Below are 72089 nucleotides of genomic sequence, written 5' to 3'. Positions count from 1 at the left end.
GAGTTCTCTTCCTGAGTCCTTGTGGGCAACAGGTCCCAATGATGTGGGCCTGCTGGACATATCACCTTATGTCGTGCAATTGAAATCGAATGTGCGATTACCACGTATTCCCCAGTATATTATCTCTCTTGATGGTGAACGAGCGCTCTTAGCGATCATTTATGACTTGATCAAGAAGGATGTCATTGAAGAAACTCGGGGAATTGTGTGTAATAGTCCTGTGTTACCTATTTTGAAATGAACTGACCCATCCAAGCCTCCTGTGTACCGTTTTGTCATTGATTTGAGGGAAGTAAACAAAATTGTGATCCCACAGTTCCCTGTGGTGCCTGACATTACAGCTTTGTTGACCCTGATTCCAGCCTCTGCTTCTTGGTTCTCGGTGATCGATCTGAAGAATGCTTCCTTTAGCATTTCGATTGCTGAGGAAAGCAGAGATCTATTCGGCTTCTCATTAGGTGGTCGCAGCTTCAGATTTAAACGCGCTTCTCAGGGCTACTGTGAGAGTTCATCGATCTACAGCCAAGCCCTTAAGAGTCAACTTGATGCGTTTGTGTTACCGGCTGGTGCGGCCTTGATTCAATACGTTGATGATCTGTTGGTGGCTGCTGACACCGAGCAGATTTGCAAAACTGCTACAGTGTCATTGTTACAGCATTTATGTGACTTACATCACAAGGTGTCACCTTCTAACCTACAGTATTGTTATCAAGAAGTAACCTATTTGGGTCACTTATTGTCAAAGGAGGGAAGAATGTTGACCCCAGAAAGAATTGCAGCAATTGCTCGAATGACTGTGCCAACAACTAAGAGAGATTACGTGCCTTTCTAGGTATTACGTCATATTGCAGACAATGGATTCCAAACTTTTCATTGTTAGCGAAGCCATTGTTAGCTCTCACGTGCAAGGATGTTCCGACTCCTTTGCCTTGGACTGAAGAGTGTCAGAAAAGTTTTTCTGAATTACGTGATGCGTTGTGTTTGGCTCCTGTGTTAGGTACTCCTGATTATAGTAAGCCGTTTACATTATACGTTCATGAGAGAGAAGGTTGAGCGTTGAGTGTTTTGACGCAACAATAATGGTGGTAAGCAGCGTCCATGTGCATATTTTTCCTCGACCTTAGACCCAGTAGCTAGAGCATTGCCGAGTTGTCTAAGAGCGACAGCGGCAGCTGCGGTGTCCATTCGACAATCCGCAGGCCTGGTCATGGATAATATGCTTACGGTGATGGTCCCGCATGCAGTTGACACTCTCTTGAATCGAACAAAAACTCAACACTTGACGAGCGCAAGGTTGTCTGGTCATGAGTTGGCGCTTTTGGCAAGTCATATACAGATCAAGCGTTGTAATGTGCTGAATCCAGCGACATTGTTGCCGACTAATGTGGAATCAGATGATGTAGCACCACATGACTGTTACTTAAGAACTAAAGAAGAGACGAAAGGTCGTATTGACCTGAAAAACACTCCATTGGTAGATCCCGATGGTACTTTGTATGTTGATGGTTCGTGTTTTAAATTGCCGAATGGTGATGTGACGACTGCGTATGCTGTAGTGACGTTGAGTACGGTTGAGGAAACTGCGAGATTGAGTCAGAATTCAGCGCAAGCGGCAGAGTTGATTGCGTTAACGAGAGCGTGTGTTTTGTCTAAAGGGAAGCGAGTGAATGTGTTTACAGATAGTCAATATGCATTTGGCGTAGCCCATAGCTTTGGTCGATTGTGGCGAGAAAGAGGATTTATGACGTCGCATGGTACGAAGATCCAACACGGACAGCTCGTGAACGAGCTTTTGGATGCATCTACATTGCCTAAGCAGGTGGCAATCAGTAAATGCAGCGCGCATCGAAAGGTTACGGATGATGTGGGTCGTGGTAACGCGTTTGCAGACGAGATTGCTAAGGAGACGGCTAAGAATCTGACAGTTCGAATGTATGTTATGAGTTTAGTGAGATGGCCGTCGGAGACTGGTATGTGTGAGGACACTGTGGAGAGTGTTAAAGCGATTCAGAATGAGGCTACCGAGATTGAAAAGACTAAGTGGAAAGAAAGCACTGGAAAGTTAGATGTGCATGGATGTTGGGTTGATTTGTCGGAATGCCAGAGGTGGATGTTACCGGATGCATATGTGCTTGCCGTTGTTACTATGGCCCACGGCATGTCACATATTAGCGCGACAGGTATATGTAAGTTGTTGTCTCCGGTATGGAAGAATGATGGGATTGCTAAGTGTGCTGAGAGAGTGGTTAGGAACTGTATGGTATGTTTGATGTATAATCCTGGTAAGGGCACCACCACTCCACCTGGTCATTTTGCTCCTCCTACATGTCCCTTTGAAGTTATCCAATTGGACTTCATCCATATGGAGAGATGCAATAACCTGAAATATGTTTTGGTTGTGGTTTGCGCGTTCTCCCGATGGATCGAGGCCTATCCTCTTAAGGATAATACTGCCCTGTCTACAGCGAAAGTCCTACTGAAGGAATATTTTCCTTGGTATGGAATGCCACGGATCGTATGGTCGGATAACGGAAGTGAGTTTGTGGGAAGTGTGATGAAGAGTGTGTGTAAAGGCCTTGGAATATGTCAGAAATTCCATAGCGCTAATCATCCTCAATCAGCGGGTTTAGTGGAGGGGTACAATGGTACTCTGAAACTAAAACTTGCCAAAATTCAAGCCACGACTGGTCCGCCATGGCCTGATGCACTGCCTCTAGCTCTCTTATCGACCAGGGCGACTGTGCACTCTCGAGTAGGGCTTAGCCCATATGAGATTGTGTTCGGCCGTCCTGCAAATATTTGGGGAGTCCCGAGGCCTAAACATTTTGACAGTTTAGAATATCCAATGTTGATTGACTATCTTCATGATCTGACTGCTAAATTGAGTTTGATTCATGAACAGGTTTTTGAAGCACTACCGGCACAAACAGAGGGTCCTGGACATCGGCTCCAACCTGGTGACTGGGTTGTCACCAGGAATTTTGGGAGAAAACGTAATCTCGAGCCAAGATTTGTGGGACCTTACCAAGTTTTGCTGGCAACAAGGACTGCAGTTCGGTTGGAAGGCAGCAAGAACTGGGTGCATACCACCCATACGAAGAAGGTTCCACTTCCTTTACCAACAGAGAACTGGGTAAGAAGTGGAGTTGCCCCAACGGAGACCGAGACCCTTCGACGTTATGTGCCATTCAGTGATGCTCAACCTGTAGAGAACAATTCGGTTCAGTCAGATACACCTGTTGAATTGTCTGGAACTGTACCTTCGTCTTCAGCATTGGAGAACCCAAGTTCTGAATTGTCATTTGAACGATCGAACAATGTTTTGCCATCTGATCAGTTATTTGAAGAGCAAACTCAACCTGAAAAAAATCGATACTTTCTTCGATCGCGTGACAAGGACTAATAAAGAATTCCTTTTTTTGTTTTTAAATTTCACATTACCCCCTCACTGTTGCTACGAACATTGGGAATATTTGCATTTTTCATTGATTTTGAGTTTTTCTATTCTTGTTCTATACATTACATGTGTTCTTTTTCTGTACAGCTAGGAGACTTATATTAAAAATTGAATGTTTATTTGATTAAAACCTATCATCCGTGTTGACCGTAGGGCCGTGCGAGTACCTCCTTCTGTTTAGCAGATTTCTGACACTAGGTCGGTTACTTTTGTTGATTCCTGGAAATTCCTGGGAATTGATAATCGCTACTCAGAACGAAGTGCGTCAAGAACGTTACAGACGGTTTTTAGAGGATGGAGTTCTCTAAGCTGTCGGAAGTAGAGAGGATGTCGGTGCAAAGATCCAAGCTGCATAAGGTTTTTCGATCAAAATGTTTTCTGTTTCAAGTATTCCTGCTGTTCCTGACTGTTTCTATGCTATTGGTGGGTGGAGTGAATTTTGGAATTCAGTCGTTATTGCTTTCCACTTCACCTACTTCTTCTTCTTCTCATGATCTGAATTCTGTTCCCACTGTTTCTCCACATTCCTTTCATCTTCTGCCCCAACATGAACAGGTTAGACGTGCGGAATTTATGAACAACTCCTTTGTCCAACTTCTTCATCAACATCAACTGGTGATGAACACTACCAACTGTTGGGTGTGTGGGCTAATGCCACATACCATGGATAAGGGTATTCCGTATTTGGTTCTTCCTTACAGCTCCCAGGGTTCAGCTCGAGCATTCCAAACCATGTTCCGTAGTGCACTAGATTCCTTCCCCCGTCGAGAGCCACGCTCCACAGACCTTGGTCCTGGCCCGTACCACAAGTCTTTGGCGATAGCGATTGCTGACTTGGATAGAGATATTTTCGATGCATCGCTTATTCCAGAGGAAGAGGTGCGAGCATACAAGGATCTAAGTGAGGCTGAGTATAGTATGTCAGTGGGTGATAGACAGCTTAAGAGCTCGTCTCCGATCTGGATCGTACGCCACCTCGGTAACTTCTGCTTGAAAGGTCTTGGTTATAATACTAGAGCTCAGCTTGGGAAGAGTGCTTGTACTGAGACGTACGTTTTACCGATGCTCTCTTCCCCTGTTCTCCTAACTGCCAAGGGTACCTATTTTGTATGTTATGATCGCGCTTATACGTGGTTGCCCCGTGATTTTTTGGGCACCTGCTATATTGCGAATCTTTTGCCACCGACTTTCACAGTTGCCTCAGACTATCACAAGACTAGAGTTGTGAGAGGCGTTATTAGCAAAGAGGACACTGCCGGTCAAGAAGCAGGAGACTTCTTTAAGGGTTTCCTGCCATTTTGGGGACCTATGATTAATAGTAGGACCCTGAGACAGTTGACTCGTGTGGTAGAATCTACTGCTAACATAACTGCAAGTGCTCTTGGTAATCTGACAGCAGAGCTTCAGGCGGATAGACTTATGACGTTGCAGAACCGTATGGTTTTAGACTTTGTACTCGCAGATAGAGGTGGTGTGTGCAAGGTGATCCATTTGAGCTGCTGTATTTTCATTCCTGATAACGCTCCAACTGTTTATCAAGCCATCTCGAAGTTGCACAAGATCTCCGAGTCCATACACGTGGACGAAGGTGATTGGACGCTTCTTGGATGGTTTTGGGGTCTGATGTCGACTTGGGGTTGGAAGATTCTGATGATTGTAGGGGTTGTTGTGACGTTTCTGTTCACGTGTTGTCTTTGCGTGCAGTGTGGTCCTGCCTTATGTGGCCTCTGTGCTACAACGTGTATAAGACGGCCATCTGTTACCAAAGAGACATTGATGGATAGAATAATTTTCCAGCAACAACTGACCGATCTGATGAATATCGAAATCGATTTTGATATCGACTAGTGCTTGCCTACATGAGGGCAAAAGGAGCGTCTGAGGTTCCGTGAGAATCGTAATGACGTTTTTGACTTGTTCGAATATGGACAAGTTGGGTATCTATGAACCGCAAATGACGAGTTTAGTGGGTGTACGCGTTTTCGCTACTCTACTTTGCAGCGTCGTCCTATTCGTGGGTTTCTTCATCTGAACCCACGGGTTCCATTTTAGATACAGCATCCATTTTGTTTCTTGCCTTCACGTAGCCGGCGAACGGACAGTGCTCGCTTCGTGACCCTGGGATTCCCAAGCTCTTGCGGAAGACGCATGTTACTTTGAGTGTGTCTTTATGACTTGGGGAATGATACGGCAAAGGCAGATGGCTCCGCTCGAGGCTCATCTTGCTGTGCCGGTCTATTGTTTCAGCCTTGCATGCGCTAGGCTCGAATCCTTTGATCCTGTGATTACGCTTCCGATATTGCCCCCTACACTCTTTTCAATCTGTTGTCTGTTTTTGTCTCCCTTGCACCTGTTTCTGTCTCTTCTCTTAGCTTGTTTACAACTAGAGTGGAATGTGCTTAATGGTGAGATAACGTGCTTTTACAGTTGGGAACCGGCGATGTTACTGTAATTATGTTCCGGGCTCTTGAAAACACTAATGCGACCCTTTTGAAGTTTACTGTGGGAACTGAGTTGTAACCTTTTGTTCACTATGTTGTGCAATGACGAAATTGTGTATAAAAGGAGCGATCCACGTTTGCAATTCGAAGCAGACTCTCAGAACCTACACGTGGTTGTACTTCTTGCGATCTCTGTATCCCTGCAGTAAATAAACGCTGATCTTTGACGCCGAAGGAAGTGTCCCGTGTCTCTGTGATTTGTACGCCGGAACAGGTAACCTACGAAGGTTTCAGGTGTTGTCCCCTGGCACCGCTGGGCCTTAGAATAGCCCAGTCCTTCACAAGTATGGTCCCCAGATTTTTGGCTCCTCCCGAAATAGGTCCCCAGGTAGTTTATCTAGGCCTGGTGCTTTATTAGAAGAAAGCTTCCTGGTAGCATTTAACACCTCAGACAAGGTGAACCCTGTAACCAGTTCCTGGGGAGGCTCAGGGTCTAATATTAGGGACTTCACATTTACAGTTTGAGCTTCCTTGTCTGAGTGTAGGGACTGGAAATGGTTCTACCAGACTTCAGATGCTATATTTTCCTCACTGCCTGGTTTCCCATCCTTATTGTCCGAGTCGACTATTGCCCAGAATGTCTTCAGATCTTTGTTAGCTAATGCGTTTTGAGGGTTTGCCATCTATCCAGTTCCCAGTCTTTTTTTGCTGCTTGGATGGTCTGCTTGTACGCTACCCGATTTTGTCTGATTTGTTGTCTGTCCTTAATTTTTACGGCATCCAGTAGGACCTGCTTTGCATTCCGACATTTTATGTTCTACCATGTACTTTTGACACAAGCATCTGCCAAGCAAACCATTACTGGATCGAATAAATCTGTAGGTTTTAAGATTAGCTCAGAGTGTATTTCTGCTACCTTTTTAACATCAGGAGGGGAATCCTTAACAGACACGGCCCCCTGCATTTTTGTGAATGTTGGAATTACAGCCTGATAGACCGTAGCCAATTTTTCAGGTGACTGTTGGAATTGCCCCCACTTAAATTTCCCTTCTATTGCTTGCAAGAATTAGGCCACTCTTCTTGGTTGTGGAAGTGTATTTGGGATTAACAGTGCCCAAGTTCAGCAGGTTCAATTCTAGGGTTAGGGCATTTTGGTCGCTATTCTGCCTCAATATCAAAAATAAGTCATGCACCCATTGCCAAAGTCTAGTTACCACTAAAATGTAATCCAGCAGAGATTCCTGGCCAGATCTTAATGCCAGTTGTCCAGGGGTGTCTGATTTTGTTCAGCCATTGCACGCTCTTAGTGAGTAAGCTAGTGTAATTGAGTTTATCTGTAGTGCCAGTGGGGTTCATACTTTAATAGGTTGGATTTGCGTGTCTGGAATTAACTATTGCTTCTTCAGAGGGAATGGTGTTACTTGGATCAATAAGGGGTTCGAATTGACAGTTGAAGTGACCCCCTATATTCAACATTGTAGCTGGGTCAATTGTAGGGATAAAATGAGTCAATTGGTTTACAGTGGCAGATTCTTAGCTGTTGGCTACAGGTCGAGAGTAAACATTGACAAGGGCGATTCTCCTATTCGGGGGAAAGGTAAGTACAACACACTGAATGTCGGTCGTAGAGGTGGGCAGCGGTTCAGCTCTGCAGCCCAGGTGAGTGGCTACCCAGATAGATAGGCCCCCTGATGGTCTACCCCTCCCACCTGAGCTAGCTGGAATATTGAATGTTGCAAAGCTTACCCTCTGATGGTCTTCCCTAGCCCAGGTTTCCTCGAACATACACATGTCCTGACTATCCATAAGAAGCACCCAGTCTGGGCAAGCGAGTTTACTTTTGAGCCCAGCAAGGTTCCAAGATAGCACCCTAAGCAGATGGCATTGCGCTTCATTCCCACCTGGGGCTTGTATGTCCTTTGGTGGCAACGTGGAATGGCTGTCTGGTACCCTCGCATCCTTTACTGTAAACTTTACTCGTAGGTGCCGATAGTGTGGAATCAGACAATCCCCTCTTTTTCGCCCCGGCAACTTTTAAACTAATATTCTGCAAAGCCTCTGGTGTGCAGTCTTCACCCTTTGCCCCGAGCCCCCTGCACTCGTGCAGCTTACTATCCATCCGGTGCCCTCCAGTTATCCCATCAGGCATCATATTCCCCTCTGGTCAATCTATCTCCTCCAAGGTTGCAAATCTGTTATTTACTGATATGTTATACAGTAAAGGCCTAGGGGGAGCATCCCATCTGTCCTCAAGTCTGTTATCTGCTGGTGTATTAAGCAATAGGGACCTCGGGGGGACATCCCATCTGCCATTGAATGGATGATTTTCTAGCCATCTAGGGGTGTTAAGGATAGTGTGGTCCCTGATCAACGTTTGGTGGTGGGTATAGAAGAAGTCAGTGGATAGAGCCTAATCCCAGTTAATGGGTCCTGGTGGGATGAATTCTGTTTATGTAGATCTCTCACAGTTGCCTGGTTTTTAAAGTTTATGAATATACAATCCCCTTGCCCAGTCTTTTCGCATTTTCCCACCCAGCCTACTCTATGGACCGTTAGAATTTCACCTGCCCTGCCACAGTAAAACTGCCTGTGCCTTGATAGCCAGAACAGGCATTTATTTCTGAGGTCAAGTTGTGATTCCCAATGATTTGCTCTAAGTCCAGGGACTCCTGCCAGTATGATTACATACCGGGAGCAAGCAGTGGGTTAGATTTATGGCTGGCAGAGTTACTGGTTCAGGCCTTTTCCACAGTACAAACTAGCCTTGCCTGCTCGCTCACATTCCTACTAGGCCAATGTGGAGGAAAGCTTTTCTTGTCCCTACCCCTTTAAGAGGGAGCTGCTTGATTTGTACTTGTGTGTGCCTGGTGGTTATCAACATTCAATTCCCTTATCTCTTGAGATTTGGTGGGACCATCAATGGTCACTACACCCAACCAGTCCGGAGATACTGGCTTTAGAGTGTCCACCTGGCAGCCAGAGTCAATCTCCCTGACTTTTGTCTGGGTTAGGATTATGTCAGGGTTTGATTGTCTTCTTTCTCCAAGTGATATCAGCTTGTCTAAGCAGTTAATGAGGGGGGTCAGTTCTCCTGTTACAATGGCTCTAAATTGGGACCTCAGATCAGTCAGAATATTAAATGCCCAAGATGGATGGTAGGCCATCGGAATGTTGGTCCTGCTTCTCACCCTCCACGATACTGGATGTTACTTCCTCACACCGTTTCTTCCTTTTGGAGCCTGCCTCAGTTGTTTGTTTTCACTTCCCATTCTTTATGATGGTGGTGGTGTTCTTGGGTCTACATTGGGTTTTTACTGGTGGCATTCTTAGGGGTGATGGTGTCGTTATTAGATCTAGAGGGACATGAGGGACTGTTTGCTGAGTTGATAATTCGGATGCTTAAATACATTGATTTGGGATAATAGATAAGCACCTCTCTGTGAGCTCAATTTCTGTGTTGACCACCCCTATAGCCCACTGTCACATCTAATCAATCGAGGTTGGTGGAAGTAAGGGTACGCTAATAGATTTTGGTTTTTGCAGACATGTGTGCTTCCCCATCATGCAACCAGTTTCAGCCAGAGCCCCAACTGTCCCACTACAACACCCCCACTCAAATCTGGTTTTAAAATAAGGAGTTTACTACTAAAATTTAGAGGCAACTAAGACAGAAACAGCCTAGTACTAGGGAGTCAGCACACATGAAGATTTATACAGTTCTCTAGGATTCCATTGGGCTGTCTGTCCAGATCCGCTTTCAAATTGTCCAAGCTTTGATGACCAAAAGCTGCTTGATTCACCCAGACAGATCCAAGATCTAATTAGGTTTTTTAAAATACAGTTCCCGGTTGATTTAACGTCTAAACACAACGGCAATTAGGAGAAAAAAAGAGGAGTGAAGGGAAATGGATAAAAAGAGAATGGATTGCCATCAATCCATCTGCTTGTCTCATTCCAAGTAAGTTTGACAACTCTTCTATAAAGTCTGTGACAGTGCACTTACGACCAAATAACTGTACTCAAACCTTCAGGTTGTCTAAGTTTATATCAGTTCACAGAGTGAAGGAAATACAAAATCAATAGATCAGGATGCTTACCAGTATAACAATGACGAAAGAGTATAACCAGGTGAGGTTGCCGTGCCCTGCCTCTTCCTAGCGCTGATGGGAGCAGACGGGCCCGCCCTTGGCCTGGGAACGCCAGCGCTTGTCCCGCACTGTGGGAGACCTGGGGAGTTTTTAAACGTGCCTCCTGGTGCTCTCGCTTCTACTGGCGTAATGTTGGTGGCAAAGGAGGGCCGCTGTGCTGCTGGGGCGTGTAGTCCTAGCCCCCGTCCTCACAGTACCCCCGGTGGCTGCAGACCTGACATCCCGCGCCGTGGGAAACCTGGGGAGTTTTTAAACACGCCTACTGGTGCTCACGCTGCTACCGGTGTGACGTTGGCGGCAAAGGACAGCCGAGGTGCTGCTGGGGCTTGTAGTTTCCACCCCCGTCCTCACTGTACCCCCGATGGCTGCGGTCCATCTGCCAGAAGATCCCCATTCCTAAACGGGTAAGTACAAAAATATTGAATCAAAAATATTGATTTAAAAATATAGATGTGAAAAATATTGCTTTAAATATATATATATATATTTAAAATAAAATAATATCTATTAAACATATGAACTATTAATTTTAATTGTAACAAAATAAAGTAAGTTTAATATACATTTCTACAAAATATAACAAATAAACTTAATTTATAAAAAAACACACAAACATAATATTTTATACTTATATATGTATATTTATTTACTTTAAAATAATTAAAAAACTATCATCTTTAATTTATTTTAAAACTTTAAAATTATATTAAAATGCAATATATATATATATATATATATATATATATATATATATATATATATATATATATATATACATAAGTTAAAATATAAAACAACATTCTGGAATAAATTAACACATTAAACGATGAAAAAAATATTAAAACCTAAAATGCCCAATACAATCAGTGCAACAGTAGAGAAAGTGTTGGATAGCAAAATAATAAAATGTACTATTCCAACTCCAATGAGTACAACAGTAGGGAAAATGTTGGATAGCGGAGGGGTGAAAATTACTTTTCTCACTCCAAAGAGTGCAACAGTAGGGAAAGTGTTTGATAGCGGAGGGGGAAAAATTACTATTCCCACTCCAGTGAGAGCAACAGTAGGGAAAGTGTTGGATAGTGGAGGGGAAAAAATGTATCTTCCCACTCCAGTTTATGCAACAGTAGGGAAAGTGTTGGATATTGAAGAGGTAAAAATTACTATTCCCACTCCAGTGAATGCAACAGTAGGCAAAGTGTTGGATACCGGAGGGAAAAAATATACTATTTACACTCAAACACTTTTTTCTTATATATATATTTTTGAAAAAATAAAAAAAGAAACAATATTTAAAAATATATATATTAAACATTTAAAAATAACATAATAATATTTACATTTAAAAAAACCTACAACTACTATATACAATAAAATAATGAATACATTATCAAAACAATAATTCTTTTAAACTAGAACATATTTACAAACAAAATATATTATTAAAACCTAAACGTATTTATTTTACTTAGTACCCTATAACAACAAACCAATAACAAAACACTTCAGCATTTTTTATTAAATGTATTTACATAATTAACATTATTAATAATCAATAGAAAACTATTATTAATAAAAAAGATTAATTGACCACACAAACGTTAACACTATAATACCCACAATAGACACTTAAATTAAACTATAAAATAATGAAGCCCAATTAAAACTTATTTTAAATTAAAAAACAGTTACTATAAAAATGTATTTAATACCCACCTTTTACCCTTTTAAAAGTAAAAACAACATACACAAAATGAAACAATCACCCAAAATAAATATCAAATAATTAACATTAATTAACAACTATATATTAATTAATTAAACACAGATTACCTCCAACCCTTTACTCCAATAAACACCACAACACACATCTAAAATTAATTGCACTAATAAAATAATTCATTACCAATTAATTATTTAAAATTAATTAACAACCAATTACACCTATAAACATCACAATGCATACCTTCATTAATTACACAATTACCACACATATTTGCAAATTTATTAACTCAAATTAACAACTAATTATTCATTCATATGTTTAAAAAAAATACTTCCAACCTTTCACACCTATAAAAACCACAACACACACCTGAAATAGTTTACACAATTACCAAAATGAATTACAAATGAATTATTTAAAATGAATTGACAACCAATCATTAATTAGTTAATATTAATACACTTTACACATTTAACACATATGGATTGGTTTACTGGATCAGAATCGGGCACTAAATAAATAAATATTGATGAATACAAATTAATCAACACATTTAATATAATTAAATTACTTCCCACCCTATTCCCCTATTCCCCTATAAACCTAAAACCTGCCAAGGAACTAAAAATGCAAAATTCAAATAAAAATATATTAATAAATGTAATATAATTAAATTACTTCCCAAAATAGCACAATCGTTCAGCACACCCCACTTTAAACAATAATAATCAAGTAAGAATGTAAAGAATCCGTTCAGTAGGGTTTAAAATGTCTTTTATTCTTTTTTCTTCATACAAAAACGTAGCCAATGCGTTTCGTCCAGAGGAATTCTTCAGGGCAAGAGGTAATAAGACTATGAAGATAATCAATCCGATGAGAAGTAAATGTATTTCCAAGATTTTTTGTGTATCAAAGAGTCCCAAAGTGAGCCAAGACAGCCAACTTTCTATTATTTTGTAGGCCGATCTCTAAGGATTTTCTTCCTATTATCTATCAGGACAGAAGAATGTCTTGGAATGGTATCAAGTTTCACGTTCAACCTCAGTGGCTCATACATTCGCCTTGTTTGGCATGTCGTTCCCCTCTATCACGTCGCCGGTTTCAAAGGTAGATCAATCAATACATTTAATATAATTAAATTACTTCCCACCCTATTCCCCTATAAACCTACAACCTGTCAAGGAACTAAAAATGCAAAATTCAAATAAAAATATATTAATAAACGTAATATAATTAAATTACTTCCCACCCTATTCCCCTATAGACCCACAACCCGCTACCGAACTAACAGCGCAAAATAAAAAAATAACTACTAAAAACACATATAGTAAAAAATAAAAATACAAACAATTCTCATACAAAAAACACACATCACATACATATAAAATATGTACTAAAATACATAACAATAATAAAAATGATATGTTTAGCAACCATATTTTTGCAAATGATATTCAATATTTTGATATTTTTAAAATCGATATTACTTACCTTAAATCGAAATTCTTGAACTCTATATTCATTTCTGACACACAATATTTATGCCTCGCTATTTCTTCAACTCAATATTTATGACTCAATATTCAGTCTCTGCACTGCTTGATTGAGCCAGAGGTCCTATTTGACCCTCAAACCCAAAAAAACGTACCCCCAATGCAGCGCTTGCCTGCCACCCACAATCCGACCCCATGCTCAACGAATGAAACATAAAGCACAACCCCATGATGTAAAACAGGTGCAAGAGGCACAGATCCAATGGCCATACCACAAAACATGGAAGCAGAAAACCTGGGACCAATACCAACCCCCACACTTTCAAACCGTGTGATACGTGGAAAACATTCCACCTCTGACAGCATCCCCCTCTTCCATCACCAGACATGAGCACCCCAAACAATTGAGCCCAGGATAAACTCCAAAGAAATATTTCTCCTGTGTTTGATCCAATAGACTATAATGTTGCCTCATATATTACAAGAATCTAAGCCACCCAGGATGCACACCAACAAATGTTACCTCCTTCCACCTCACCAATGGCGTAATCGTAGGGGGTGTTTAGGGAGTGGAGATGTTTTTAGTTCATGTCCAAAAACATGGGAGGCGATGTGGTTATTGGGCTCAGCTACCAACCATGCAACAGGGTGAGCAGACTTGAATGGGAACATATCTTCCTGTGTCTCACGTCCGATGCTCCAATCTTATCCAAGAATCAAGGACAAATAACCAAACTTTGATGTCAGAAAAAGGCCTGTATCCAGTGACCATACTTCACAGTGAGGAAATGGAAAACCTGGGAAAATTATATCTGCTCTGCCACACTAAACGATGTGATGCTAGGCAAACACTCCATTTCACTGAGCCTAACCCCCCACTTCACGATCATACATAAGAGCACCTTGAAATAAATGAACTCAGGGCATGTTCTGTGGAAAAGCAAATCCTTTGTTTGATGTAACAGATCACAAAATTGCTTTATGCAGAATAGGCATCAGGGCACATATCGGGAACAGTCAGGCAGGAGAAAAGTCGGCAACGTGAAGTACAGGACAGTACTAATAAAAGTGAAAGCCAAGAGCCCGAAGTTAAAATCAATCATTCAATCAAACAGTCTTTCAATCAGGATTTATAAAGTGCTGCTAATTACCTTATAGGGTATCCAGGTGATTGTAGGCCCCAGAGGCTTATTTGAACAACCAGAAGTGCAGTGAGGGTCTGGAGGTGCATGGGAAGGCTGTTCCAAGTCTCTGCTGTGATGTGGGAGGAGTGCCCTCAACTACTGCTTTGGTAGATGCTGGGAGTATAAGCAAGTGAATGGGAGGCAGAGTTTAGTCTTCTACATGGTTGGTGTATGTTCAGGTGGTGGTTAATGTAGGTGGGTCCTTGGTTGTGTAGAGCCTTGTGTGCATGGGTCAACAGCTTGAATTGGCATCTCATCTGCACAGGGAGCCAGTGGAGTTTCCTGAGGTGGGGTGTGATGTGGGTCATTGGGGAAGGCTGAGGATAAGTCTGGCTGCGGAGTTCTGTATGGTCTTTAGTCTCTGTAGAAGGTGTGCAGCAATTCCTATGTAGAGGGTATTGCCATTTTCCATTCAGCTGGTGCTGAGGCTTGTGTCATGGTGCATCTTATGTGTAGGGGTAGCCACTTGAAGATATTAGACAGAATGCACAGAGTGAGGAAGCAGGTAGAGGAGACTGTGTTGATCTGTGATTTATAGTGAGCTTGTTGTCAATGATGATTCTGAGGTTTCTGGCATGTTTGGAGGAAGTAGGTGCAGATCCTAAGTCTGATGGCCACCAGGAGTCATTCCATGAGTTGCTGCTGTATCCAAAGATCAGTACTTCTGTCTTGTCTGTGTTCAGCTGTAGGCACTTGTTCTTCCTCTGGTCAGCGACATTTGTCATGCATCTGTGGAAGATGGTTCTGGTGGTAGAGGGATCATCAGTGAGTGAGAGGATAAGTTGGGTGTCATCTGCATAGGAAATTATGATGTGATCATTGAATCTGAAGCTGTTGGCCAGCGGGGTCATATATGCGTTGAAGAACATGGGGCTGAGAGTTGAGTCCTGGGGGAAGCCACAGGTGATCTCCTTGAGTTCAGAGTTGAAAGGTGGGAGGTGGATCCTCTGGGTTCTTCCACTGAGGAAGAAGGTGATCCATCCGAGCGTGTCCCCTTGGATACTGAAGTGGTGGAGTCTTTCTATCAGTGTGTGATGGGATAGAGCAATAGTGATGAAAAGGAACAGTGAATACAGCAAGACAATTATGTAGAAAACACTCACCTCCTAACAAATGCACTTCAGTAGTGTGACACAAGATGACATGCCAAAGGGAAACATGTCTGTGTGCCAAATAAATTCACCCTACTGTTTTCTCCTAAGATGCTTCATTGTACCTGCAATTGCATTTGGATCCATATAGATCCGTATGGCTCCCACTATCCCTGATAAGGCACCAAAGTGCTCCAAGGTAAGCAGCACACCGCTATGGCAGTATTGACTCCCACACCTGAGGCCCATGAAACAAAGAGACCCACCAAATGTAGCCTCCGCTAGCAGGAATGTTGCATTGTGAACGCAGGATGTCATGCCCAAACATGATGAAGAACTGGCCTCTGCACTGGTCTCACCTGTCCAGAGGTTCCCGCCAATGGTGCTTTCTTCTCCCTCACCTCCTAGGTAGTGTGCAGTTTAATGGTCTCAATCCATAACTTCTGCCACCCGCAGCTAGCAAGTGCACTACTTCTAAGAAACAGTGATCCTTGTTTCACTGCAAGCCAAACATTTCAAAGGCCAGTAGCGGCTATGACTGTTTGCATGTTGGTCACCCACTTCCACTGTGGTTGCACTCCTTACCTGTGGAAAGAAGGTGTTCACTGAAATGTATTGGGTTCCCTGTTGTGGCTGTACATGGATTTGGAATACAGTAACTACACAAACAACTTTGGAGTGCGTGACTCTTTTTCTTCAAAGAGAAAAGGTGTTTTTTGTGGTTAATCAGGCTCTCACACGCATACGCGCACCATCGCTATGGGGCTGGGAATCGGTGAGATAAGTGAGCTGGTTAGATAGATAGATAGATAGATAGATAGATAGATAGATAGATAGATAGATAGATAGATAGATAGATAGATAGATAGATAGATAGATAGATAGATAGATACATGTATGTATATATCTATATAACCTACTGACGATAGTCAGTAGGTAGTTATAGTTAGGACCAAAGTTTCCATAGTAAAAATTGTTTTTTTTGCAGCAACTTTGGCGTCGCTTGACTAATCTTCCCTTTTTGGTTCAGCTGCTGAGTTGAATGTTTCGATGTGATCCGTCAAACTGGGGTCGTAAAAAAACGGGTGCCTAAACTATGCAATCCCAATGTTATGTCTATGGGGAATTTTCAACACGACTAAAGCATTAACCGCTGAACAGAATTGCACTAAATTTGGCAGAAATCTAGATGTTGGTCCAGAAAATGTGCTTTATGTGATTTAGTGTAAATCCGTTTAGTAGTTTCTGAAATATTAAAGTTTAAATATATAGATATCTGGAAGCCCACATCATACTGAAAATCTACTGAAATTTGATTAGCTATCAACACTTCAAACTAGAAAGTGTTTGAAGCTATCTTGTGACTTGGTTGAACCGAGTCACAGAAAAAAAAGTAAAAAAAAATAAGAGGGCAGGGTAGAAGCACCCTGACCCCCTAGGCCTCTTAGGGGGGTCCCACAGGGACACCTGAGGGGCCAAACAGCATTTCTTTTAAGAATTTCTGCAGGATTCATGCTGGGTCAGTGAATCCTGCATATTTTTTTTAAAAATGAAGCACAGGCATCTGTGCCTCATTATTAATCACCCCTGGGTCGGGCCAGGTCCCAGTGGTGTTATGCAAAAACAGGAGGCGGGTGCATGTGTCCCCCCTCCTAGGCTTATTTTGTCCCAGGGACCACCACCTCCAGAGAAGTTCTTTGAACATTAAGGTGGATGAGGCGTGTATGGACCCTGTCCACAGCCACATGGGCCCCCACCTTCCTGGGGCTTTAATTTGAAAAAAGCAGGGTTGCACAAACTCCCCCAGAACTCCGTGAGTTCACCCACTCCTCAGAGCTTTTTTTACAATGTTTGTGAGGGCCCATGTGGTCCCCCAGAAACCACTCCTAGAGCCATATATGGTCATGGAGACTACCACCCACTAGGGCCGCCTCCAGCTACCTCCCAAGAGGTTCACCCTCAGGAGTTAGCTGTTTGTTTTGTCTTGGCAGGAGCATTACCGCTTGCAAACTCTGCTCAGCTTCTAGTAAGCGATAGCAGAAACATTTTTCTTGCTTACTGGCAGCAGAGCAGAATTGCTTTTGGACAGAGGGAGCTGCATATTCACCAGCTCCCTCTGTTCAAAAGCAATGCCTGCTCCCACAGGTCTCAGGACTCAGGGAGCAGGCATTGACCGCTGGGGCCTTCAGGCTCTCCCCGCTGTCCCCAACATTGGAAATTAGGTGTCCTGGGTAGAACAAGGGAACCCAATATATTGGCCAGTCCCTGGGGGATGAGATCCCTGGGGCTAAAATGGGCCCGGGAAGGTGGCCACTTGACCCCCTTGCTTTATTGAAACATATATATATATATATATATATATTTAAAAAAGAGTAAAAGCAAGGCCCTGAGGGATGGGGTCCACAGGGCCATAATCAGCCCAGGTAGGGAGCCACATGGCCCCCCTCCCAATTCTAAAAATACCTGGCCCTGGGGGATGGGTTCAAGGGGCCAAAATGAACCTAGGAAAGAGGCCCTTCTTCCCCTGTAATAAAAAAAGAAAAAGCTACCAGCACAACGCTGTAAGTCCTGCTCCCTATCTGCACCACTTTGCAATTGCGCCTCCTGGCATGCTGCTGGTTGGGCGATGACACCCCTTTGGCTGCTGTTTTTCCTTGGGGGACAACAAGACCTCCTGTTACCTCCAGTAAGTCTCAAACAGTGGGATTGCTGAGAGGTGTTTGAAGGTCAGGCCCTCTTTCTCCACCACTCTGCAAATGTGCCTCTCAGCGCACTGCTGGTGGAGGGTAAATGTCTCTTGCATACTGGGGGTCTTTGGAGGCCAACAAAGTTCTCCTATTAACTCAAGTAATTCCCACAGAGCGTGATCTCTGAGTGGACTTCGACTGCCACTCTCCTTTTCTCCACCACTCTGCAAACACACATTCTGGCACACTGCTGGTTGGGGGATGACGCCCCCTTGGATGCTGAGGGTCCTCGGGGGCCAACAAGCCCTACTATCACCTCCAGTAAGTCTCACAGAGCGCAATTGCTGAGAGGACTTTGGAGGCCATTTCTCCTTTCTCCACAACTCTGCAACCTCGCCTCCTCGGGCACTGCTGTTTCTATGATGAAGTCCCCTTGGCTCCAGAGTGTTCTTAGGGGACAACAAACCTTACTGTTACCTCCAGTGAGTCTCATACAGTTGAACTGATGAGAGGTCTTTGGAGGCCTCACCCCCTTTCTCCACCGCTCTGCAAATGTTCCTCCTTGCACACTGCTGGTTGGAGGATGAAGTCCTCTTGGATGCTGACTGTTCTTGGGGTCCCAGAAGCCCACCTGTTATTTCCAGCATGTCTGACACAGCATGATTCCTGAGAGTTGGTAGGAGGCCCGTCCCCTTTGTCCACCACTCTGCAAACACAACTACTAGTTAACAAACCATACAAATTAACTTAAAAACCCAAACGTGTCAGGGTCATTATAGTTAGCAAATATCATTTAAAAAATCTTAGAATTACGGTAAAAAAACAAATGTTACAGGGTTGTTTTAGTTAGGCTCAGATTTCACTCATACAAAACCAGTGAAATTCGGCAGTTATAGTTACCTGAGCTAGCTATAACATACCCCCCGCAATGCACTGATTATGACCTCGCATATTAAATCACTCATGACATGGCCAGTGGCATCACTGATGACATCTCAAATGATATCACTGATTACATCATCCACATAACCATTCCACTTAAACACCTACTTACACCCCCATACAACCTCTTGTATGCCCACTCACACACCTGCACAACCACTGACATACCCATTCACAGACCTGTACCAGTACTCACACTCCCACTCATTCCTCCATAGAGCCACTAACACATCCAAACACTCTTTCACTCACTCATACAGCCACTCACACAGTCATTCACTCACCCAAATAGCTACTAATAGAACCAGTTACTCACCCATACAGCTACTCACACAGCCGCACACTCAGCCAAACACATGCTCATACACACCTTTTTTCACCTACACAGTCACTCACACACCCATATAGTCTCTCAACACAGCAACTCACTCACCCATACAAGCACTCACACACTCACTCACACACCACACAATCACTTACATACCAATTCACACATTTATATAAGCACTCACACATCTGCTCACTCACCCACACAATAGTTCACAAAGACACTCACTCTCCAATACAGCCACTCATACACCAACTCACTTAACCAAACACCCACTCAAACAGCCACTCACTCACCCATACAGTCACTTACATACCCTGTCATTCAGTCATACAGCCATTCAGACACCCACTCACTCACCCATATGGCCACTACACACCCAGTTACCCACCCATAGAGCCAACCACACCACCACACACTCACTCACCCATACAGCCACTGACACAACTACTAACTCACCAATACAGCCACTCACACTGGATCGCACTCACCCACAAAGCTACTCACACACCCATACACACAAGGGTACATACAGTCACACAGCCACTCACATAATATATGTTAGAGGTAGAATCACACTGTAGCAGTGCACCTAGTATACTCATCTAACTTTTGTAGTAGGTTTGTATATATGTTTAACACCCATAAACTCTTAAAAACACTTGCACTCACTTGACTGAGCCTGAAGGCCCCTGCCAGTTCCCTGCCTTCTGCAGCAGCGGGCATTGCTTTAAGACATAGTGAGCTGCTGGAAAGGCAGCTCCCTGTGTCAAAAAAAACAATTCTGCTTCGCTTCCAGCAAGCAAAAGCATTTTAAATGCTCTTGCTTGCTGGAAGCTAAGCGTTTGCTGTGGCTTGGTGGGAGTGGTAAAGCTATCACGAAGCCACAGCAAACAACTATGACCCAGTTGTGGGTACCCCAGAATATAGCAGGAGCTGGCCCGTTGGTGGTGGCAGTCCCCAGGGCCATCTATTTCTAAAGGAGAGGGACACCGCTGCCCCCTATTTTCTTCATGGTGGTCCCCGGGGACGAGAAAAGCGCAGAAAGTGGGCAGCGTGGATCCCCTCCTATCTTTTCAAAAAAGAAGTTGGCCCCAGGAAGGTGGTGGTCTCCTGGGTCTCCTGGGTCCGGGTGGTCCCTGAGGCTTCCCACCACAAGCTGATCATAGCCCCATAGAGGTGGTGGTCCCCGAGGCCAGAGTTTGGTCCATGATACCCCCATAACAAAAAATTGGCCCGGGACATGGTGGTCTCTAGGCCTAGGGGCGTCCAAGAGGCCCCCCTATTTTGCTTTTTGACTTGTAGCCCCAGGGAGGCCCAACATTTTAAAACAATTAGTCCACGGGGAGGTGGTGTTCCCGGGACATTACTAAGCTCCAGGAGAAGGGGGCCATACACCCTCTAGCCCTTATTATCAAAATCCCCCCTGGACCTGGCCCCCCGGGGGCAGATTACAAACAATGAGCGGGAGACTACACTTTGTTTTTTGAAAAATCTGCCTGAGATCCATGGATCACACCAAAAATATTTTGCCAAAAACATGCTTTTTTTACCCTTAGGGGGTACCTGCGGGACCATCCCAAGAGGCCTAGAGGTTCAGAGTATTTCTACCCTGCCCTGTTTCTTTTTTTAAATGTTAATTCTGGGACTCAGCTCAAGTCGAGTCCCAATTTGGCTGCCAACACTTCCTGGTTTTAAGTGTTGGTAACTAATCAGATCTCATCACTAGATCGGGAAGGGTCTCCCCGTCCCTATATATATGTAATTGGAAATTTCATTAAATAACTCTGGAATTACTGAACAGATTTACACCAAATAACAAAAATAGACACTGGTGTAATTCTGTTAAGCAGTTCGGGCTGTAACTGTGTGTAAAGTTCAGATGAAAATTAACACAGGGAAAACATGTTTTGGGGCCCTCACTTTTTCTCAGCCCCCATTTGACGGATCAACCCGAACCTTTGAAGACAGCAGCTGAAGTGAGTGGCAACTAGTTTTAAAATGTTCACAAATATTCATCAAACAGCACCAAAGCTATTGGTAAATTAAAATAAAACTCTTCCTATGGAAACTACAACCTAACTATACTTACTGACGACTGCTAGTAGTTAACTTACACACACACACACACATTTTATAAAAGCCAAAAAAAGCATAGTTGGGGAGCCACAGAATATCGGAGGAGTAGTGAGGATGATGAGTAGAGGGAAAGTATTCAAAAGACATGCCGGCTCACAAAGTGCTAGATGAAATATAAAAAAATGATTACCAGATAGAAGTGGATGGATACCACTCATCCAATAAAAATGAGGGTAAAAAAAAAACATTTTGCAAGGGCAGGTCATAAGCAAGAATAGACAGATGAGCTTTTCAATCAGAGGCATCAACCTGAAATAGATAATAATGAATATTCATCCGGTCATAAGTAAGGGGCTGACTCAGACCCGGCTTTCTGTGTTATTGTATTATTAATGTTATTGCTTCGACCACAGAAAGCAAATGCTGTCTATAGGTAGGATCTAAAAAAATATAGAACAGGAATAAAGAGCAATGCCAGTACAACCAGCTCTTAATCAGGCAAGCATAGTTTTGAATCCGCTTGTCAAGTTGTGGAGGAGGATAAGTTAATCAGGACGAGTCATGAGAGAGCGTAATTTAGGAACTGAAGTAGCATGCTTGTTTAGAAATAATTGGCAGGATTGCAGAATCTCTTTTCGAGGGTTCCTTGAACTCTGGGACTCCCAACTGACATGAGACACAAGCCACATTTACGATGTAGAGCAGATAATGTAGACTAGTCTGATATTTTAATCTTCTTTACAGGGTTCCGTACTGCAAAGGAAAAATGGTGAGAAGTAAAACAGAGGGCTATGGAAAGGGGTTGTGGGTATTTATGGGAATATCTCTCACCGCTAGGTGAAGACCTTGCAAGCTCAGCTTTGCGTTCAACACTGGGAGATTCTCCAGAATGTCACAAGAAAGCTCACATTAGATCTGCATCCTCTTCTATCATTTTTGTTAGCAACCGTGAGATAATCTGTAATGAAGTAAAAGTGCCCAAGGATTTAATATCTATTGATTGTAAATCAATAGATTAGACTAGTAGTGTACTGCTTTGTGTTCCTGTTTTGTGTTCCTTTAGAAGATACAGCACCAAACACTACAAAGAAAGGATTCTGCTAAAGGTTTAGTGCAACACATTTATGTCACTTGCACCACATGTGCATGCATGCTATTAAAAAATACTTAGGACTTCAAGCCAAAGTATCCCTACAACCATTAAGCCTATGTCATGAATACCGAGGAATAATCTTGCACCTATGTCTTTAACCACCGATACTTAAATGCCTTCTTACTTTATTTTACATTGCCCATCTGCATTTCTCTCAAACATTGGACATTGGATTGCAATTGGGTTAATATGTACAGTACTATAAATGGTGTCTGGAGGACTTCGCTAAAGGTCACATGGCCATAAGTGACCAGTCATATTGTTCCTCTTCAGCAAGTTGACTGAACCATGTAGTCATCAAGGCAATTCTGGCTTCTCCTACCAATAAGAAATTAACTGATTTGTTTTTTTAAAAAAAGCTGAAGAGCCAGTACAAAAACCTTCATCACAGTAACCAAACAAAGGGGCGCTTTAAGGTAGAAATCTGCTTGCACATTCCTGCACATGCACAATCTTCTACTCAAAGCTGACTACCTTGCACTGTGGTGCAAGGGTGCCTGCATTGGTGCTAGGCTGCTAAAGTTTGCACCAGCACAGGGGGAACGCAGGGCTGCACTATATTATTGTAAATATGGTGCAGCCCTGAATTTCAGAAGTGTCGGAGCATGGCGTTAAGCCATGGAGCCTAACGCGGTGCTCCGCCACTTCGTTGTAAACATGCCCCATAGAGGCATATTTATGAGGGATTATCGCCACCAGAACATCACTTTTTATGGCGTTCTGGTGGCGATACCCCCTTTGCCTTATTAACAAGGCAGCGTTAAGCCACTTAACATAGATTAATGCCACCTTGTATATAAGGCCCCTTTTCATGCAGCACTTAAAGTGAAAGGGGCAGGCAATAGGTTTTTGGGTGGGCGTTCAGCCACAACACCCATTGCTTTTGACGCTGCCCCCTATTTACAAGGGTGGCATAAATATGGGGCAGTACCAAATTAAGAGCAGGGAAAACCTGGACTTAACCTGGCGAAACGAGGAGAAATGATTAATTTCTCCTCGTTTTTGCTATTTCTATGTGAGCTGCATTATGTGACACACAGAAACAACAAATCGCCTCTTATGAATATACATGTTGAGGAAGGTTTTCCTTCCTGCACATAAACAATGATTTAAAAATTACGAGTTGCAACTTCTATGTGTGCTGCACAAAGTAGCACACATAGAAGCTACAAATTGCATTAGTTGAACAGACATGCTCTGCAATGCAGACACTCTTGCACTATGGTGCAAGGGTGCCTGCATTGGCACTAGGCAGCTAGATTTAGCACCAGTACTAGGGGAAATGGATGGGTGCACTGCATTCCTGTGAATACAGCGCATTCTTGCATTGTAAATGCTTCTTGTCTGTAATTTTATGTGTGGCTTAGCAGAAAAACAATTCCTACCGACAAGCATGCTAATGTATAGCACTGACAGGACAGCATTTAGTCAGTCTCTGAATTTACCCTCAACTTTAATGGGTTTTACATTTACCCTTAAGCCCAATTTCTGAAAACTGTCACTGAATGCAGCAAAGAGGATGCTCTGCCCTGCGTAACATGGAAGTATTTTATATTTTCTTTATTATAGTGACCACTGAAAAAAGGTCTCCTTGACCCGAAATGCATTGGGATTGTTCGAAAGATTGAACTTTAGAAAAATGTTATTCCATTTTGGATGTCATGAATGTGAAACCGCAAGATTTGTGAAAGATATCATGAATCCATGAATAACAGAGTCTAAAAAAAAGTACTATTTATCTTTGATTTATTTGAGCAACTTTATGATGTTCTGTTTAATATTTGAATAATTGCATTTTGTATAGATGACGCCGAAGCCTTCAATCGTACAAACAGTGTCTAGGACATTTGTTCTGGTTCCCTTCTTAGATTATACATTTTTCAGCTAGGCTGGAGCCCTGTCCACAGCGTGCAACCAAAGCACGTTTAAGATCATCGAGTATTATTATAGTTTTAGGAAACAACATTTACCTCGCCACTGAGTGCATTACTACCAACTCCATTTAACCAGAGAGCAGGAGAGAGCCATATTCACAGAGATATGGCCCTCTCCTATCCTCTCTCTACCCTTCGGCGCTGATTTCAGCTGCTGTGCACCAGGCACACACCTTTGTAACATAGGTACCTTTTCTGTAGAAAATACTATGACTAGACACACGTCAAAGCTTTTCCTTCTTTGTATGTGTGCGGCACAGTGCAGCATTCATGCAAAGTTGAAAAATAAAGGAGAAATGAAAACATTTCTCCTTCTAACACCTGCTTTACAGTGGTGCTAATTTTTGCACTGAACCCTGTATACTAATGTTAGTCGGTAGGGTTTTTAGCGTAAAAAAGCATGGGTGGTTGCATGGGAATGCCCATGTACCACCGATGGGACGCTCCCTTGATGCTAAGTAATGCAAAGCAGCATTTTTAGCTGCTTTGCATTACTTTTCTATACAAACCAATGCTTAAACCAATTAGCTTTGGTTTGTTAATCCCCAAATAGGTTTAGCTTTTGGTTAGCATTACAAAAGTAACGCTAACCATGCGCTAAACCTTTGTTAAACTGGGCCCAAATGTGAATGGCCTTATATATAAGAGCAATCATCCCCATATCATTTAAGACCTTTACCAGGCCTGTTATTCTATACCTGCCTCATGTCATCCTCACAGCATTTGACAGCTTTGCTTTTATAATGGCCTTCGAATTCATGTTTATTTTTCCATGATTAAAATATTCCCTCTCCTAGTGTAAAGATTCTCCAACAGTTCATGATTTCATATAACTACAGCTTCTTTCTGTATGGATTGACATACTTCTCATTGTCAATATCCATCATTATCTACATCTCCCCAATATTATCATCTACATGCTTCCAGATTTACCCTAAAATCCTTATTGGGATGAGATTATTTTGGCTTGTTTCAATAATTATCTCTTCAGCAAGTGGAGTACTCCCCTATGGTTACCAGATAGCTCTATTTAACTAAATATTCAATGCTCCATCCCTGCAATCTTCTGTTCCAAAGCAAATAATGCTAGCGAATTGGTTTCATTTGTGGCCTCAATACTACAACTTATTAAACAAAAGCCCATGTCTTGAGCATTTAATCTTTGGTGACATGGATTAACTTTATATTTAAGCCTCATACATGATTTCCCCTATTCATAATCCAGTTACCTAAGCCACGCTTTAAGCTTCCCCTTGTGTCTTTCTCGAGTTTGTCTTTCATTTCTTCATATTTAGTAGACGCCTTAAGGATACTCTTACTTCTAATTAATTTCATTTGTTGAATTTTTTCCCAATGCCTGGTATCCCTTGTTTTTGCCTTCACCTTCCTTCTCAGGATAGACTATGCTGTTGTGATACTTTGAGCAACGGCAGCTCCTCCGCTAAAGTGGAGGAGCATCGCCCCACTGCTTTTTTTCAGCAGCATCAGAAAAAATAAAATGATAATAACTCAATCATTAGTATTTAATTTTTTCTTTTTTTCGTTGTGCGGTAGCTTTGCGAGGCAAGGCAGGGCAAGCTGACAGAGCAGCCGAGGAGTGGGTTGCCTCCACTACTAAGTTCACATGACTGTTTGGCCTGCCTTCTCAGGCCAACCCTAATAGTCATGCGCACTTTTCCCCTACTCCACCCATGTTGCATTACAGCCTGAGTGGAGAACATGCACAGGCCCCCATGCCCCATCTTTGTGCCGAGCCACAGCACTCAGACCAATCACAATGCATTGTGATTCTCTCAGGTGAGCCTGGGTGCTTCAAAGCTGGCTCCTGTTCCTGCTAGTGGGAGAAGGTGAGACGCGACCAAGAGGAGCGGCAAAGGTGATGCAGCAAGCAACTAAGTTGAATTACATTTTTTATTTAACCTCACCCAACCCCACCCCCACCCCCCCCATCGCGGCCCCCACCCCAATCAGTGCAGGCCGCAGCTGATTTGGAGACTAATTCTGTAATGCACTGTTCAAACCAAAGTATGGAATATTAGCAGAAAATGTGATGCTCTATAATATATTTCAGCGCAGCAGTTTGAAAAGAAAATGAGTTACTCTGTCAGCTTAATTGTGAGACAGCCTTAGTGTCTACAGATATTTTGGATCTTGATTTAGAATTGTGAATTAGCCCCAACATCAGCCCAGTGTCTTCTGCTCTGGGTGTGCAAGTGACAACAGAAATATGGTTTGATCAAATCCTCTAGCAAGCATTATTCTTTAGCATTCCACCAATGTTTCCTCCTAGTAGTGCCTTCACCCATGTAGTCAAATTTAGACTGCCATGTGGTAATAAAGACATTTACAGGTTGAAGGCAGGCCTGCATGTTCACCTGTTCAGCGAGATCTTGACGTCCACTCCCCTGACAGAGAACCTCCTGCCGTAAAATCCCTACCTGTCTCGCCAAATCCATGTTTCTTCAGTGCACCCACCAGAGCACTTAAGGCGCTTGCAGTACTGATTAATGCCAAGTTGGAGCCATATTTATTTTTCCCGCTTTGTTTTCATTTTTCATTTTTCTTAAAGAAACTATAACAGCTGGAGCTTGTTTCATCAAAACAACAACAATAAAAATGATGGGAAAAATTGGCCCCGACATTTCCCTTGCTGCATCAGGCCTATTGTTTTTATCTCCAAACTCTACCGTCCATGACTCGCATTGTAGACCCAGGCAGGGTAAATCATTCCCTGAATTAGAAGAGCATATTGCCACTGTGACCTGTGAACTCTGAGGCTAGTGAGTCACCATGTCAAGATGTTTCCAATTCAAAGCCAGCTTAGTCTTTGACATTTAAAATCTTGGGGCAACCCAACTCTGAATGAGGAGGGGCCACAAGTTTGTTTTGAGGGAAACCTAATCAAATGGTTGTTTAACCCCTGTTCCACAAAGCTCTAAATGAGGCTGATAGTGTCAGGTTTTATCCTAAATGCAAACATTATAGAAGGAAGGGGCTTACAGCCTGATTCATGAAGTAAAATTGCGCCTGCAATCGCTGCGAAAATGCAATTGCGGGCGCAATTTCCGTAATCGGCATTCAACATCAAAATAGCGAATTCGCTAACACAGAATAGCGAATTCGCTATAATATTCGCAGAATCCCGGCAGGTGAGCATTAGCGAATCGGAAAATGCGAGAAACCACGGATTCTGCTAAATAAATAGCTAATTCGCTATATATTCGCAATCGGCATTCATGAAAAATCGCTATTAGCGAAAAACCCAAAAATCGCATTTTGTGCCGTGCAAAATAAGGACAACTCAAAGCAGGTGGTAACCATAAAAGCCATGCAAAAATTACTTTTAAAAAACCGTTGTCCAATCACCAACAGGTTCTGGCCTGACCAATTACACATAAGGACAATCATCAGCAGCAGCATTAGGAGTCCCACAATGCCAGGAATGTACATGGTGGTGAGGCGTCGAAGGCTACAGCAATTAGCACGGAGGAGACGCAGGATCCAGGACAGGATATTCCGCCAGCGGGTCACCTTGCTGGGCCAAACCAGAGAGCAGATATATGCTAAATACAGGCTGAATCGGGAAATGATAATGCAGCTAATACAGGACCTTGACCCCCTGATGCGGCACCCAACAAGCCGTACCAATGCGGTGCCTACACATGTGCAGGTATTGTGTAGCCTGCACCTCCTGGCCTCCGGGAGTTTCCAGGGGATAGTGGCGGCTGCTGGGGGGATATCCCAGCCCACCATGTCACGCTGCCTCCACACTTTTGTTGATGCCATGCTCACCCAGCTACACCGTCACATCAAATTCCCCGCCAGCCAACAGGAATTGGACATGACCAAGCTACAATTCTACAACGTAGCCCATTTTCCACATGTGCTTCGATGCATAGACTGTACCCACGTCGCCATCTGCCCACCAGCTGCCATGGAGTATATGTTCCGCAATAGAAAGTCCTACCACTCCCTCAACATCCAGATGGTCTGCAATGCTAAGACATACATCACTGACATTGTCGCATAGTACCCAGGGAGTACCCATGACTCCTTCATATTCCGGCACAGTGGCCTCCACACACGACTGGTCAGGGGAGAGTTTGGGGAAGGACACCTACTTGGTAAGTACACTTTGTTGAAAATGTCACATTGCTAAGATGTAACAGCGCTGCACAGGCAATCACCATCTGCTCCTCTCATTCAGGTGACAGTGGCTACGCCCTCCGTGAATACCTCCTGACCCCATACCTCAACCCTGCTACACCCCAGCAACGGCGCTACAATATTGCACACATACGGACAAGGAATTGCATTGAAAGGACATTTGGCCTGCTCAAGAGCAGGTTCCTCATACTGCACAAGACAGGTGGGGCCATGTATTACAGTCCTGCAGTGTGCTGCCGCATTGTGGCTGTCTGCGCAATACTACATAACATTGCAACCAAGCGCCGGATACCTGTTGACATCTCTGGCAGTGAATCTGTAGGGGACAACCGGCCACCTGCACATGCGCGCCATGCACGTGGGGAAAACCCAGCAGAGGGGCACAGACGTCGCAACCACATCACAGTGAACAGTTTCTAGTACAACCTCTTCCATCACCCCACAAATTAACAATGCATGCAAAATGTAATGATGACACAACGCTAATGTGTGTAGCAAAATAAATGTATTTGTTCAAATCACAAAAAATAAGGTTTCAGTACAAATATCTCCCACTAACAGTATTACAGCATACTGCTGTGTCATAGGACATGGCAGGCTTAACGACTGTTGGTCCACCACCTCCAGTGCCCGACGACTCTCCAAGGTGCGCCGCCACCTTCTCCTTCGCACGGCCTCGGAGGTCATACCACCGTTTCTTCAACTCCTCTAGGGACCTGTCTGCCACTCCCACGGAGTTAACAGTGGAGGCAATCCCCTGCCATATCCTACGTTTCTCTTGCTCAGGGACCCTCCTGGAATCTTTTCCGAAGAGTTTCTCGTGGTTGGCCACCACCCCCTCAATCAAGTGTTGAAGCTCCTGCTCGGAAAATTTGAGCTTCCTTTTGCGCCCAGAGGAGTAGCTGGTGCCAGGAACAGGTTCCTCTGCCATTGTAGCAAAGTATTGGATCAGTAATATTCTCCTGTATTGCAGCAGCTCTCACACTTGCTCCCTCTCAGTCAGCCTCACTGTGGAGAATGGGGGTGGGAACTGGCAGCTTCCTGGTTGTGAAGTCATCACTGGGCTCGAAATGCGACTTCCCGTTTTCCCGATCTCGCGAGTTTACGATCTCGCAAATAGCGATATCGCAAATAGCGATATCGCTAATGCGAGTTCGCAATCCCGGCGCGGGTAGCCGAAAATAGCGATTTTTCTGCGATTTTCGGTAATCGCTAACGGAAATTGCGATCACGTGCGAATCGCTTTTTTTAATCGCAAATCTTCATGAATTCGGATTTGCGATTTCTGAATAGGGATTCGCTTTTTTTCGCTATTACAGAATCGCAAATGCCGTTTTTCATGAATCTGCCGGTAAATGAATTATTTGGACAGAAGCATCACACACCGCACATGGCCACCTATAGGTACTTCAAGAAACTTACCATTCAACTAAATGTGGAGAAATATTCCGGCAGAATTGGCAACATGTTGGCAACCCCACATTAATCTTGAAACGCAGAGTACCGAACAAATTCTGCCAATTCTCACATATGTGTCAAAACAGCTTGTTGGTGACTGTGATTGAGATTTGGTGTCCCCTAGCACAATTTTCGGTTGCTACGAGGACATTCAGTCTAGACTTTTCCAGCGGGGACTGTCGCAGATGGTTGCTAGCATTCATGGTCAGAAGGCTGCCTCTCGAGTAAAAAATGAACTTGAATGGATGTGCCCTCTGGCGTGCTGGGTGGTGCTGTTTGCAGTTATTTTTCAGCTGGAACATGCTCCCAGCACTAAATCACAGCACAAGCAACTCAACATGCCTATTTCTGCCCAATGGCAAAAGTCCGCATAATCTTGCAGAATTTTTCCGTAATTTGGCAGATTTACGCAGAACCAAATTCGTCGAGTTCTGCCCACCCCTAACTTAAATTAATTCAGGTAGGGCAGAGCACATCCAATACAACTGCATACATCCAGAAGTAACAATATATTTTAGAAGCAATTTAGGACAGACATAAATAAAGATACAACAATAAACTGAAAAAAAATAATCACCTCAGAAAGAGTTGGCTACACATACCACTATAGGGTTATTTTATCATTCAAGATGCTTGCACTGACATGGCTCTTTAGCCATCATGCCTCAGGGAAACATATTTCTGCAACACACACCGCAGGCATCAAATACACACTGCAATGACAGGGGTTTCTTCACTAATTTGCACATTTCATGCACACATGACAGCAAGAGTTTACTATGGTTGGCACTTTCATGGCAGTTGTGTGCCGTGAATTTCAGTGACATAAGGCTACTATGTAGGTTAACCTAACTCACCCCAGGAGTGCATTTGTACAGTGGAAATAATTTCACCGAGATAAATGTAATATGAAAAACGAGGCATACATCAATGGAAAGGAAATATTTTTACTAGCTACATCAACCTAGACTCACAAATATGTAGTTAGACAGGCCCTGAGACATAGGCCCGGGAATTGTTGAGTGATAGGTCATAGGTTGGAGGATACATAGCTGGCAGGCAAACTATTGGACAGGAAACTATTCATCAATCCCTCAGATCGGTGCAGCAACATTATAATGGTCTGGGGAGATTGTCCCAATAAAGCACACATGGTTGAAGGGTGTACACGTGCTCCTACAAACGCAACAAAGTCAGATGCCACATGAGTTAGGAACACAAAGCCAATCAGAACCTAGTACACATAGTGATCCTGAGCTCTCTATGCCAACCATGTGGACACATGACTCAAAAGGCAACAACCAACATACCTCACCATAGTTTTATTACCTGCTACGTTTTGGAGATAACAAAGACAGAAACCAAATGTAAATTGAGGCAGTCCTCAGATCTAGTGCCTGCAAACTGTTTAATTAAACAAACTGTTCCTGTTTTGCCAAACACCTCTTGTCTTCTGTTTTTCTAGGTAATTCTAACTCACTCAACATATTCACTCATAATTTGAGCAAATCTCAATATACCTTAGATAGTAAGTTTTGATTGCACGTATGCAAGGAATATCCTGCTCACAGTGACAAATGTATAACAAATATCACATGTCTTTGTTGTTGATGAGGCCAGATATGGCCTCTCTCCTCATTTTGTCACTGCTTACTGACACCCAACTGTCCAGCTAAAAATTATGTACAGAAGATCACAAACAAGACATTCTTTCACACATTTGTGGAATCCTCAAGTCATACTTTAGATGCTTTATTATACAGGGTGTTCTTAAGTTCTCCACAGAGGTAGTGTGCAAGATTTTGGGGCCAGATTTACAAATATGTGAGGCAACGCAATGCAGCAAGAAAACCTGCTGCACTGCACTGCTCCACATCACAAACAGAGGGCTTCAATGCAACATACCTACAAAGATATGGCACATTCCAACTCACTCCCTGCGCTGGCACAAACAATGTTGCCTAGTGACAATGTAGGCGCCCTTGCACTGTACAAATGGGCCAGCGTTGCAGGCAGGATTGTGCTGTAAGGGACTCTTTCCTGCACAAAAACAATCCTTAGAGGCTTTTTCCTCTGTATGTGTTATGCAGAATTCAGGACACGTACGAAGAGGAAAGAATGAGGAGAAATAAAGTTATTTCTCCTTGTTACGCTTCCCCTTGGATGGTGTATCTTTTTGACCCATTCCAAGATTTACTACTGGTAGTCAGAGAATATGCCAGAATTCATGGATGGATGCTTGTTAACATGCTTGCTCCACCAATAGAATACCTAGCCATGGCAGAGTTATGTAAGGCAGTCACTTGCACTGTGTTGCGTTACTCCAGATTTTCTATGCCACATAAAGTTACACAAGGTGGGTTTGCGTGGCATAGTAAATCTCGTTTAAAACTTGTGTTGCCCTTGCATCACCTTGCGTAACGTAATGGCAATGCAATCCTTTTTTTAAATCTGGCCTTTTGCATCCTGTTGCATGTTGCACAACATCACCATGCAACATGGCATGCATGTAGACCTTAAACGCTAGCTGTGACCCTAACATGGTTCCTGCGTTGGGCAGCTGAGGCCGCAGCTTAAAGGTCAAGGTCTACAGTTCGTGGCTGACCCAATGTTTCACATCTCATTTTGTTTGATAGTTGGGTTGCTGTGTCCAAGTGGCTGGGCAGTACCCAGTCAATGATAAAAGGCGGAATTTCACACCTTCCACATATACCTTCCTGAGATCCATTGTTGCCCCACCATGATTCCGCAACAAAACTTGCTTTACTCAGTGTAATTTGCATCTGCATACCCATCACTCACTTACTAATTCACATATTCCATCTTACCACTACTTGCTTCGTTCACCCATCCTAGTATTTTTTGCTCAGATCTGCATATATTGATTGTGGAGAAATACACCTAACACATGTATGCGCACGCCCCCATAAATAGTTTACTCATTTCGCACATATGTTTCCCAGTGTTCAATAACGCTACAAAGAGTTATGTTTTATCATTAGGGTGCCATGCAGAATCCAATGCATGGTGTTCCCTTAGTCCTTTCTTGTTTCTCCTTAGTTTCTAAAAACTATGTAGCAGGGGTGGATTTCTCTGCATTTGCTAAGTAGATGTAGAACCATGCAGTGGAGGATACCTTTCAGTCAACGGCAACAAATAGCCTTTATAGAGTAGGCTGATATCCAGCAAATTCTGAGTTCTCCATTGACTGTGGCACAACCCTCGCCCATCCTAGTTCTGTATCAATCTAAAAAGCCTAACATACTACAAAAAATGCTGCAGAATGTGAGGAGGGTGCTCCAGTTTCAGCCCAGGGGCTGGTGAGGTCCTTGGAAATGTTCTTCTTAAAATACTCTCATCCATATCAAGACCAAGAGACCTAGCTAAGCAATACGGCATGCCAGTAAATATTCGCACCAAGAGGCTTTGCAATTTGTTGTGCTTTTACACCCATCCAGCCAGGGTGTTCAGGCAGTGCTTGCAGAACCTCTGGTGCTGGGTGTCGTTAGCTGATATTCCCAGCTCAGCCCACTGCACTGGAAAGTCAAGAACAGCTTGGCTAGACTTTCATTCTCATCCGGACCTTAATAACCAGCAGCATGGAAAATGAAGGCATATCAAAAGCCTACAAATCCATCAGTGGACTGCAAGTGGCTTGTTTCATGTCTACTTTTACTGTGTCTTTTTGTGTCCATAATGTCTGTATGTCAAGATGTCGTGGAGAAGAGCAATCATTCCAAGTTTTCTTTAACTCCGCAGAGAGATATCGGAGCCAGAATTATCCATTTCAACTGATACCTCTCCTTGTGTTAATGGGAATTTCAAGTTAATTCTGCTTGAAATGGGGAATAGATGCTGACCAGGGAATACCACCTGAATGGAACAAGTGGTAAATGTTACATGGGTGTTTTTTCTTGGCCATGGGGTGCTGGACAGTGTTGATGTAAGGTCAGAGTTTCTTTTACTTTAGCTGGGTACACATTTTTCAGCACCTTCCATGCTGAAGAATGAGTCTGGAGTTTGAGAACCCGATGATTTTGGGGTTGGAGACACCAGAAACCTTGTAGTTTCAGAGATTCCCCGCCAGGCAACTCTTAATAAGGGACAAAATATACTCTTGGTATGGAGACTCATACCCACCCAACTACAACAGAGTGCCAATTTACACTGTGTTATATTCACCGAAAAAAAACCCAAACATTAAAGGGATGTTACAGACTAATAGTTAGGTGAAAATGTCAGTTAAAATAAAACGTTTTAAACTAACAAAACCACTGAAGTCCATCAGTTATAGTTATTTCAATTAACTTGAACTTATGCCCTTAAGTAACTACAAATAGCACCGTCACCAGGCACAACAGTATCAATGAAGTAATGTCAGATATAATTTGGGATCTTTTCAACGCAGACATTGAATATGTGATGAGTGATGTGAGGGTACAAACAATGCAGGGTGAGCGTGAAAGGTATAATCACTTTAAATAAATATAACTGAAGAATTCAGTGGTTTTGATAGTTTAAAATGTTTTGTTTTAATTGAAATTTCCATCTAACTATAATGGCCCTTTAATCTTTGCTTATTGAGTGAACATCTAAAATTGTTATAGTGTAAGATGTTATTACCATAGCTAACTCTAAGTCACTTTAACCTTTATTTTTTTCAAGTGAATTTATGAAGTAGGTGGGTACTAAGAAAATATGATGAACGGCACAGATGGACAAACGATGGTGCTGTTCTTAAGTAAGCTGACAGCAGAGGTTGTATTAAAGCTTTGAAGTAGCAGAACAGGATCCCTAAGACTTACTATAGATTTGTGATCTGAACCACAATAAAATGTCTAGGTTTTACAAAGGAAATAGAAGCAGGTATTAACCTTCCTTGCAGAAATTAGGCCACTGTTATCAGGGGCATTTTTGCGCAAAAGTATTTCAATTTGTTATTATGATTTAATATAAGAATGTTCTTGTGATATGTTAGCGTTTGTATTTATTGAGGCTACGAGACCATGAATGTTTTTTTCAGCTTCCAAACCAGATTGGACTGATGTAATTGTGTGTCCTTTTAGACGAAGAAACAAAGTCAGAATATATGTGGGGTAACCCAAGATGAAGCATATGCAGCACATTTTGGTTCTCGTTTCACATCAAAAACAAGCGGAATTGTAGAGTGAGTATATGTCATGGGCCACTCAAAGTGCGGAAAACCATCAATAAATGTGAATACTATTGTCACGGGCTATGTTAGGGGCTCATTGGTGGTAAAGGTGTGTTTACATCGTCAACTGCATTCTTGGGAGCTAGAGTTTTGAACACATTTTTTGAAGTTGTTTTGCTGCCATTCAGTAGTAAAGAGACAGCATAATACTTACCTCTATGTCTGTGAGTGTAGTTTTCCTTTAACGTAGTTCGGAAAATATTAATTTCAAAACTTGGTAACAACAGTCACGTGACATAACTTTCTGATTAGACAATTCTTCATGTGATGTCCTAACTGGCCGCGTACCTGATGGGAAAATTGTATCTTGGCCCTTTACTGAGGAAAGATCAACCTATACAGTTCACAGATAAAAGAGTCTAATTAATAGAAAGGTGATGTATACACATTTCCCCTATACATATTGTGGTAATATGGCTTCCTCCATGCGTGTAAATTACACTGGCTGATGTATCTAGAATTGGGGCTTGATTCACAAAGGTAACTTTCAATCTTGAGTAATTGACACTTTTGAGTACACTTACTACTTTTTGGCTATTCACAAAATCAAAGTGTAAATTTACTTCAAAAACATACGTCCCCACAAAGCTGAATGAATGGTGTCTATTCACGAACTGTATGGACTATTCTCAAAGGTAACTTCACCTTTTAGTAATTTACACCTGTAATGTATTATTACATTTTAAGTAACTTTACTACTTTTAGCTATTCCCAAAATCTCAGTGTAAAATTGCTTAAAAGCATAAGAGCAAATAATACATGTAAATTACTCAAAAGTGTATGTTATCTTTGTGAATATCCCCTGCAGTTTGTGAATAGCCCTCCAAGCCCTTCAATTTGGTAGTGACACATAAATTACACATATAAAGTGATTCTGCTCTCTGATATTGTAAATACCCAAAAAGTAGTAATCTTTCGCAAAAGTGTAAATTACTCAAAAGTGTGATTTACCTATATGAACAAGGCACATAGGGGCATATTACCAAGCAATAGCGATAATTATCGCTATTGCTTGGTTAGAGACAAAAATTTACCGCTTAGCTGCGGCGATTTTTATCGCAGATAAACCTTGGTATTACCAAGGTTTATCGCAAATGCGATAAAAATCGGCCGCAATGCATGAATATCGCTGAAAAGTCAGCGATATTGATGCATTACCGAGCTAATGCTCTTAGCCATGTTATCCACCTCCCATTGGATAACATGGCTAAGAACTGCTCAGGACAGGTGTTATCTTTTGGAGCTATTCGCGCTTATCGCAAATATCTTCATAAGTTGGTAATAGGAGATAGCGATGTTAGCGACTGTTTCCAGTCGCTAACTTCTTGGCACGCCCACTTTGCATGTCATTAGTGATAAATATCACTGACATGCAAAGCGGAGCCCAAGATGGTCGCTATCTCCTACTAGCTGTCACTAACTGGTGTTAGCGACAGCTAGGTAATAGGGAAATAATTTTATCTCCGCTTTCTTGGCTTTTAAAGCCAAAAAAGCGGAGATAAACCCCCTTGATAATATGCCCCATAGATTTTCCACTCAATTTTAGAATTGCAAGAAATGCAGCAATACTGCATGCCTGCTTTGCACTTTATTAACCCACTAATTGTGAATTTTCCTTGTGCTAGTAATTCCTAATTCTCTGAACACTTTTGGAGGATTAACATGGAATAGTACTCTGAAATGAATAACCCGGTATTAAGTAATTTTGGAAGCAGGAATACTGACGTGATATTGCCGAGCAACATGTAATGGAGCTTTAGGTGTCCTTATTAGTTGTTAAATTATTGACAACTCAGGTATAACTTCGATTTGTGACTACTACTTGAAACTGTTTGTATTGATCAGACTTTCCTGTGGTCATTGCCTTCAGGCTATGTGATCCAAAATTAAAAAGACTGATCACAGAAATCAAGCTCGTCTGTACACACGTATTTATATTTTTTCTTTTGAAAAGCAGCAGGTCCTGCAACATTAGCCATAACTGTTTCATCCTATCCCACTTACTCTATTAACTGTGTCAATTACTGGAGGCTGCATAAAGGGAATAAAGCGTTATCGCAGAGCCTGTTTCCTTATCGCACAAACCAGACCTTGGGTAGCATGCGAATTAGTTTTTGAAATTGTTTTATGACGGCCACCTGGCTATGTAGTACAATGGAAGAAATGTAATAAAATAAAGCTGATTGTCTTATCTGTTTATAGCTCTGAGATTCCCCAGAGCTCCTTGAATCCAGTCGCACGTGGGAACAGCAGTCACAGCCTTCCACAGTCTCCAATAAGAGAGGAGGGGTGGGTGTCTGGTACTTTTCATCACGACTACATAGCTCCCAAATCGCTCCAGATTGTGCGTGCCAACTTCAGGTAGTCCTAGCTTTTCAAACAAGAGCACTTTACATATTAATAAAGGAAAAGAATAAATTACACTTCCCATAATTCAATGTGCTTTTTGCAAAAAAAAAAAAAAAAAAAAAAGATCCTTTGCGGTGTCACACATGACATTGGAAACCATTTGCACTTTATAAATCCGTCTCAATGAACTATCTCTGCCCTTAATTGTTGTAATAGGTAGTAGAGGCCAGACTCTATTGTCCTCTCAAATGTCAGCTACATGCCTAGACTATTCGAAAGCTACATTGTGTAGTCAGTGAGCATAGCTATCAGACCTCTGTCAATTGTGCATTGGCCACGGCACTGAAACAACAAATGGAATGGGAAACAAAACCTACTTGAAACTAACCACACACTGCGCTGAGTGCAAAGCGACCAGGCGCCCCAGATTTTCTGATACAATACCAGTTAAGTCATTCTGTTGCAAACTTGTAGTCCTACTTTTGTGTTAATGGAATGTACTAATAGGTTTTCAAATGGGGCCATATTATCAAGAAAGGGTGATACATTATCGCCGCTTTTATCGGCAGGAAACTGCCGCTAAAGCGGCGATAATTGGATTGATAATATGCCCTTGTGAATTCACATAGAAGCCCAGGTTAACACTTGAACCATTCTTGATAATATGGCCCTCGTCACTCTAACTGAGTGATGAGTGTACTGGGAGATCTCAAACAAGTCTTATCTAAGTTTGAGGGAAAGGATGTTCTCCCATGAGGTATTTTTAAGAACCGTGGCCCAAAGAGGGATTACACCACTGCTGGTGAAAGAAATTGGATATGCTTTAGTTCACAGGTGCAAGTCTGGGAGTCAAGTCAAGAAACATTCCAATACTTTAAGGCCCTTCAAATTACTCAGTTGGTTTGTGCCATTGAATGAATGGGTGCATCTGCCTATCTAAATGCATTCAACAGGTAGAAATAATGCCCGAAGAGGATTTGATTGTTCTCAAGATCTAACATCTGTAATATGGAAGATCTCAGTACACCTGTCCCTCTGTGTGATGCAAATAAACCAACTAACCCTACCGGTGCAATAGAAAGGTGCTGTGTGTAGGCACTTGGACACAGAGCCATATGAAATCAGTACATAAGAAGGAAGGATTAGGTTGCAGCCGAGACCCAGTATTACTGTGGCTTCCTAAAAAATGTAAGAGGAATTGCATGACAGAAATTTCACGGCACCCACACTACTCTTATTCACAGTGCTTATTTCACTTCTATTATTCTTACAGGTCTTTCACAGCTCACAGAAACCATCTCTTTCGGAAACTATTGACAGAACCCGCAGCTTCGAGAGAGTTCTATCATTATAGTATTGTATCACCTGCAAAGATCCCTGATAGTTCTTCTCACTCATACCAGTCACAAAGCACCTTCCTAACTCACAGTGCTGCTCCTTTTCACTTCGGAAATGTTTAAAAATATACAAACGTTTCCCTGTTTAAAAGCATGATCATCGATGGAAAATGTCTTTTAACATTTTGAAAATTCAAACAGTTCCGTCGATTTGCAAAAATGTATCTGCCTCTGAAGGAAAGCTCTTATTTTCAATCTGAAAAGCAAAAGAACACACATATGGGAGTACATGTCAAAATACTGATAACAAAAGTGTCGTCTGACATATTTGCCTTCATTACTAGAGCGAAGTTAGTTGCTATACCTGCAGCAACTCCTGTATCTGCACCTTTCACAATTATGAGTTTTGTGATAAATATGGGCTAGCCAAAACTGGGGAAATCTGGGGGTGGGAGGGGTGGAACGGTCTAGTATGTATAGGACGCACCATATTCTCATTCTATTCCCCAAAAACTTTTAATTGGGTGATATTTATCACACTCAATAAATTCCAACTCATTAGATTGGAATTTTACCAGGTGTGATATATGGCACACTAATTACCACCCGATTTGGGAGGAAGGCTTCAGTATCTTGAGTCAACCTGGAATGAATAAAAGCAACACCTGACACAGGGTTGGCATGGATGGTAATTTATTATTCCAAAGTTTTAATACTGTACCTGGAGTGGAAAAGTATTTTGTCATTTTACAGCGGGCATGGAGGGCACTGTCCTAATCCTATGCTTAACAACTTTGCTAGAAAAACAAACATTTGAGGTGAGCAAATTCAGAGAGTCACTGGTCTTGTAGGGCGCTCTATACAGGAGTTGCTCTCCACTTGTGGGTGTGTGAATGGGTATGTGAGTGGTTGTATGGCAGTGTGACTAGATGTATAAGTGGCTGTATGAGTGAGTGTGTATGTCAGTAGTTGAATGGGTCATTGGGTATGTGAGTGGTTGTATGGGTTCCTGAGTGGGTGTATGAGAGGTTGTATGGGGGTGCGAGTGGGTGTATGAGTGGTTCTGTGGGTGATGTCATCTGTGATGTCATCACTGATGTCATTTGAGATGTCATCAATGATGTCAACAGTGATGTCACTGACCATGTCATGAGTGATATAATATGTGAGGTCATAAGCCGTGCATTGCGGGGATGTAAGATATAGTAAGCTCAGGTAACTATAATTGCTGAATTTCACTGGGTAGAGATTGTTTGTTTTTTGCCGAAAATTCTTGAATTTTGTGTACAAATTATTTTTTAAAAAACTATTCTCTTGGCCTGCCAGGTCCTTCTGGGACCTCAGGAGCGGAGCTATGGGATTAGGGTATTCGTACCCTGCCCATTTTCTTTTTTTGTGTGGCTTTTTTGGGACTCGTCCGAAGCTGAGGTCCAAGATGGCTGCCATCACTTCGTGGTTGAAGTTTTGGCAGCCAATCAGAACTCTGCATTTCCCTGCACAAGCTCGTTTTTATTCACAAATTAGCTGCAATTACAGATATCCTTAATCTTTTCCTTAAGTATCTCAACAACTACTGCACGGATTTGTACTGGAGAACTGAAAGCGTGATCTGCGAACCAAAATCTACCTTCCTACCTAATTTGGTGTAATTCCATTCAGTGGTTCGGGCTGTCGTCGTGTTTAAAGCTCTGATGAGAATTACCATTGGAAACACATTTTTTTTTACCCCCCTTTTTTCGACCTCTGCATGACGGTTCTCTCCAAAACTTTCCATGCAGAAGATGATTCACTGAGGCACTTTCTTTGGGTGAAATCTCATGACAATTCATCAAACTGCACCACAGATATAGGCAACTAAAAAAGCGTTTTTCCTATGGAAACATAGTCCTAACTATAACTATCTACTGGTGACAGCCAGTAGGTAATTACTGGTGGTCACCAGTAGTAGTTATAGTTAGGGCCATTAATTATCACAAAAGTTTCTCAAAAAAGTGCCCCGGTGATTCTTGTTGCACATGGAAAGTTTTGGGGCGATTCACAAAGTCGAGTCCAAGAAAAAGGTGGGTCAAAATAAGTGTTTTTCCAGTATTAACTTCCATATACATTTTAGATATGTCTACAGCTCGAACCATGATATGGAATATACCAGATTTGGCAGAAAGGAAGCTCTTGTTCACAAAAGAACCTTCCTGCATTTGTTTCGCAAAAAGCCCCCAGGTGGAGCAGGTCCAGGGGCATTGTTTAAATAAAGGAGGAGGGTCCAGTGTGCCAAAGATTTTGGAGACCCAGGAACCCCCACCTCCACTGAATTGTTTATACAAAAGGGGGGAGCACTTGGCCCTTCGCCTGAGGCTTTATAAGCCCTGGGAACCACCACCTCCCTAGGGATAAACAAACTATGATGGGGTTGTGCGGACCCCCCCACCCCCCCAGCCCCAGAGACTGCCATCTGCTCTGGGCAATACTTAAAAAAATACATGATGGGGTCTTGCAGACACCAATGGGGTGCAGGACCACTACCTCCCAAGGTCTAATTGACAGTAAAGGGGGCCTTGTGGACCCCCCTGGTGACAATTCCTCCATGGGGCAAATAGCTCTAAAAAGGGGGAGGTGGCTGCGCGTCCCAACTGCCGGCCATATACGGCACCAGGGACCTCCTCCCTGGGCTGGCCATGCACAACAGAGGAGGGGGGCTGCATGGCTCTCCCCTTGAACAGATAATGGCTCTGGGGACTGCCACCCTGCAGAGCCGACTCCTGCTATGTCTCAATGTGCCCAACCCGGGACATAGCTGTTTGCTTTTGCTTGGTGGGAGCCTTGACATCTCCCAGCAAGCAAAAGCAAACACTCCAGTTCCAACAGGTGGGAGCTGTCAAAGGGCTCCCGCCCTCTGCAAGCCGAGTTTCATATTTTTCCTGCCCGCAGATCTGCCAGCAGGGAAATAGATTAAGGGACACATGCATCATAATCGCCGAATCGCAATTAGGTAATCACAAATCCTAATGTATGAACCTGTTTTGAGTTTCATTAGCGATTCTTAATGTGTCACAAATAGACCTACCTCATGCATATTAATGAGGTAGGTCACAATTTGCGAGCCATTAGGAATCTACGCCATCACAGGGATGGTGGCCTACTGAGGTCAGCAGACTACCATGTCTGTGACTGCTCATAAATAAAGCAATCTTTTTTTGTAAAGCAGCCTGTTTTCCTTAAACCTTTGGATGCGTGGGCGTGGACGTGGGCGTCGGACGGTAGGGAGCCGTCCAATCTGCGTACGCGTATAATTTTGCTGCATCGCAGAGGGAATTTCACTGAGAAAGCTTCTATAGGTATGACTGTTCATAATTATTTTCCTATATTAAGTTTCAGCTCTTAGAAATCGGGCCCTCACATAGATTTATGTTTAACTTTACCCGTGCAGAACTGAGCATTAAAATCTCAATCGCGCTTTCATCAGTAATCCTTATACCAGTCCGCGGGCTAATATAAAAAGGTACTGACGATTTGCTTTCTCAAAACTGCACGAGCTCTGCTTAGGCTGTTCTTTTTAATATGTAATACACAGGTCAGCATCATAACACAATTAATTAGAACACATACGGTGATGTGCTATTTGATTTTATGTCATATGCTGACAAAACATCTCTTAAACACACTGTCAAACTCAGAGGCTCTAATGATACAACATAAATCGGTTTGTGATAATATATCAATTTTGATAAGTGGCAAAGTGTTGTTTATTTTCATTTAAACAAGGTAATGTAATGTTTAGTTTAGAGGTCAGTTAGTCAGACCCAAAGGCTCAAATGATATAACATAAGTTGCTCTGTAAAATTTCGATTCAGTAGTAAATTGTTGTTTATCTACTTCTGTACAATGTTATGTATTGTTTAGTCTAAAGGTTATTTTGTCATGTCAATTTAATTATGTCCTGTTTAGTTTATGATTCATGTGTCTTGTTAATTTTTGGTGTATAATGCTCAATGCAATCACATGATTTGATTTTATTGTAATTGTAAATATTTATTGTTTCATTTTACAACAGGGCTTTACAAATATTAATTGATCAGTCCTGATGATGGTTTCAAGGAATTATTCATGGGAGACCGAAACGTCGACCCCTACCCTTATCCTCTGTAAATCAATAACATTACACTTTGGATAGGTGTTTACAGGTTTTACAGAGAAGCTAATTGAAAATCATTGTATTCTTCCTGTATTCCTGTCTGTATATTTGTATTGTTAATCCCTGTTGACCCTTTTTGATAAAATCCAATATTTTGCATATACACCTTTTTGTTGACTTCTTTGCTCATTGTTAAATGTTTATTGTAATTTTGTTTGAAAAGTCACAAGTCTATTGAAGATATATGATTAAGGGCCATATGTATCATGCCTTTTACGATTCGTTAAGGCCAAAATTTGTAGAATTTCGGCCTTAGCGAATCGCAAAAGGCCTTTTTACCGATTATGGAATGTATGTACAATTAGCAAAATAAGGAATCGCAAAAAATTGCCATTCCTTATTTTGCTTTAGCATTTAAGGAATCGCAATTTTGCGATTCCTTAAATGCTATGTATGAAGCTTTTTAGACTTGCGATTTCAGGTTTAGAAATTGCAAATTACCACCAACTTGTAGTTGGTGGTAATTTGCGATTTCTTGTAAATATGCACAATCGTACATTTGTGAGGTTGGAAAAGGACGCACATACATGCCCATTGGGCATGTATGTGCGTCATATGCACACACATGTAATTTACAGGGGTGCAGCAGGGTGTCCTTGAGACACCCCTGCACCCTTGCAATAATTCTCAAATTGCGATTAGCAAATTGCGAATTCACAATTTGAGAATTATTTGGAAATCATTCCTATCGGCCTCCTGGCCCATAGGAATGCATTGGAAATTATTCCTTAATTGCGAATTCGCAAAATGCGAATTCGCAATTAAGGAAGATTAAGGAATCGCTACAAAAAAGCGAATTTCTTCATACATACCGTTTTGCGATTCCTAAATAGCGATTCCTTAAAAATCGCTATTTAGGAATCGCAAAACTGAACTATGATACATATGGCCCTAACTGAACTAAACTCCATTAGGACCATTAAATTGTCCTTTCTATTTAATATTTTCAAAATATCAGAATATTCTTTTGAAAAAAACCCTTGGAGGCACTCATTACCCATTTCATAATTTTCACCCAAGCCCCCAAGGGTATATTGGGTTGCTCACTGTTTGTACCGCCCTGCTCATAAATAAAGCAATCTTTTTTTTGTAAAGCAGCCTGTTTTCCTTAAACCTTTGGATGCGTGGGCGTGGACGTGGGCGTCGGACGGACGGGAGCCGTCCAATCTGCGTACGTGTAAAATGTTGCCGCATCGTGGGGGAATTTCACTCTCATTCAAAGGGTTAAAGGAAAAAGGGATACTTTACAAAAAGAAAAATGAAAGGTTTTACTTTCTTTTTTTTAAGAGCAGGCAGTGGTCATGGGACCCCTGCCTACTCTTAAAAAAGGATTTTACAAACATTCACAACACAAAGGGGGGACCACTGACTGCTCTTAAAAAATGCTTTTAAATTCACAAAGGGGAAGGTGTCACTTGGGGACCCCTTCCCATTTGCGAATAGGATACCATCTACTTTAAGTAGGTGGTAAAATGCAAATGTTTTGCGACCGCATTTTGGTCACTAAACATTCCTGCATTCCGACGTGATGCAGTGTTAGGAAGGGAGGCCTTAAGCACACCCCTTCCTAAAAGCGAATCTCAAACCCATTTTGCAATTTGGTAACAGGTTACCAAATCGCAAAATAGGGTTTTCTGAATCAGAAAAGCATTTTTTGTGTTCGCAAGCGGGCCATCGGCTCATTCACAAACACAAAATTGCCTGATGCATTTGGCCCTAAATGATTGATCTCCATGGAGGGTGCTTCCTTCCCAGCAGCTTGGGGGGAGGCTGCTGTTGCCGCAGGGGCCTTGATCCTGCAGACTGGGTGTGAAAGAGTACCCAAGAGATATGGCCAGGCTCCAGGGGATAAGGTCACTGGGGCCCACAGCACAGCCCCCCTACTCAATGAAGGATGGACCCTGGAGGATGGGATCCCCAGGGCCAAAATCACCCCAGGCAGAGGGCTGCCCCTCCCCCATTAAGTATGTTTTCTGGGCAGTTCGATGGACTCAAATCCCAGACCAAATAAGATACTCATGCGCTCACTCACAGACCCACTCTTGCACCCACGCACAGGCTGACGCAGAGACTTTGGCATCCACTCACAGACACACTAGACAGAGACAGATGCGCCCTTTCACAAACCCACTCAGAGACTCATACACCCACTCACAGACCCATTTAGAAACAAATGCACCCACTCAGACATCCGTGCACCCACTGACAGACTGACACACTGACTCATTTGAGGCACTTACAAACCCACTCAGGCACTCACAAACTCATTCACACAGTCAATGAGACACTTATGCAGGCACCCACAAACCCACACAGACAGTCACACACCCATTGAGACACTCACTCACAAACTGAGGAACACATGCCCTCCGTCACACACTCATTTTCAGAGGTTACAGTTTGCAAATAACACTAACAAATTTGGATATTCACTTAAAACAACAAAGGTTACAGGGATGTTACAGTAAGGAAATATAACAAAAAACTTTGAAATTCACTGAAAGAAACAAAGGTTATAGAGATGTTATAATTAGCCTCAGATTTGACTCGTACAAAACCGGTGATATTCATCAGTTATATTTACCTGAGCAAACTATAACTTTCGCCCCCACCATGCACTACTTATGACCTCACATATTACATCACTCATCGGGCCTGATGCAATATTTATGAGGGGGGGGCATGTGCACACCAAGACGAATTTTTGCCCGGGGGCCTCATACCTCAATGCCAGGAGCCATTGTGACGGGGAGGTGGGCACACAGCCCTATTCCCTGAGCCGATTTTGGCCCCGGGGACGGCATTCCTTTGGGCAAGTGAAATGTATATGGGGCCAAACTGGACTGCTTTTACTTCATCGCTCTAGGCTTAGCACTATATTGAAGGGTGAAGGGGGCATGTGGTCTCCCTCCCCTGGCTGAATTTGTCCCTGGGGATCCCATTCCCTGGGGTTCAAAGTATATTGAAGGGAAGGGAGCATGTGACACCCTCTCTTGGCTGATCTTGGCCCTGAGGATCTCATTCCTCATGCCCCAGCACTATATTGAAGTTAATTTTAGCGATTCCTGGGGTGGGCTCCCTGGGGCCATTAAAGGCTCAGGAAGGGGGGCTGCACATCCCACTCCCTTACAGAATCACCCCCTGGGATCCTTTTAGGCTTCAGGAGGGGCTGATTTTGTCCCGGGGGCCTTATCCACCATGCTCTGGGACTATATTGTTGATGAGCTACAGGATACAGAGCAAAAGACTGGATAAGGAACTTCCTGAGTGGTAGAACACAAACGGTTCATCTCGGACCTTACAGCTCAGAAACCACTTTAGTGACCAAGGGAGTACCACAAGGCTCTTGCCTTAGCCCCTCGCTTTTTAATCTTTATGTAGCCCCTCTCGCCGCACTCCTCCGGAAAAGCGGGTTCATCCCAATCACGTCCGCGGATGGCACACAGCTCCTGCTCGCCTTCGACAAAAGCACTCCGGACATTCAAAACACTTTTCTCGAAGGAATGAGGACAATACCAACCTGGATGAGCAGAAACTTCCTGCAACTAAATACGGGCAAGACCGAGATAATGCTTTTCAGAGATGCAGTCTCTACTTTGTCCCCCAGTTGGTGGCCGGAAGAAATGGGCCAGGCACCATCACCCAAGCTAGTTGTCAAAAACCTCGGAATTCTAATCGACAGTAAACTCAACCTCGATGAACATATAGCCACCATAAAACGAGCCTGCTTTCATGCACTCAGTCTTCTCCGCAAAGTCTTTCACTTTCTCCCCACGTCGACCCGAAAAAACCCTGGTCCATGCCCTAGTTCTCAGCCGTCTGGACTTCAGTAACGCCCTGCTCATCGCTGCCAAAGAATCTGCCCTGGATAGCCTTCAAGTGGTACAAAACACTGCTGCCCACCTAGTAACCAGCTCACGGTCCCGCACCCCCTCACTGCCCCTCCTCCGTAAACTCCACCGGCTACCTATTTGCATGAGAATCAAATTCAAAATCTGTTGCCTTGTTTTCAAGAGCCTTAATCAGCTTGGTCCCTTATACCTGACCAACAAATTGACCAGACACTCACCTTCGCGCACTCTTCGTTCTCAGGGGAAAGGCCTCCTTTCCATCCTGCGAATAAAACAGACCAGAATGGGAGGCAAATAATTTTCCCATCTAGCGCCCCAACTCTGGAATCAGCTCCCATTGGACATTCGCCTCTGTACCAACTACCTAAGCTTCAGAAAAAAAACGAAAAACCTCACTCTTCAGCTAATACTCCCCCTCTGCCCTCCTGCTGCGTTCACAGCGCAGAGATACCCCATGTGGGGTGATTCAGGCGCTCTATAAATGATAAAAATAAAAATAAATAAATGAGCTGAGCAGGTCCTGAGGGTGGGCTCCACAGGGCCAATAATGGCTCAGGTGGGGAGGCTGCATAGCCGCCTCACTTAAAAGAATTTGACCTGGGATCTTTTTAGGCTCAGGGAGGGGGACCGCTCAATTTATTGTTTTATTTTGATCCTGCCATATTTTGCTGCTTTTTTTCCTTTTTTGGACTCAGGTGGCATACTTATGGGTCTCCTCCATGAGGCCCAAGGGGGTCAGGGTATCCATACTGTGCCCCCATATACCTTTTTTTAATAACTTCAGGACAGGGGATTAAGACCCCAAGTCCTGTAATGGCTGCCAGCTAAATTTTTCGCATTTTACTGGCAGCCAATCAGAGCACTTGTTCTTGCAAGAGTCTGATTCCTGCAGGAGCAAGATGGTCAAGGGAAACAGACCTCCCTGGGCCAATCAAATAGCTCTGTTTAGAAATTGGCACTTCCCAGAGAGTCTCTGAGACTCTCGCTAGCCCAGCTTCCAAAATATACAATTATTCTTTACCCTCAATATCTCAAAAACGACTTAACGGATTTGCACATAATCACAAAAAGCACAATCTGCGTACCAATACCTAGCCTCATAATTTTATTGCCGTTCCTTGATAATATGGCCTCTAATCTCTGGCCTCATTTGTTTAATTTTAAGGACTTGTTGGACCACACTCTTTCTCGCGGACCCCAGCGCCCTAGACAAATGGGTGACTGGAGGGCAAACACTAAGGGCTGGGTGCAGTAGGCCGACGCTCTGTCGCCTCCTCCCTCTCTTCTTTTGACTCTCCATCCCCTTCTCCCTTCCACCCACCCCCCCTCCCTCCCATTCTCACTATCGTCCTTTCATTCGGACTACCTTGCTTTACCTCTTCCACATAGCGACACATACTTATGTTTAATTTTTGTCTTGCAGGTTTTCTACGCTGCTTCAAAACCCACCTTTTCTATACTATACTGTATGTTCTAATAAACTTATGTTTCTATTTATTTGTGTTTTAATAAAGGTTGCTTCTTTTTCAAATAAATAACTGAGTGTATAGGTCTTCTTTTTCTGACAACACTTGTCTATATTTTATTGTGAAAATAATCGGTTTATAGGAGATTATGAGGGCAAACCTTAGTAATATTACAGTGCACCTACAAAACATAATCGAACTGACTATTACACAAATGAAGCCTGGGTAATTCTACAACTGCAAGAGTTCTATGAGTGTATCACTTTATACCACCATGAGTACTGCCCGTGTGAAAACAGAACCAATAAGACACTGCCAAGGACCAACGTGGCTTCAGGGACTGCCAAGGCCCACCCTGCATATTTAAGTAATGCCCCGGAGTGTTGCAATCCCGGACTTCAGTTGGCCTCAAACCCCCTGAACAATTAGTAAACAATACCCAGGAAGGTGGCGAAATGTCTCGGTGCCCTTCTGCACCTAATTTAAATGTGACATTAGATCCCCAGTCCTACAGAGACCCCGCAATGTAATAATTGGATTGGCCACGGAACATTACCCACCAGGGGCCTCATTTAAATTAACGGGTGAGACCCCGCTTTTTTTGTCTCTCCATTTTTACCATCCACATCCCCTCCAATAAAGCTATACAAGGTTTTCCTCCTCTCGCTTCAAGTAGTCAAACAAGGATTTGCTATCACAGGGTGGAAGCCATGCACCTGCCCTCTAATAGCAAACACAAATGTCCCGGAAGTGCACACCCAGGACATTGCATCAGCTGCGCCTGAGAGGTCACCCTCCCTAGGACTATGATGCATTTGTCAGAATAAACGCATACTAACACTACTTACACACATGTAGTACAGCGACCAGAATGTAGTGAAGAAGCAGAGGAAGTGCAAAGTCTAAAAATATAAACCCTACCAGAAGTCGGGTGACATAGTTCAAGGAGCCGACAACCCTGGCATGAGTAGAAACAGCTACACAAAGAAAACGTGTCTTTAGCACAACGCAAGCAATTTTGAAATATTGGTGAGTGCTGCCTTCTTTTTACTTTCTCCTGCTCGTCGCCAAATTTATGGAGTGAAGAGGCAGACAGCAGTGGATCCAATAAGTAGATTAATTACAGTAAAACAAGACACCTGAAACAGCCACAAACAGGAGCAGACAGCAAGGCAACCGTCTTCTCCATCACTGTGTACAAACTCCGCAAGGTTCCCCTCATGACCGCCCTACATTCTAACATTTCATACTTAGATTCCAGTAGAATTACATACTAATATTCTATTATGACTTACATTGGAATACTACATAGAGCACATGACCTTACAGCAATGAGCTCATGGTTTCATCCACAAGTCTTGACACTGGTAGGGTTGAGTAGTTCGCTTCCCACTCCCTGTATTGTATAAACGCATACTAACACTACTTCCACAGGTATGCTACAGCGCCCAGAGCACATCACTTTACAGCAATGAGCTCACAATTTAAGGGTCACAGTTTAATCCCAGAGTCTTCCCACCAGTAGGCGTGAGTAGTTTGCTTCCCACTCCCTATATACTATAAACGCATACTAACGCTACTTACTAAAGCGGCTAGTATCCAACAGCACCCAGAGCCCATCAATTCACACCAAACAGCTCGGTTTCATCCCCAAATCTTCACGCCGGTAGGCGTGAGTACTTCACTTCCTGCTTCCGGTAAAGAATAAATGCACAATAGCGGTCATTATTTCGCTTCCCACTCCCTGTACATTATAAATGCCTACTAACACTAATTGCACACGTATGATACAAAGACCAGACCACATCACTTTACAGCAATAACCTCATGGTTTAGGCTCTCAGTTTCATACCTGAGTGTAGCACCATATCATATCAGCACCATGTCACTTTGAGCAACGCCGCACTTTCAGACTGATAACAGTGACTACTTTGCCAATCAGATGGCAGAATTCCCAAATATCAATATTTGTAAATTTTTATATTTCTCAAAAACAACTGAAAGGATTTACACCAAATAAACAAAAGCGTGCTTTCTAGACCAAAACCCTTCTCCCTGCCAAATTTGGGGTAATTCCGTTCACCGATTCGACCTGTAGCCTTGTCTAAATTTTCCAATAAAAATTAACATGGAGAAAACACGTTTTGAGACACCCCTTTTATCTCGGCCCCCCTTGACGAATCATCCCCAATCGTTCAACATAGGAGCGGATGTGAACAAAGAATTAGCTTTGAAAATTTCATGAAGATTCATCAAACAACGCCAACGTTATAAGCAAAACAAAAAAATGTCTTCCTATGGAAACTCAGTCCTAACTATACCTACCTACTGGCAACCACCAGTAGGTAATAAAGAACAAATTAGTTTACAGACAAAATATATACATATTCGGCATGCCCAAGTAAGCAGTTACATGCAACTGCATCACTTAGCAGTTCATTATAGTGTGAAATACATCTTCATGTCATTTCTTGATGCAAAGGCAGATTTAGGGCCCGATTCCGATCTTGCTTCTAAAGCTCTCCTTACCACTCGGATCCATAGGGCTTTACGAGCGAATCATGCACATGGAGTCCGAGCGAGCGAGTATGATGCATTCACAGTTCGCTCGGCCTCCCATTAAACTCTATTGGAGTCTGTATACTGGATGTGTAGACAGGCTCCCACAGCAAAAAAGGGTGTGTAGGGAAAAGCGCAAACCCTGTGGTGGGCACCCCATGGTATCCAGCCACAATGTGCATGCATGGGAAGGGGGACCCATGGCTACCCCATGGGTCCGAATTGTAGTGCTACAGATAATGGGGGGCCTGCTATGGGCCCCAAAAGAACGATTCCAGCAGCTTTTTTGACCCCAACATACTGATCGTGAAGGCTGTCCGAACCGTGTATCGTACCTGCTCGCTCAGAAACAGAGTCCATTTAGCTGTATGAAGCATCGTACTTGGTCGTTCGGACAGACCTGTGTACAATTTGGTTGAAAAAAAAGGGGTACGAATCGGATCCGAAAAAAAAGCCAAAGCCGATTGGTAGGCCTTCCGAGTGACATTGGATCCGGTCCCTTAGTGGTAATTTATGGTGCATAATTGCATGGCGTGGTGTAATGGTGTAATTCTTGGAACAGAAATACATTTTAAGAATTATCACATGTCTGCTGCAGGTGATGCAAGTATGATCTGTCTCTTCAGACCCTTCCATCGGTACAGTAGGGCACACACATGTACACGAGCCATCATTAAATGCACTTTTGTTATCCTTAAGTAGAGCTTCAACTGTGCAGACTGTACAGTGTGGTGCTGCTGTTCTCCACCAAAGTTTTGTGCAAGATATTATTAGCCTGTTGAATGTTGCACAACATCAGCATGCGACAGGTTGTACATATAGATATTACATATAGATATCACTCCTGATCTATCGTCACACTCAGCTTCCAGACTCACGCTTAGGGTATTCAACTGCATGATTGACTCCTTGACTCATGTTTCACTTGAGCCTTTAACTTGGTGGCTACATTTATGTGGTTGGACAATATCCATTCAATGAAGAGTGGTGAACTATTGTTCCTGTAACTACGCTCCGGTAACTGATGTAACTTTGTAACCATGTTCTGAAACAATGTTTGTTCCTCATGTAAAGCGCTCTGATACCTCCAGGTCTAGCCAGCGCTATATTAAACTCAATAATTAAATATTGCACCATCAAAATCTATCATCCTGCGGCACCATTGTTTCACTACCATATTGTCGAAGCTAGTGCATAATCTATCATTTGTTTCACTGAAAGTTTGTGAAATTCCCAGACTCTTATCTGAAATTACGCGAGGTGCGTAATGAAAATTATGAATGGGCTAAAATAAAAATCCAAATAAATAAATAAAATGTAATTTGGTCTTTCTACGTTTTCTGCAGTTTTCAAGCTGTGACCTGGAAGACCGCAAGCAAAGCATATGTAAGTAATTTAAATGGCGTAGGGTCATTAAAACAGTTCATCTGGAAGTAGTTCTTCAGTCCTTTCTGCAGTGCTTCAAGAGATAACGAAAACGAAGCAGAGAAGGTTCTCGTTAAACGAGCGTTTTCCCACGTTAAAGGTCTTGCACTCATGCTGAGTCGTTCGTTTTCTTTCCCTTAAAAATATATTATTAAAGACATTCTAAGCATGACTGTACTTAACCACTTAAAGTATTTGATTTCCCCAGTGGGGTTTGAGTATTATACAAGCCTGGCCTATTAGCATAACATTAACATTAAAAAGGCATTAGTATTGCATAAAAACCGTAAGACATACCGCAACTGTTCCCATTTTGTATTTTGAATGCACCTCTTGAATTCATATTCACTTTTTAAAATATTTTGTTTAGCCTTGGTCAAAAAGAAAATTGTACCTCGTACGGTACATAAACTATTTTCAGTTGACCCTGAAGGGAACTAAGGCATTACAAAGCACAACTATTTATTAGAGTTACCATTTCAATTATAACGAATCAAAAATAAAGAGGGAATTTTGAGCGCCTCGTTGACCAAGCATGTAAGATAAAAAGGCGTATTATATATATATTCTGTAATGGCCGTTTTCACATCAACTGGGTATTGTAAACTTTAACCATCTGAATGTTCAGTCAGTCTGTTCTTGAATACCTTGCTGTGAGGACAAGAATATAGGTAAACGAAAATGAATGATGCTGACGTGCTGTGGTCCTCTTCTTGTGGTTGATGGTAGGGGTCACTGGAAAGAACAGAGTAAACATAACTCGAAATGGGAGGACCCCGCCCCGATATGGATGCTCACTACTTTAAGAGGTGGCCGAGCCAACAAATTAGCAGGGAGAGCCAAGGCAGAGCCGAGCCCTGCTAATTTTTGCTATTTACATCATATAACCAACATCACGTAAAATATTCGAAAATAAAAAAAGGTGTAATCTTTAACATGCAAACGCTTTGACATTAATACGTCGAATTATAGCACTGCACTCACAATTCATGATTAAAAATGACAAAGCAATTATCAGGAAATTCATGTTAGTGGGCTAGATTATTTTACAGCAACATTATAGTCTACTAAATCAAACACAATTGGTTTTTCTAAATGTGGTAGTCTCAACTCACATTTTTGCAAGTTCTTTCATATGTGGTAATGAGGAAAAAGGTGTATTGATGAAATAATAGGTTTGTCTAGGATCAAACAATTTAACCAGGGAAGCTATGATTTATTCAGGTTTTCTGGTTTCACTTTGTACAACGCAGCCTGTAAATGGGTGTTTATTTGTCTTTCCTTATTTTACGTTTTGTTTTTACCTCGTTGTGAGTTTGTTTGCAGTTTTTACATAGCGCAAACTCAGCCCAAAGATATTGGCGGGCTTTACGTGAGCAGCAGTGACCTTACACTAGGTCACATTTATTGTTTATAGGCAAGGGGATATAAAAAGATTTGCACAGAATCACAGAATGTTGAGCTGATGCCAAGGCTCGATCCTTGTTCCATAGTTCCAAAATGGGCAGCTTTGGTCCTACCACCACATCCTGGGTAGAGGAGAGTGGGAGGCAGAAGCCACATGAAAGCTCAGCTTGCTATGGGCTCATGGTTCTAACAGGGCCTTGAGCTGAGCCAGAGCCAGGCTCTAGCTATCATTGACTCACTCACCTCTATTGCATCAATGATAAATGCAGAGGCGTCCTTCATGTGCACACACGCAATCACTCGGACATCAAGCATCACACCACCAGCAAAAGAACTAACAGGACATCACGTAACTGCTTCCCTGAAGGCATCATCACCAGCATTGCCAGCTTCCTTTCACCGTTTGCCACTGAGATCCCAATCAGGAGGGCACATGTTGTTCAAGAAGTCTACTTCTACTGCACTCTCCTGCAGCCCATGAGAAAAAGGGCATCCCTCTAGGGTGCAACATATCATCCATATTCGTTTTGGTCACAGGGTGTAGCTTTACTAATTATTTAGGGAATGGATGCGCGGTGGAGTGTATTCATGGTTACAAGTGCTTATTTAAATATTAGATAAAAAATATAGATTGTTTTGCATAGTATTAAAAGTTTTTGTCCTGCGACCTCAACCCTCCAGGCTAGATTTATTGGATGTATTGGCTATATACAACACCCTTATACCGATTGAGAAGCTGTATGTCCATGTCCAGACCTTTCCTGAAACTGATCAAGGTTGGTTTCAGATCGATAAGTATTGACAAGAGAGCTAGGTGAAGGCAGTATGTATCTTGCTTAGCTTTGTTCCAGTGGCACAGTGTGCAAGCGTTACCTGACTGATGAGTCCTAATAAGGGTGAAACCAGTCTTGGGTTAAATGTGCTCCAGTTGAGGAAGGAGCTGGCCTGGGAGCTTGGGCTGGACTGCGCCTTTAGGAGGAGGGTCGAGACTGATTTAGCCGGGTCCCTTATGAGGTAGTATAGTGTGCAAAATAACATTGGACTGGGATGTGGCCAGATTAATTTCCAATAGCTGAGGTTAATTCAAGCATTCAATCCATCACAGCTTTTCGTTTACTTCAGTGCAACACTTACCTCATAGCAGGGGTCTTGCAAAGTTAGCTATGCCACAGTTATGGTGTCCACAAGATGTTGCTTACAATAAGTAGGGGGATCACAGAGAATTAATCAGAAAATCATATTTAAGACAGTGGGCTAATTTTAAAAGATGATATCAGGAAAAGAATATAGATCCTATTTCATGTAATCCTTTCAACGTGCTAGAATTTTTAGGGAACTTTTTAACATAAACAAGGGAACCCAGAGAAATACCTTTGGACCATGGGTAATATACTTATTAGAGAGAACAAGGGTCCTCAGGGAATGCAATAGACAGACAAATAAACTTATAGACCACAGTAAGTACTATAGTTCAGCTTCCAGGCCCAGCTGGGCGAGGAATATTTAATTTAAATTTAAAAAGGAATTAGATTGACCTAAAGAGGGTCATATACAAACAGTTAGATAGGGCACAATCCTGTACCTATCCCGAAAATTAGAAAAACCTTAGGTTAAGGAAAGAAAGTGAATTGAAAGAAAAGTTTTAACAGGCAAAAAGAGGTTTGGAGCCAATTGTCGCTTGCAAAATAATAATCAATCACAGCAAGTCTCGACATACAGTGTGTACAGATTAATATGCAAATGAAATTCATGCAACACTGTTTTTTAAGCGTCAACGTTTCGATCCCTTGGCTCCTAATGAACCGGGATCATCATCAGGACTGTATTAATCACTGCCTGGTTCCAATACGAACGCCTGTGGAAGTAAGGGGGGGAAAATAAGAGAACAGCATAAGGCATCCGCCTGAAATGGTGAAATAAAACAACAGTTGCAATATCGAGGTCAATGTTTGGCTATCTGGCCATTCTTAATCAGAACCAGTACTCAATCAATAATTTAGTCCATAATTGTGATTGAACTGCATGCAGTCTTGTCATGCAAGTGTGGGCCAGCTCGGGGCTCAGTGAAAGTTGCATCATCATGAAGTTGGACTAGTTGATCACATATATACAATTTTTGAATCAAGTGAGTGACAGGAGTGAAAGACTGATGACCAAAAACGGCGCGGTGAGTTGGTGAAAACTTCAGTGACTAAATGGACAGGTATCAGGGCAGTGCGCTGATAAACTGGCGGATGACGCGGGAAGTCAGCGGAAGGTGCACATTGTGACTTAGTGCACAGGGTCAATATCAGATTAAAACAGTGGTGCTCGTGAGACCAGTGACATTTCCTGAGGCACTCATCGATGGCGCGTTGTGTCCATCGGGTATTGGTGGTTTACGTAGCGGCAGGATGTGGGTGGTTTACGAACATGCTGGGTTATTGAGGGGCATTGCGGCCGAAGTGAGGTGACATGGTTCATGCCCTATTGGATTCGGCGATGGGTGATTTGTCAGGGGATTCACTAACCTGCCAATTTCCAAGGGTTGGCTTGGTCAGGCGCTGTTGGGCATAAGGGGGACAGCCAAGTGCCCGGAATTAGAGGTGCCTGAAAGCAGGAGTTAAAATATGATGAATCAGGCTGAACCGGGTGTGGAAAACAATAGGCACCGGGGCACAACCAATTACCTTGATAAGGACCAGTTCGGTTGTAAGGCCGTGAGATCACGAGTCTTTCTTCGTGTAGGGGCTCGTTGCTCCTTGGATTATGTAGCCGCTTGAGTCAGCGGTCTCGATTGCTGAATTGGAGGAAATTGTATTAGGAGCGAGAATGTGGCACAGGAGGAATTAACCTAGCGTTATGGAGGGGCCAGGTCAGCGCTTACCTTACTCCACAGTGGAATCGACGGTGGGTGGAAGGTGGAGACACGATGGTCTCGCTACTCTTCTACGTCAGCGTGAATCCGCTGTTCCAGTGTTGCTCGGATCCGGGTGGCTATAGTTGGTGAGCTGCCAACACTGAGGACGGACTAGCCGTTCGAGACGCGTCTGCGGCGGCCATTATGGAGTGGTTTAGAGCCCATTCGAGTGGCAAGGCGAGGTTCAGGGTTAGGAATTGGTTGATCTAAGATTTGGCACTGGGTGTGGTACAGTGGGTGTGATTATAGTGCACAAACCGGTGATTGGGTAATAGGTGTTATACCTTGGATGATAATACCGAGTGAAGGTACGTGCTCAAACAAAGTGAAGGGACTGGCCTGTTGTGCCCAGCAATTATACACATAGGATTATTTACACAAGAATATCTGTATAACAGTAGTGGCAGCAATACATTCAAGGCATTAAGCTCACTCATAGTATGTACTTGTGAAAAACCTTATGTACTACATGCAGTAATATCAATAATCCAGTTCAACCAAGCGGCAGTGAATTGTTCAAATGTCATTAATCGCTCAAAAATGCTCTGCGCCACTTTATGCACTGGATGAACAACAACTGTTCAGGCCTTAATTTCACCTCCACATCTGACAGTTTTTCCATAAACTTCTGGGACTTAACAATTTACCATCAGGAAGGTGAACTCCTCACACGGTTATTCAGAAAACCTACTGAGAGAAACACGTTGTTAGAATACACTAGCAATCACCACAGGGCTCTGAGGGATTCGCTACCATTCTCTCAATTCCTAAGGATTAGGAGAAACTGCTCACACAGGAGGACTACTTTAGAGAAAGTGCCATCTTGGCCAATATACTCAAAGACAGGGTGTTAGACCTGACATCCTTGGCGTGGTTTTTCCCCCATCTTTTTGCCTCTGACTCATGTATTGTTGATGCTGTGCTGGATTTCGTTTTTGCTGGTTTAGATGCTTTGGACCCTCTGCCACTGCTGATCAGTGTCAGAGGGTAAGTGCTCCCTCTGTAAATTGTCATATTGATTGGGTATACCTGATTGGCATATTTGTATCACCATGAAGTCCCTAGTAAAGTGCACTGTGTGTGCCAGGGCTGGTGATGACAGATGCTACTAGTGGGCCTGCAGCGCAGATTGTGCCACCCACATGAGTAGCCCTAAAATGATGTCTCAGGCCTGCCAGCGCAGGGCCTGTGTGCAGTCAGTGGACTGCCATGTCCGCCTGGCCAGTGTCCCCACTGGCTGGGCCTAACCCTTCCCTGTCTGTGCACACCAGTCACCCCTATGGAAGGCTCAAGGTACCCCCCTGGGCCGGGTGCAGTGCATGGATAAGGTAGAGCATGTACTAGTGCAGGTAACATGCTCTGGTAGTGAGCAGCAGCCATTTTGTGTGCTCACTGCTGTAAGGCTATCTTGCTCCATAGAGTAACATGGGGGAGGCTGGTCCCATTGGATCCCAGCCTATCTTCCCATAGGAACAAGATGGGACATAAGTGAAAGATATCCCTGAACTCAGAATTTAATAACACATCTTTTAGTAAAGGTTGTTTTTAAATTCTGTGTTTGAGAATGGTACTTTTAGAAAGTGGCTGTTCTCTTGTCTAAACCTTCCTGTGTGCCTGGGACTGTTTGTGGATTGACTGTCTGGGTTGAGGATGACAGGGTCTGCAGAGCCCCAGGGGGTTATCTGAGCCAGCCCCGTGGATGAAAGGCAGCATCTGCTGCCAGGGAAGTGGGAGGAGATAGCACCTGATAGTGAAGGGCTGTGCCTGCCTAACCTCAAAGCTGGCTCCACCTCCTGCTGGGCAACTGTCACCTCTGTCCCTGGGACTGGGAGGAAGAAGGAAACCAGAAACACCCCAGACCCCCAGAACTGGTTTGGACCGGGCTCAGGGCCCCCTTTGCACAAAGACTTCAAAAGACTTCAAAGGACTTCAAAGTCTTTTTGGGGTATAATAGAAGGACCCCTGACTACAGAAAATCAGATTCTACAATCAAGAGGAACCTCTGCCAGAAGAAGGACTGCTGAAGGAGCTGATGGAAGATTGCCTTGCTGTGTGCTTTAAGGGCTGACCTATCCTGCTATCCAACTGAAGGAGAGGAGAAGAAAGGGACGTTGCTGTGTGCTGTGACCCTGCCTGCTTGAAACTGCTGAGACCTTGCTGTGTGCTGTGTCTACTGACTTGAATCTCCAAGGGCCTGAGATGAGCTGGCCTCCTGTTCCTGGAACCCAGGGTTAAAAGGTTCCTAAAGACTGCAAGCGACTGAAACTGCTGTGCCTCCTGAAGTGACTGTGGTGCCTACCGCTATCGTGGCCTGGAGAATCTGTGAGCCAGCGTGTGCCTAAAGACAAAGGTGGTTTCAACTGTGTGGTGTGGGGCACGCCGGCTGCTCTCTCATCTGACCGAGAGCGCCGCGCTCATCTTTGCCGCCAGCCAGGGAAGTTGCCGAGGGCCGAGATCGTACTCTCCAGCCCTCGCTTCCTGTGACCGAAGAACTCCCTGCCTGGGAGCGCCCCTAAATCAAAGATCGTCTACTGTGTTCACCGCCGCGACCCGGGGCTTGCATTTGCCTGGGAAATCACCGCCGCAGCTCCAAAGCCACGAAGACTGCACCGAAGGGTCCGCCTGCTGATTGGCGGCTGACCCGGGAAAGCCGCGCACTGATTGGGCCTTGGCGGAGGGCTCGATGAGGAAGTCGCGTCCTGATTGGCCCAGGAAGCGCTGACGTCAGCGGAGGCTCGCCGCAGGGCCGCGCTGGGATTGGCCCAGCCCCCGAAGCAAGACTCCGCTCCTAGGAAGCCGCCGAGAGCCGTGACCGAGGAGGTACCCCTTCCCCAGCGAGGAGCCGACCGCCGTGCGACCCGTCCTCGCCGAGGGATCCTGCAGAGTGCTCCAGCCCCCGGCCTGCCGTCTCTGCTCCCCGCTGATCCCTGGAGAACCGAGAGCGGGTGGAAGAGCGTCCTGAGACCGGCCGGGCTGGAGCGCTAGTGAGCGCTCGCCGCGAGGTGCGCCTGAACACCCCAAGTAACACCGAGCGAGGTGAAGGGAGTTCCCCCTCCCTCCAGCATCCGGGTGAGACGCGCTTGAAGCGCTTGGGGTCCCTGAGGCCAGGGGCTCGCTGTTGCACATTTCTTCAACGCTGGCATTAGTTAACTGCTCGTTTTGAGAGCGCTTTAACTACAAAGCAGTCGCATACCTTTTTATTGATGTTAGAGACTTGAGACTATTAGTCTTGATAAAGAAACTTCCTACTTACCAGTGCAACCACTAAGATTATGTGCAACGTTTACCTGAAGAAGTAATTAATGTATATTGATGATTCTTGCTGCTGAAACTAGATAAAGTTATATATTTTTATAAAAATATACTTACCTGTGTGGTCTCAGTTTGTGGTGGATTGGGGATTATTGTGGTGTTGAGTGCAATTATTCTACACATTGCCTTGGGGATAAGCCTGCCTGCTCACGCCAAGCTACCTAGAGGGAGAGCGGAGGTTATCTACTGTGTGTATTCCTTCACCCTGACTAGAAGCAAGGGTCCCTACTTGGTCTAAGGTACTTACCTCTGCCAACTAGAGTCCCCAGATCTAACACAGGGGCTATCCCAGAAAAATTGTAAAAAACGCCTTGAAAAGGGCATGGTACCGCCCATGAGAAACACTGCTTGTCCCAAACCCAAAGAAAAATATGGACAGAATAGCATGTGTAACAACTTTCTCCCCCCTCTCTAATAAACTGAGGAAAATGATTTTAAAACACTGGCCCGTGATTAATGCAGGTATTCTAGAAATTGAGCGCCCCTTATTCGCTTTCACAAAAAGTAAGAATCTAAAGGACCACTTGGTCCGAGCAGCGCTCCCTAGTCCTAACCATCCTCTACTCTTAAAGCGGCATGGGGTCTGTCCCCCATGGTTGGACATGTCAAATGTGGTGGATGTACTGTGTGCAATTTAACCATTGAAGGCAAAACACTAGTGTTCAACAATATTACGTTCAAATGTAACACTCTCACAAACTGCAATACCAGCAATGTTATTTATCTCATCCAGTGTCCCTGTAATAAAATCTATGTGGGTCAAACATCACAAAAAATCAAAACCCACATCTGCCAGCACAGGAGCCACATCAGGTGCAGGACACCAAACGCCCCACTGGTATAACACTTCACGGAAGCAAAACATGACAAAGATGACATCCGCTGGACTGTTCTAAAGGCACTGAAACTACCCCAAAGAGGAGGCAGCATGACTAGTCTATTAAACATAGAGGAATTGAAGTGCATAATAATGCTGGACTCAATCGGAATGGACTAAACCGGACAGAGGATTGGACTTCCCTCCTCTAATTTACGCATTGGTCTCTGCATACCATGCCAGCCTAAAAAGCTTATGCATTTTTGAGCGATTAATGACATTTGAACATTTCACTGCCGCTTGGTTGAACTGGATAATTGATATTACTCCATGTAGTACATAAGGTTTTTCCCAAGTACATACTATGAGTGGGCTTAATGCCTTGAATGTATTGCTGCCACTACTGTTATACAGATATTCTTGTGTAAATAATCCTATGTGTATAATTGCTGGGCACAACAGGCCAGTCCCTTCACTTTGTTTGAGCACGTACCTTCACTCGGTATTATCACCCAAGGTATAACACCTATTACCCAATCACCGGTTTGTGCACTATAATCACACCCACTGTACCACACCCAGTGCCAAATCTTAGATCAACCAATTCCTAACCCTGAACCTCGCCTTGCCCCTCGAATGGGCTCTAAACTACTCCATCATGGCCGCCGCAGACGCGGCTCGAACAGCTAGTCCGTCCTCAGTGTTGGCAGCTCACCAACTATAGCCACCCAGAACCGAGCAACACTGGAACAGCGGATTCACGCTAACGTAGAAGAGTAGCGAGACCATCATGTCTCCACCTTCCACTCACCGTCATTTCCAGTGTGGAGTAAGGGAAGCGCCGACCTGGCCCCTCCATAACGCTAGGTTAATTCCTCCCGTGCCACATTCTTGCTCCTAATACAATTTCCTCCAATTCAGCAATCGAGACCGCTGACTCAAGCGGCTACATAATCCAAGGAGCAACAAGCCCCTACACGAAGAAAGACTCGTGATATCATGGCCTTACAACCGAACTGGTCCTTATCAAGGTAATTGGTTGTGCCCCGGCGCCTATTGTTTTCCACACCCGGTTCAGCCTGATTCATCATATTTTAACTCCTGCTTTCAGGCACCTCTAATTCCGGGCACTTGGCTGTACCCCTTACGCCCAACAGCGCCTGACCAAGCCAACCTTTGGAAATTGGCAGGTTAGTGAATCCCCTGACAAATCACCCATTGCCGAATCCAATAGGGCATGAACCATGTCACCTCACTTCGGCCGCAATGCCCGTCAATAACCCAGCATGTTCGTAAACCACCCACATCCTGCCGCTACGTAAACCACCAATACCCGACGGACACAACGTGCCATCGATGAGTGCCTCAGGAAATGTCACTGGTCTCAAGAGCACCACTGTTTTAATCTGATATTGACCGTGTGCACTAAGTCACAATGTGCACCTTCCGCTGACTTCCCGCGTCATCCACCAGTTTATCGGCGCACTGCCCTGATACCTGGCCATTTAGTCACTGAAGCTTTCACCAACTCACCGCGCGGTTTTTGGTCATCCGTCTTTCACTCCTGTCACTCACTTGATTCAAAAATTGTATATATGTGATCAACTAGTCCAACTTCATGATGATGCAACTTTCACTGAGCCCCAGCTGGCCCACACTTGCATGACAAGACTGCATGCAGTTCAATCACAATTATGGACATCATTATTGATTGAGTACTGTTTCTGATTAAGAGTGGCCAGATAGCCACACATTGACCTCGCTATTGCAACTGTTGTTTTATTTCACCATTTCAGGCGGATGCCTTATGCTGTTCTCTTATTTCCCCCCCCCCCTTACTTCCACAGGCGTTCGTATTGGAAACAGGCAGTGATTAATACAGTCCTGATGATGATCCCGGTTCATTAGGAGCCAAGGGATCGAAACGTTGACGCTTAAAAAACAGTGTTGCATGAAATTCATTTGCATATTAATCTGTACACACTGTATGTCGAGACTTGCTGTGATTGATTATTAATTCGCAAGCGACAATTGGCTCCAAACCTCTTTTTGCCTGTTAAAACTTTTCTTTCAATTCACTTTCTTTCCTTAACCTAAGGTTTTTCTAATTTTCGGGATAGGTACAGGATTGTGCCCTATCCAACGGTTTGTATATGACCCTCTTTAGGTCAATCTAATTCCATTTTAAATTTAAATTAAATATTCCTCGCCCGGCTGGGCCTGGAAGCTGAACTATAGTACTTACTGTGGTCTATAAGTTTATTTGTCTGTCTATTGCATTCCCTGAGGACCCTTGTTCTCTCTAATTAGAATTTTTAGGGAAGACATTTCAAAAGGGTCTAGCCCCCACTATTTGAAAAGTGTAGTGGGACTTTATTAAAGCTATCCTACATCTACACATTTTTTATTGATGGTATTTCAAGAAAGGAATTACTGGGACGTCAATATTATGGGCTGGAGAAGGGGAGATAGTCATCATTAACTTAAACAGAAAGAGGACTAATAAATCATGTTTTACATTGTAAACATAACTGGTAAACTATGAGGGAACTTTACTGTGTTTATTATAACAGTTGTCTCGCATACAGGAATGCTCAAAACGTTAAGTCTAGGTCGACTTAAACTATGAATAATGAAGATTACAGGTAAGTAAACAGTCATTTCTACGCTGGTGCTAATTGCAGATCATGAGGACCATGGACTTCGCCAGCTGAACCTGGTATACATTGTCTGGGCAAATGGCACATTTTGAGTTTCCACAACTTAGTATGGGCTAAATTGTGCAATTATTGAGTTATCCTCACTCACAGTGCAAAACTCAGGGGTATATTAACAAGAACGTGTGCTAAACATCACCAAAAAATGTGAATGCAACTTTACACCTCGCAGCCTATGGTGGTAAAATTACCCCATGTCAAAGTGGAATTTACAACAAGGCAGTACCATGCGATAGTCTGCCGAAACCGCAGCCAATGTCTGTGATACAACCACCTTGACGGAGATAAAAACACAAACCACAACACAAAATAACATGCGATGAGCCCATTGTCGATGAGGAACGCAGGGATAAGCACCACCAGACCCGAGACACACATGGCAGGCGGGATTAATTTTAATTTTTAATTTAAAAAGAACTTATAGAGCGCACGTACACTGGGTCAGTTTGATGGCGCTGGCGAGGTCCCTAAAAGGATGAAATAAAAGAGCTAGTGATGATAGGATGGCTAGGTGCCAAAAGCCTGCTGGAATAAAAATGTTTTTAGTGACCTCCGGAACTCCATGTAGGATGAAGAAAGTCTTAAAGACAAGGGGAGGCCGTTCCAGAAGGTGGGAGCAAGCACAGCAAACTTCTGCCCTCCTGCCCGCTTCTTTTTGAACCGGGGCGTGGTTAGTAAGGCTAAACTAGAGGAGCGGAGGTCTCTAGAAGGAACATAGAGAGAAATAGCCGAATTAATAAAGGCCGGGGCTGTACCTGCTCTTGCTTGAAAAGTCAAGCACCCTAGTTTAAACCTGGCTCGTTCTTTTATCGGGAGCCAATGTAAGCTCTTGAGTAGGGGAGTTGAGTGATGGGACTTAGACAGGCCAAAAACCAGGCGGGCCGCCTGGTTTTGTATTAACTGTAGGCGCTGCAAGGCATTCGCAGGGGCTCCATTGTAAATGATGTTTCCATAGTCAATCTTTGACAAGACCATGGCCATCAGGATTAGCTTTAAAGCAGAAGTGGAAAAAAATCTGGCTATTTTCCGGATAAGTCGAAGTGTGAAGAAACAAGAAGAAACCACCGAATTATTGTGTGAGTGAAGGGTTAATTGATTGTTGAGAATGATCCCAAGGGTTTTAACTGAACAAGAAGGGGAAGGAGGGGGTCCAAGTGAGGGGGGCCAGAAGGAAGGAGACCAGGGATTGGCAGCGCCGCCCGTCACCACAAGTTCCGTTTTAGCCGGATTAAGTTTTAACTGGTTGATGTTCATCCAGTCTCGGATAAATAGCATGACGGACTGGAAACTGCCAACCCCTGAGGGAGAGGAAAGGTCAAAAATGAGTTGGAGATCATCTGCATAGTTATATACAGTGACCTCCAAGTTCTGTAAAGCAAAAACCAAGGGGAAGATGTAGAGATTAAAAAGTAAGGGGGAAAGAGCAGAACCCTGAGGGACACCACAGGTGACAGTACGTGGAGAGGCCGAGAAGGTGCCGAGATGGACTGTCTGATTACGGTCCTTCAGGAATGACTCGACCCAGGCAAATGCAAGCCCCCCGATCCCCGCCGCCCTGACCCGTGACAACAAGATGTTATGGTCCACGGTGTCAAAGGCGGCGGAGAGGTCCAAAAGGACCAGAATCTTGGGGGTGTTGGCGTCGAGTCCTTCCCTAAGTTGGTCCATGACCGAAATCACCACCTTCTCGGTAGAGTGTCGAGGTCGGAAGCCAGCTTGGCATGGGGCCAGGTAATTGCTGTCCCCAACAAAGGAGCTCAGAATTTGAGACACGTGCGTCTCCGCCACCTTGCCCAAGTAGGGAAGCAGGGATATGGGGCGGTAATTGACCAGAGAGGCAGGGTCAGCCCCAGGCTTCTTTAAAATGGGGATGATGGTGGCCGATTTAAAAGCAGTAGGGACTAGACCTAGGCTGAAGGTATTGTTTAAAACGGTAAGAGCAGGGACGGGACAGGCCAAAAACACCTGGGCCAGCAAGCGGGCTGGGCACGTGTCAGAAGGAGACCCAGATTTTACACGCTTAAGTAGCGGGGGGAGGGACTCACTGGTTAGCAGCGGAATAGAGGTCAGGCACTGGGTGTTCTGTGGCGGGGAGCAATCTGGTGAAGAGTTAGATGGAGGAGGAATGCGAGCTTTTATTTGCGCAACTTTCTCAATAAAAAACTCGTTCAGTGAATTGCACAGTGACAGGGAAGGTATAATCGAAGGTGAAGGCCTATCTGACAAGGCTAACTCGTGGACTGTAGCAAAGATTTCACGTGGCTGGCATTCTGCTTTCAGAATGCGTTGAGAGAAGAAATCTTTCTTGGCCGCTAGAATCGCTTTCTTGTATTCTGCTAGCAGGGAGGTATAGTGATTTTTGCTAGTAGGGCAATATTTCAGCCTCCAAGCCCGTTCAGCTTGGCGAACAGTCAGCTTGAGAGCTTTAAGGGCAGGGGTGAACCACTTATTAGCATGATGGTGGTGATTTATAGTAACCTTCTTTAACGGGGCCTTTTTATCCCGAAGGTGGATTATCCAGATGTCTAAGGTGGCCAGCTGTTGTTGGGGGGGAATGTCAGTAAAATCGGGACAGGTGGCAGTTAGGGCCTCACAGAAAGCAGGGACATCCACACGATTCCAGCTTCGAACCCACAGGGTTTTAGAGCCACGGGGGACATTTTGCGCGCGGAGGTCCAAAGAGAAGGACAGGAGGTGATGATCGGACCACACGCAGGGAGCGATGGACAAGTTAGTAGTGGGTAGATTGAGAGTCCATATTTGGTCTAAGGTATGGCCCCGGACATGCGTTGGGGCACGAACATGCTGGACAAAATTCAGGCTCAGTAATAAAGAAGTGAAGTTCTTAGATGTGGGGTCTTCTGAGGGGTCGTTGGGCCAGAAATTAAAATCACCGAGTACAAGAACAGAAGTATTATTAACTACAAGAGGGGCTAGTAACTCTTGAAAAGCAGGAATGAACTGGGAGGGGGTATGGGGGGTCGATACACTAGTACGCAGGTCACAGGGGACTTAGGTACAGTAGAGCGTGCAATCAGGCAGTCCGTTGTAGGTAAGGAAGGGGATGCTAAGATTTGAAACCGCAGGTTGTCGCGAAAAATTAAGGCAACCCCACCACCGGTTTTGCCATCCGGTCGGTCAACTCGTAAGATGGAATAAGAGTGAGAAAGTGCCGCCAGAACACTAGGTTGAGAGTCAGGACGGTACCATGTCTCGGTTAAACATAGTATGTCGGGGCTGTCGCTATCGAGGAGATTGAAAATCTCCTGCTGGTGCGCGACTGCCGATCTAGTGTTTAGTAGGGTGACGGAAATGCCTGAGTGCATGGAACTGCTAGGGGGTGGGGATAGAGGGTTGGGTATCTCAGGTGTAGGGGAGGAACGGGCAATACCTAGGGCCAAGATGTGAGAGGCGGTAGCAGTGTCTATGGGGTAGGTTTTACTCAGGGATGATAGATACCTGGATGTATAGCCAATGGAAGATCGGGCATGGTGGCAGGCCCCGGGTCCCGTGCGGTCACGGACGGGCACAGACGGGCTTTCCTTTGGCGCGCCTTTGGCGCGCCGACTGCGCGCCCGCTGCGCCCGTCCGCTGCGCTCCCGGAAGCACATTGCCTTATGTGCCCTTGTCATATGGATTCCAACCTTGGAAGCAAAATTCAATGGTTTAAGCAGAATAAGGGCCCTTTTGTCTCAAAAACAAGTGACCCTGAGTTCGGCCCGGGAAACTTATGTCCTTCACATAGCCAACACCCGCACAGAGGTGCAGGCGCTTTTAAATACTGATTTGCCGTTTCATTTCTGCGAGCTGGTACACCAGATTTTTAATGCTTCTTCAACGACTGGGCTGGCACATTTTTTCAAGTTAGTGAGCAGTGGCCTCGTGACTACGTTTGAGAAGGTTTTTGGTATCATTCCCATGTTTTTTCACACTATTTTTTCGAGTTTGTTTGGTGGACTACCTGTGTTACTGGCTGTAGCCGCAGGCATTCTGTTGGTGTCTTTCTTCATAAAACATGGATGCCCATCCTGCGCAAGACGCCGTTCAACGCCTCCTGACACTGTGCCGTAATCGGATGCTCAATTACTATGGAACATTGCCGCTTGCAGCATTAAGCACGGCCTATAGATTGTCATTTCGGTTCACCGACTTCACGTGTGTCCAACCTGTGTTTCACTGCCTGAACTGCGAGTTCGATTGGGCCATTGATTTGTGCCTATGCTTGAGGACTGCTCCTGACGTCGATTTTGATCAGCTAATGCGTCCCGTGGTGGCTCATGAGTTGATCTGTTCTGGCGAGAGAGTTATGGCCTTGGCAGCAATAAATGGAGTTCTGGGCCAATGGGAGATCTCTGCAGCGGCGGATGCCTTTCTGACACACAGCGATCTGGTGAACCCACCGAGTTGTCCTCTGACGTTACAGGAGGATCCGATGCTGGAGGAGCACGTATGTTCTTTCCCATTGCTGAATTGGATTGCTGAACTATTTTCGGATGATGGCAGTGATTTCATACTGGAGGCTGTTGCAACTTTCTTTGCATATACTTTCCATTCATGACATACCTGGGAGGAGTACTTTGTTGTGAAATATGACTTTCCCCTCGCTGAATTGGAGAGATGGAGTGTGGTCGGCTGATGGAGAATTCAATCACGTGATGTCGCTGAGGATAACGTCACTGTGGCACATGACTTTGGATATTGGATAAGTGCCTTGTTTTTTTTTTTTCTCTTACAGACGTTTGGATTAATGCGACCTGGTCCTACTTTCTGGTCCATATTTTTGAGACCTGGCGAATAACTTTTGGTTCGAAAGTTTTGTTTTTATTTTTAGAATTGAGGCCACTGTAGGCATTCATACATATTCATTCATACATATTTTTAGCTTATTTTAGCTCAAGATTATTGAACTTTGCTTTCAATTTTTGTATCTGATTTAGTATTGCCTTTTCCCTTATGTTTGACGGTGCTCGGACCAATGGGGGGGTGTCATATGGATACTGCGTTACATATATTGCGTTAAGTTAGCATGAGTGCATTACATGTTTAAACAGCCTTTTTTCCTTCGGCTTCAGTTTTGCACACGACACATACTGGTTGTTGTCGCCTTCACCCTAGAAGCGGTGAGGTGGTTTATTTGAGAATAATATGTTATTTCTATGCTATCAGCTTTGCCTGGTACACTTGGTACAACTGTCTGCACACTGAGAGCTGCACACTCTAAAATTAACCTAACACAAGGTTGCTGGGAGGCTTGATCCTCGCACCACATTAGACATAACACAAATAATGTTGATGCCAACATTTTGGGCTCTACGCGGGTTTAAGATAGAGTTACACGGAATGAACGTAGACACTTGGTGCTGCGCATGAAGAGAGCTGGTAGCTGTTGATGTGAACTGCTCCTACTGACATTGAGAGGTATGGGGCCGCCCTGCTAAATCCCGAATGAGACCTTCCTAGATATAAAATAATATGCTAGATAGGGTGCGCGAAATATAGGTGCTATCGATTTCTATAGATTTTGCATTATAACATGCTAGCACCTTTTGCTTACTATGGATTAGTGACTATGCTGCTGACTCTGATTTTTATAATCTGCATTTTGGTATTATACAAGATACTGCGTTTGAGAACTTTGCATTGAATAATAAATATTTCAAACTTGCACTTGTGTTCTTTGACTCTCAGTTTTGGTTTGAAATGATTATATAACGAAAGAGTGTTCATGTGTTCCACGACTCCTGAGGTATTCTAAAGATCATGTTCTGGTTTGTCTAAGACATGGATCATTCCATAATGATCCATGAGACACTGTAGCTAGCTAGGTAAGGAGATTTCTGACACTGAGATGAGTTTTTGGATCATCCTAACTCACTGAGGTTCTAGATCTCTATGCACAGTTCTGTGGGAGAACGGAAACCCTGCAACATGGCGCCCAACGGATTGGTTGGCCGTATTTCATGACACTCGAGTAGTTTATCATTCAAACCTTAACACCTTCATTCCCGTTTCCGGTAAACGGTGGTGTCGGAAAAACCTACCTATTTTTGAAATAGGTCTTTTCAAGCTTGATTTTTTCTATAAACGGTTTCTTTGACTTACTACCCAGTTGTGCTACAAACTGTTCTTTGTCTCTTTTCACTTCCTGTGCTGACATGGCCGTGGAAATTGCGCAGCATAGCCGAGTCGCGGTTCGCGACCACTTGCGGACATATAATGTGCCTGCGGAAGGCTTGGCTGTGGTTTTAGTGGTGAGTGCGGAACATGCGTACCCGTACGAATTGTTTTATTCCTGGGTAACATTTCCGGGTGTGGACGCTAATTCGGGTGTCTTCCATTCATACACTGCCACGGATGTACCGGCGGCTTATGCTCCGTACAGGGCACTGGAAGTACCTATTGACGCTTGGCAGCACGGAGTTTGGTTTGGTGGCGCCCTACCCCATTCTTTAACGGCTCCGAGGTTAGGTCCTTTGTCCATTCCGGGCACAAATTGGCCCGCTTTGGGTGGATTTACTCCTCATCCTAATCGCACCACTTGTAACGTGGGTGACCTGCGGCGTCTTCATGAGGTCGCGGTTGGAGTGATTAGAGCGCTTGTTCATTACATTGGTCGTAATATTCATGGCGCAGCCCCCGCAGGTGCGCAGCTTCGAGCAGAACAGGCTGGTTTGAAAATCAGTCCTGTCTTGGTGAATTCCGTTATGGGCAGAAAGCCAGAGAATAAGGATGATTTTCCTTACTGGCTTGCCGAGAAATTCGACCAGCTAGAGGCTGTGTTTCCTAATACGACTCCGAGTGAAAAACACCGGATTCTTACGCTTAGTTTACCGAAGGAAATAGCCCCGGAACTTGCTGACTGTGAGACATGGGGTAAGACTTTTGCAGCGGTTTACTCGAGGTGCTTTGGCACACCGTCAGTATCGAACCTGTCTGCGATCCTCAAACGTGTTCAGGATGATCACGGACCTGAGTCGGCGGTTGAGTTGGGTATGCGCCTGAACAGTTCATTTGAGACGGTTTGCGGTATTATCCTTGCCAATGTAAAAGGGGATGCAGTGAACTTTCAGGTGGCCAATGGTCTGGCGTTAATTCCCGATGCCGAGAAACCCTGTCAGCTAGCAAGAATTATTGTGGCGGCTTATAAAATGGTTGGTCGCAATTCTAAGGGTGCGAAGGTTTTTCTTGAAAAAGAAAAGAAGCAGCCCCAGGGGCAGTCTTCGGAAACAGGTGGACAGCCCAAGTCCAAGAAACAAAATTGGCCTAAATTAAAAAGCAGAATCAGGGTAAGCAACAACAACAACAGACACAGGTTTCGAGTCCGGCGCCTTCACAACCTGCGCAGTCAGAGCGCGTTTATGAATTGCGCGATCGCGCTACGATTAAATCGCCTGACAGATATCAGGCATCTGACCAACGCTCTCCTCGTTCCTTTCAGGACTCATCGGCTCCGTCAACCGGTGGTGGAGGGGGCGGCAGGGGCAGGGGTGGCCAGCAAGGACGTGGCCAGCCCCGCACGCGAAGTGAAGGGGATCAGCGGGACGACTCTACGCCTAAGAGACCGCAGTTTGCCAAGAAGAAAGTCGCTGCCTTAACGGCGCATCGATATGCCCCAGATAGTGAGAACGCGGCTTCGGAATCTGACGTGGGCTCTGACCTTGCTGGACAGCGCGGCGGAGATTACCATAGTGAGAGAGGCCCTCCGTCCACTGTTGAAGGTGACAGCGACTGAGACTTTTATTGTGATTGAAACAGCAGATACACATGTTGCTCCCCCTGAAAGACTTTTTGAAATTGTCCTGTTGATTGAAGGTGACATGCAGCGAACTGTAAAAGGGGTATTTTGGGAGAATCTTTCGGATACGTATGACATTTTGCTTTCGGAGGCTGACTGGCCCCCACCTTTTGTTCTCGCAGCTCCGCGAGGGGAGGAGGTAATCCTCCCCAGTTTCGCGCACACTGTACCGAGAGTGGAAGCGCTGCATTTTGCAGAAGAGTGGGCTCTGGCGCTTGCGCCGGCTGTGTACCGAAATCAGTGTGGCTGGGATAAATTGTCCCCTAGCCATGAGATTCCTTTACGGTCACAGCCGCAGCCACAACCCCAGTATCCCATACGGCGTGAAGCTAAAGCTTCGGTTGCGGCTATCCTTGAACAATTGGAATATCAAGGTGTAATTGAAACGTGTGTGTCACCAATGAATAATCCCCTTTTTACTGTTAACAAGCCGGACGGCTCATATCGTCTGGTTTTGGATTAC

This window comes from Lissotriton vulgaris, chromosome 11 (genome assembly GCF_964263255.1).
Source record: "Lissotriton vulgaris chromosome 11, aLisVul1.2, whole genome shotgun sequence".
Lineage (NCBI taxonomy): Eukaryota > Metazoa > Chordata > Amphibia > Caudata > Salamandridae > Lissotriton > Lissotriton vulgaris.
The sequence above is the reverse complement of the archived record's forward strand: the minus strand, read 5'-3'. Positions refer to the sequence as shown.